A 72,089-nucleotide genomic window follows, 5' to 3' on the forward strand; every position below is an offset into this window, starting at 1 on the left:
GGCAAGGATGGATTTAAAATCACATTGGTCTCGTAGAATTCTAAACCGCGATGACCCGAAGCTAACAATGATCAAGTCAGCAAAGGAATGGATTAGAGTCTGGTTCAGAGCCGTTAGTTATATATGCTTTTAAGAATTTGCAGGGTTGCTTAACCTACATAGCAAGCACCACGGTAGGAAATGTCCATGCAAACGTTGTATGCATACATTTAGTACCCATCAACTGCTTGAAGACCATAAATTTTATTGTGGTGGTAACAGTAAAAAACGAAAAATGAAATCGAGCAACAGCAAAAATGAAAACCCTCATCCCAATCTTTTCTTGTATGAAAGCAATAAGACCGAATTGTAATCTTCAAAGTTTAATGAAATGTTTCTAAAGCCCGTTGACTTTGAGCATGATAAGCTGAAGACTGAAACTATGGGATGCCTATTTCATGCATTACTTCTTTTAAAATTCCAGACATGCATTCTGGCCCTTGATCAGACTGGACAGATTTGTGAAGACCAAACCATGCATAAAAAGTTTATCAAAAGCTTTACATATTGTTTGTCCTTTTAATAGTTCACAGAGGAATAGCCTCTGGAAAACTTGTAGGCACACACATTCTTGTCAGCAAGTTGTATTGGTTACTTGACTTGGTTTTATGTTAAGGACTGACACAGTTTACCATTATACAGCTAAATGGTTCGTCGTCAAATTTGGATCAGGTTGTAGATGAGCCGTGGGTATCCTCTAATTGAGTTTCACACTTTGACAAGCGTTCCAGTGTCTACAGTATTTACAAGCATCATTTTCAATTTTCGAGTCATAAAAACGATTTAGTGTCAAGTGAAAAGTCTTATTGACTCCAAAACGACCGCTAAGAGAGTTTCATGGGTTAGAATAAGAATATCCTGCAATTTGGTTTCAACGTTTTCTCTTATATCTAGATTAATCTTTCGTGGTTTTATCTCGTGTGCCCAATTTGGTACAGAGCTATGACCCATGATAAATAATCTTCTGATTTGAAGTTGCATGTGATTGATGATGTTCGTCCATCGGTGTCGATGAGGACCATTCAATGCCATCGATCCACTGGGGGTGGGTCCGGAGATAGCTGATCAATCCGATTCGGGCCCGGAAGAGTCTGTTGCAGTGGGGACGTGGATGTACTGGTTGTTGACTGAGTTGTGGAATTGCTGTTCCTGGATTTACGCAGATCACGTTTCTAAGCTGCGTCCGCCAGTTTTTTTTTCTGCTCAAAGGATTCCGCATCGGCATTAACTTGACTGCGTCAAGCAAATCCATCAGCATCGACACTCTCCCAGCTGTCAGGGTCAATGCCTAGGTTCTTCAGCGAGGTCTTGAGGGTGTCCTTGTACCTATCTTTTTTATCACCGTGAGGTCTCTTGCCTTGCTGTAGCTCTCCATAGAAGACCTTCTTAGGTAGGCGTTTTACTGGCATGCTGACAACATGGCCAGCCAATCGGAGTTGTGCCTTGCACAGCATGGTGTGGACGCTTGTCATACCAGCCTGAGTGAGCACCTCTGTGTTCGGTACATTGTTCTGCCATCTGATTTTCATCAGTTTTCTCAGGGAGATCATATGGAAGTGGTCTAGTTTTTTTTAACATGGTGGCTATACACAGTCCAGGTCTCGCAAACATAGAGGTGGGTGGGGAGAACAACCGCTGAGTAGACCTTGAGTTTGGTGGCAAGCTTGACGCCTCTCCTGTCCCAGACATTTGAGCGTAGTGTTCTAAATGCTACGCTGGCATGTTGCATGTAATAGTCATCTAAAAGCAAAATATAAAAACTCCATTTTTTCTTAGGTCTCATATTCTTTTGAGAGAGAGAGAGAGCTGTATGAAAAATTTGCCATTAACGTCCCCACCCCAGAAGGCCAATGAGAATTTCATAACTTGGTTTCCTCTCTGACGTTATACAGAGAGATGGAGAGATTTTAGTCTGAATTATGACAAAATTCCGACGGCGTAATTAATTTCTATAACAAGTCTAATTCAAGTTTAATTCACTATTTACGGACATTAATGTAATATAAATGCTATCGAAATATGTCGAATATGCAAGATTCCTTTGAAAGTTTTATTTATATTTTATATGTTAAACTATTTACGGACATTAATGTAATATAAATGCTATCGAAATATGTCGAATATGCAAGATTCCTTTGAAAGTTTTATTTATATTTTATATGTTAAACTGGTTAGTCAGTGATTAATTATTGGACTGCCCCTGAAAGCAATGCACATGTTCACGTTTGAAAATAATAAGCTTTTTATCACTGATCAGTAGGAACATGTACGTCTTTATCATAAGCATGTTTACTAGAAAGCCATATTGTGGCGGACATGCTAATAGTTAACCCGAACCTGATAAACTGGCCCATATCTAAAATGCTAATCGAGAGTCTGGACACAAGTTGCTAATGCAAACATTGCACATACCACTTCAGTGTAACGGAATTTCGTTGGAGGTCACCTTTGTAAGGATGTGGGTGTCTAATCTCGTAATTCAAGTGCATCCATTGTCAGACGTTTGTTGTTTCCGCATGAATAAAAATAAGTAATGAAGGGATATGTTTTGTTGGTTTCTGTTCAATGGTAAAATTTACAATGAACGTAAATATCCTATGTACGTGTAACCAGGCATGCGTTGCGTTTTCAACAGCTATTGTTTTATTTGTTTGCGCTTCCAGAGCAACGCGTTGAAAATCAAGATTAGATTGGCTATTTATGACTAAATAACGTGTGTTCGCAAACAAGACTTTGAAATGGCACCAAGCATATTCTGCAGTTGCAACATTTGAGAGTTTAGAAAATAAAGTCTAAATTTTGTTATCAGCAGATATAGCGAAAGATTTCTCGTACTTATAGAATGAAAACCACAGGAGCCGAACCTGAGCCTTTTACACCACGTCAAATATTTTATTACCGGGATCGCTGGAATCATCCATGCTGAAGGCCTTGTCATAACGTGTGGTAACCTATTCACTATGTATACAACAAAACTGCCCTTGTCAGAACCCATTGTTAACAGTACGAGGAAAGTACAATGAAAGACAGCACAATTAAAAACCCACATATTCACAGTACCAGCCTCCAAGACGAAATGATGTCAATTCGTCCTCACCGAATGACATGAAAACGAATCTGCTTCATGTGACGAAACCATAAATGGACGACGTTCGATCGTTTGTGCACATACCAATATCTGCAAATTCTCTTTGCTGATACTGTCTGAGCATGCCAATACTACAGTATGACAAATTAGTAAAACTTACATGAGTATTCATTTCAGACGAACAATTGGAATTTCTTTATTGTTTTACACCTCTCGTGAAGATGGTAAAGATGATGATGATGATGATTATGATGATAATAAAAATATTAAATTGTATGTGTATAATACACAAAAGAAATTCAAAACTGCCTGCCGAATTTGATAGCTGGAATGTAAAGGAATAAAGGAAAATGTAACTAGCATATGGTGAATGTAGTCTTTTTTATTTTGCTGCAAAATACTCTTATGCAGGAATGCCAGAGAAATCAGCGGAATAAATTCATTCACTACGCAGACAAATAAAATTATATGCGTGTTTCTTTTCAAGATTTAAATATCTAAGGATAAGAACTTTGAGAATTTGTTTAAATCTAGAACAAGACAAACATTTCAAAACAGTTATACAGGCAGTTGACATCAGCTCACTAAGCATATAAACTGTTCTCCCCAATATATAATTTAATGCATTACTTTCTTTTCGCATACTTTATAAGACATACTAATTTACAGTTTAATCAGCAAAGAAGAATGGTTGCAAATAGGGTAGTAATTTTGTCACACGAGCACAACATATTGTAATAAATTTGGAGTATGCGCATTTGGTTATATCGCTCCGTTTTAAGGAATTCTTGGAACTTTGTGATTACTTGTATGATTATTGGAATAAGATGAAATATAAGTATTCCTTTGCCAGAAATAATTGGCCAGTTACTGAGAGCAAATGTCACGAAGTAAAGTGTTAGTGAGTTTCGATGATGCCATGGTTCACTAGTAGTGAATTCAGGTCCAAACCAATTGAGTATCCCTGGAATAACAAAGTCCCTACTAAAATCTAGTGGTGTACATTGGTAGTGTGACTGCAGTGGCAGTATTTACGGTAGGAAACCGGTAAAGTACACAATGGAATCAATAAGAGGGGACTCGGCAGATACCGTTTATGTCGCCGTGGTGGCACAGGTGATGTAGTTGTACTGGCGAAAAGTGCCTGGAAACCATAGTTTGACTGTCCTAAGGTGGTGTTGTTGAAATAGTTCCCTGTGTTGAGGGATAGTTGCATAGTTTCTACGGCGATAGCTGATAGCGGTACGGAAACGAAACGAAGAGAATCCATGCAGATGTGCGATTGATATATATCTGGCAGGTTGTCAGATCTGTGGTCTTGCATTGATTAGAGCAAAATTTATGTATAGAACTGATACGTCGGGCTTTCTTATTTATAACCGAAGTTCTATGGAAGTCTTTGGAAATTTGGGGTAAACTTATGACTTCTAGCGGGAATCGCTCCAGGTTTTGACACCGCTCGGTCAAGTAGAGACCCCTGGCTTGTAACAATATAGGTCGATCATACTGTTACAGAATAAACATAGAAAATAACATGGTGCTGCACTAGAACGTTGATATATAATTCTTGACCGGAACAGTCGATGCCCTCTGTATAGATAACTCTGTTTAAGATCAGACGATGTCGAAGAGTCCCGTCTTCCATCCACGGCTAATGTTAGAACATCTTTAGCTTAAGCAATAGAAACGCCGTTTAGAGACAAATGCTTTTCAGAAATTAATAGTCCTAGAATCTGTGATTGGGAATTCGCGTGAAAAATTAATTCGAGAGCAAGAATGCAACGAATTCGTGAAATTGCATAGAAAAAAAGCTTCTGGTGCCATTAAGAACTGCATGATTGGGGGCAGTTCAAAGTTCATGGGGAGAAATGGATTAATCCAGGGTAAGCTTACCACGCAAGAGGGTAAGAAATATCGACAATTGGTTGTGCCCCAGAAATACGGATCCCATGTACTGCAGGACCAATACAGCATGTGACCGATAGGAAAACAAGTACCTTTTGTTTTGTTGTGGACTATGCATACAGGTACCAAGAGGCAGTAACGTTGCCACGCAATAAAATGGAACGGAAAGCCGAAGCATTGGTTGATATATTTAGCAGGGTAAGACGCCCTTAAGAAATCCGTACGGTATGTAGAGCCAAGTTCACTTCCGACCTCATGGGTGAGATTAGAAAACCGTTATCCATCAAACAGCTGAATACTACAATATACCATCTAAAGTGCAATGGACTGGTAGAATATTTTAATATTACGACGAGTGTGCGTGGAACAGCCGCAAGAACGGGGTCGTTATTTGAACGTGGTTCTGCTCGAGTATCGAGTAGTAATCAAGAAAGTTTGGCGTTTTCACCCTTTAAACTGTTGTACCGGAGGAGAATTCCAGGTCCTACGCGGATAAGTGATGAAGTAAAATCTGCTTATCAGTACCCGCTTGACTTGCGCGACAAAACTATTAAGTAGGTATCACAAGTGATACGACCACAGAGCGCGAAATGGAAAATTCACTGAGGGAGACCGGGAGCTAGTTCTTCTTACTTACACGAATAAGTTGTTAATTCAATGGAACTGACCCTATGAGGCTAAGGAGGTTAGATCATGAACTATAAGATTGACATGAATGGCAAGTTGAGCATATTTGATGCAAATACGCTTCAACAAATCGTCAAGAGACCTATAGACAATGTAGGAAATGGAGTACTGAACTTAGTTTGTTCGGCAATTGTTAACGCGGTTATGACATCCAGAATTAGAAACTCCCCTAGAGTGTCCCTTGAGTGCCGAAGTGGGCGAAAAAGTAAGTAAAATGCTAGCCTTAGTGGTAATTGAACCCTCTAACTCGCCATATTTGTCTCCCGTTGTCTTTGTCAGGCAAACGAACGGGACAAAACCTTTCTTTGTTTTGACTTCCGTCAATTAATTAAAGTCACGGTGTTCAATGCTGAACCAATGTCAGATATAGAGAATCCATTCGCAAAGTTGTCGGGTCATCGATACATTTCGAAATTGGATATTTCCAAGGGATTTTATCAGGTACCTGTCGTTAAAGAGTCTTGTACACTGACGTCATTTGTGATCCAGAAGAGGCAATACCAATTTAAGGGGACGCCATTCAGATTAGTCGGTGCCGGTGCCTCTTGTTCTTGCTTGATGCGCAAGTTACTAATTGGTTTGGTAAGCCTTGGTAGCTTTGTAGACATTTTTGTGTAAACACACACTTGGAGCTAACACGTGTCCGTTTTGATGGAACTTTTCGACAGATTCCGCCAAATGAACCTCACCCTGAGACACACTAAATGCAGTATTAGATTACAGATTGTTTGGATCATATGTTATATGGATACCAGTCAACAAGACACAGATTCGTTCTTGTCTCGTTTTGGTAGGATTTTATATGAAGTTGATATCAAATTTTGCACTCATAGCTAGTCTATTGTCTGATCTGAAAAAGAAGGAGCAACCAAATAAAGTGATGTGGGAACCATGACAGGAAAGAGCTTTTAAGAACTGATGTCTCTGACACTGGGTTTGGAGAAGTTTTGCTGCATCAGCAAGATATGATAAAATTGCCCGCTGCTTATGCTAGCATAAAATTGCTCTCTAGGGAGCAAAGCTACTCCGAAGTCGGGAAAAAAGTGTCTATCCGTAATTGGGGGATTGGAAAATTCCATGCTTATCTTTTTGGGAGAGATTTAGTTCCCAGAACTGACCACCAACCCCTGATGTAAGGTCGCTAAGCTCAATTGATTCTGTTGATGCTGACACTACAACCTTGTCATTGTTTTAATAATGGAAATCAAAGGGGTTGAAAATGTAGGTACAGACTACTTGAGTAGGGCATGATTCGCAAATCTGATACGTTTGACACAGTCTCGGTATTGTAAGTGAAGAACTGTAACAACTGTTTTCTTTTATTCATATTCCTTGATGATAAAATGCCAGTTTATTTTGGGGGTAGGTTTGTCACGGAATATGGCAAGAAAAAAATACTTGGCGTTACCTTAGAACGATTTTATGTAATTGAGTTGGTATACACGTACAGCGTTACCTAGAGTATTTGTTTTACTTCGACAAATGGTGACTAACAGGTGCATCTCGTTGTAGGTTGCTCGCAACGATGTACCATATTTCATGATGTGCACGGGTACTATACCCCTGGGTCTGGCACATGTTTTTTAAAAATATTTTTAAGATGTATATGATTTTTGCGGGAACAGCTATCCAACGATCATGTCAGGTCAGGTAATTAGTTTAAACAATTTACCGCAGCCATAGTAATGAGTAGAATTTTACGACTTTCTAATCCTGATTGTACCCTTGCTTTAAATGTCTCGTATGAATGTACCATTGTATCTCTTATTTTTGATACTTGGAATTTCGGTCAATTGTACCGCGTTTGGGTATATAAAATTGTCGTTTTGATGAAATGTACCACTAAGGTCTTAAATATTGAAGTAAAAAGTTAAAGATAATATATATTTTAATAGATTTTTGCAAATTTTATAAGTTTATTTTTAAAAGTGTTTATGAGTCATATGATGTTTATATTTTATTATTAATGATGTTTATTCAATATAATACGCTTGCCAGTTTGGGTTATCGATAGCTGAGAGGGCTAGTAGCGTGGCATTACAGGTTTGGCAGTATGGCAGTGAAACAGTATGGGACTGGCAGCGTAGAAGCATATAGCTATCAGTGCGGAAGCATAGCTGTTAGTGTATCAGCATAGCTGGTGATGGCAGGAGAGCTGCAAGCGTGGCAGTGTAGCTGGCAGTATTATCGCATGTCTGGCAGTATGGTGACGTAGTTGGTGGCAGAATAACCTTATAGCTGACATCAGAACAACATTGTGGCTTCACCGAAAAGGGAATGGACTATCAAACAATCATTCGAAGGATGTGAATTTTGAACTGTATAATAGGACCTTGAATTGTGAATTTGAATCCTCATTCCACATGGTTATATCAGCCACATTCGTTTTGATAATAACAGCAATTTGTTATATGAATCGTATTCATTGTTTTGTTTAATAACATTATGGTTATATCATTTGGTGGTTTAGTCTTTTAATCGTGTTCATAACCAGTCTATTCGTCTTTTTAACTGTATCATCGTTTGTAAGGTAGATCATTATTAGAGTAAACGTGTTTGCTTGTTGTTTTATATTTTTATCCACTCCATTGTTATATTAATATTCAAGGTGATAGTTTTTAGAATAACGCCTTTCACGTCATAAATTAGTTGTCATTGGCATATATTGTATTCGGTGTTTCCACTTAGTCCAAATCCATTCGGTTTCTATCCTGTCACACATACTAACATTACTAGCACATTACTTTATCTTTATCAAGTGTATGACATTCATAAATATAGACATAAGTCATCAGCCTCGTGTTTGTTACTCATTCAAAGGGGAATATGAGTTATCGTATTATCAACAGATGACGTCATGTTACTATCCATCTGGCTGACAATTATGGTACGATGCTTTGAGTAACTTTATGATAAAACAACTGCACCACTCAATTTTCAAAAGTAGAAATAACTCCATATATTAGAGCACGATATTTTCATGTGTTTATTTCAGTAAATTATAGTGTTTATCAGTGTTTTGACAACAATGTTTGAATATTTCTACTTTACACTTATGCATCCTAATGGCCGGTCACGTGACCGCGTGACGTAGTTGTCAATGACTTCTTGATAAATCCTCGGTATTTGTTGGCATTATAAGAGAAGGATGGCGCGATATCAGATCATTACGTTAACCATCTTTTCCTGCCTTGCATTGGCTTGGGGATTCGTAGGGGTCAACCCCACCGAGCCCTTTAATTATTCAACTGAAGTGGACACCAACGGTAACTATCTTCTCTTCTGGAAATTTAACAACACACATATTATGTTTGAAGTCCATGTGAAGACCAAAGGATATGTTGGATTCGGTTTATCCGATAATGGTAAGATGTACCCGGCAGATGTTGTGGTCGGATGGGTGAAAGATGGGGTCACACATTTTAAGGTAATTTTTTCATTGTTTAAAAGTCTTTGATCCCACAGCGAATGCTATATATTTTAGTTTGTATTACTTACTAATCAATGTAGCATGCTGTTCTATAGATAAATACAGATTCACTTAACTTCATTCAAGCTCATATGGCAGCTAGATTAGTTGGCGAAGCGTTGAAGAGTCGCGGTTCAACACCGGCCATGACTAGCCTCGATCGATGTGTTATTTCATAAGCATGGCTATATCCCCAAAATGTGCTGAAAACGTCGTTAAACACAGACAATATTAAGGAACCTCAGGGTAATTCAATTCGTAATGGCTCATATTCCAATTGCTTAAACCAATGCACATCCACTTCTTTTGAATAAGGGAAAACTGTAAATATTTAGGGTTTTAAAAGTGGGGTGAAAAAAAAACGTCAATGAGAATATAACAAATGTTATATAGGCTCAGTTCTAATTATATTTGTCTTTGCTTTGACTAATTTATAATACATTTATAACAAAAATTACTTTTTTTCAGTTTTGATATGTTAATATCATACCATTTAGTCTCGCCTGAATGGGGCATGTATCCTAATTTGATTGCACGTAATAATGAAATGCGAATCGTACCAGAGGATCAGCCCCAGTCACCTAATGCCATATGTTGTTAAGCAATGCACTTTGCTCCGATTAGCTCTGTAATGAATAACCTATGTTACTGTGCCGAAAAACGCCAAGCCAAATAAAACTAAACGTATAAATTGTTAATAAGTCAATATAAGGCAAGTATGCGTAGCTCGTGACTCCCCAAAATCAAGTTAACATATGCAAAATGTAATTCCCCCTATACACATGTATGATTTCTGAATAAAAGAACGTAATTATGATACATGCCATTTATTAAGCACAAGATATTTGAAAAAGGCTGTGCAAAAGTTGAAAGAGGAAAAACTAATGAATTCCATTCTTCGTAAAGCAGTGAAAAGACGTTAAGTAGTCTGGCAGTGATGTCAATTATAACTAACATTTTTTCTTGAACTAAACCCGAAACTGACAGCCTCCTTTTCGTCTATATGATACTTTCAAGTAAGAATCAGGTTGTATTATTTTCTAGTCATAATGCACATTCAATAAAAAGAGTTGTAGCCACTAACGGGGGAAGCAAACCATCGAGACTTCTGTAATAACAGCCATAAAACTGTGCCGGCAAAAATACGGTGGTTTGTTATGGTTATATATTTTGCTATGACACACTTGTTAGGGTTCTAAATATCCCTACACTTAAATATGAACGTTACTAGCGGTCCATTGGTCCTGAGATATCATGGCACGTAACGCCGAAATATTGATGTTGCCAATTTCAATAACACCACGGATGGGATATAAGATGTTCTAATACCTACCCGAGGACTCGTAGTCTAGACTATCTGCAACATTTTGTCAAGATAATTAATTAATGTTAATATTTTCAGAGGTGTAACAGAAATGTAGTACCATGACTGTAGCCACTTTCTAATCCCCAAATTCCCTATATCAAGCGTTCCGATTTGTTTAACCATGAAAACAAACAGCTTTATATTTACCATGAAGTAGTTCGTAATTAAGTTTTCCTTCCTTGAAAGAAAGAAGATAACGTTTTTACAAGCCGTAATTTAAATGTTGAGCTCCGTCTATATTACTGATGGTATTAAAGGGGTTATGAGCACGATTCTATATTTTCCATCCAACCAAGCTTGTTTTCACCGTTTCAACCCTTCTTGTCGAAATTTAGTGGCCTCTTAACGTAATCCAGTACTGTTTAAAAAAATATAATGAGATTACTATAATGACACCTTCAGCAACGATATCTTTTTTACTGCATATAAAATTAATTATATGGCTTGCTTCGTACAAAATATAGCTCAATGAACCCCCTAATTACCTAATACTGAATAAACTGAAAACGTTTGTACAAGTGTTTTATAATGTACAAGTGTGTTTTAAAATGCCCTAATGCGAATCTGTTTATACCATCAATACAGTATCGTTTGTCATCAAAATTAGTTAATCCTTGTTTGGCTACTTTATCTGTTTTTATTTCATGACAATATCATTTTATTGTGGTCGTTTCTGCGATGTGATTTCGTTCTTCATTAAATAATACCTGACGAAAATTATCATGAATGAACTTCTATTTTACCATAGCTTTTTTTAACACCTTTCGCCTTCATCATGTTTTTCTTAGGATTTGCACATTAATACTGTGAATACATATTGCTTTTAGAAGTCCATCAAATTCGATAATCGGCTCAAAACAAAATTCATTTTTGGCAAAACGTCAGATAGATCGAATATTTCTCCATTGTTATATATATCCTGATATACATCATCATTAACACAGTCAACATCATCAATTCCATATGTGTGTGAATCAGTGTCTGTGAACAACAATTTTGCACTTGACCATTTTTTTCTTAAAAAAGCCGTAATGAAAATCGTACATGAGACACTTTCTAACACCGATGCACCGACGTAGATAGGTTTATTAAGAACTAAGTTTGTTTTATTGTTTTTCTTTATTCATAACGAGATTTTATTGATGGATATTAATCCAGCAAACTTTTCTTCAAGAACGTCTTTCAAATCCAGTTTCTATGAACCAATGAACCCCAGAGCAGCAGAATGACTTTGAAACAGCTACATGTTGTTATAACTGTGAAAAACCGTTTTTAACTCCATTAGCAGTAAATGCTGATGATATATAAAAAGTTCATGATCACTGTCATCGTACTGGAGAACATAGAGGAGCTGCACGTAATCGTTGTCATATAAAATTTCACGCGTCAAAGTTCGTTCCTTGTGTTGCACATAATTGCAGAAGTTATGATGGCCATTTCGTCATATCAGTGATAGGTCATCCTGATAATATTAAATTAGGTAATGGTCGCCAAATAGGCGGTATTCCAAACAACGTTGAAAAATTTATGTCGCTGACAGTTGGACCACTTCGATTTATTGATAGTCTGCAATTCATGAATTCATCGTTGGACTCGCTACTAAAACAACTATGGAATTTCCATCGCTGGTAGGACATTTCGGTGAACAAGCAGAATTAATGAAGCAGGAAGGCATATTTCCATATGAGTATTTGGATAGCTTTGAACGACTTAATGAAACATTAATGCCAGACCATGACACATTTTATTCATCGTTGGCGGTTGAAAATATAACTGGCAAGAATTCAGTTGTGAGACTCTAGGTGATTATTTAGATTTATTCTTGGTGCAAGATATTTTGTTACTCGATGATATATTTCAGAGCTTTCGTCGAACAAGTATCGACAAATATAAACTAGATCCTTGTTGGTATTTCTAATCACCAAGGTTATCATAGGATGCATTATTCAAGCTTACCAAAGCGGAAGTAGAATTAATAACAGACCCTGATATGTACTATTTTTATTGAAAAAGGAATTCATGGTAGAATCCTCGTTGTAATAAAAAAATATGCTCGTGCTAATAATAAATATTTATCTGATCCTACTAAGCCAACAAAATATATTTTGTATTTCGCAAAAAAACGTGTATGGCTGGGCAATGTCAGAGCGAATACCTTATGGTTGTGTTGGTTAGGAAACGACAGAAAAGTTTGTCACAGAAACAAAACATATCACTGTAGATCTTTCCAATTCTGATTTTACTTATGTCGTTGAAGTTGATGGATTATCCTGATTCGCTGCATGATTATCATAATGATTATCCTTATATGGTAGAAAGAATGATGGTACCAGATTCTATATTGTCAAAAGAACAGTTATCAGTTAGTCCCAAATTTGCTGAATAAATATAATTATGTTCACCATTACAGTATGCTTAAATAATCGCTTGATAATTAACTTATTCTCAAACAAAATCATCGAGTACTAAAACTAAAACAATCACGATGGATGGCAGATTATATCAAATTCAACACTGATATGCGAACAATAGCAAAAGCAGATTTTGTAAAAGATTTTTTCAAGGTGATGAACAATTTTGTGTTCGAAAAAACGATGGAGAATATTCGTAATCGAGTTGATATCGAAGTTGTTAATAATCCTTAACGATGCAGCAAGTTGGTCGCTTCAGAAAAGTTTGCTAAATTATTACCCATCAATAAAAATCTCCTAATGAATAACAAACAATAAAACGAACTTAGTTCTTAATAAACCTTTCTACGTCGGTGCATCTCTTTTAGAAAGTGGCTCATGTACGATTTTCATTACGGCTCTTTTAAGAAAACAAATGGCCGAGTGCAAAATTGTTGTTCACAGACACTGATTCACTCACATACGAAATTGATGGTGTTGATTGTGCTAATGATGATGTGTATCAAGATATATATAACAATGGAGAAATATTCGATCTATCTGACGTTTTGCCAAAGAGAGGATTTCACGACCCAACCAATACAAATGTCATCGGTAAAATGAAAGACAAATTTTGTTTTGAGCCGATTATCGAATTTAATGGACCTCGAAGCAAAATGTATACATTGTTATGTGCAAATCCTAAGAAGAAAAAAAAAACATGAAGGCGAAACATGTTAAAAAAGCTATGGCAAAATAGAAGTTCATTCATAATAATTTTCGTCAGGTATTATTTAAAGAAAAACGAAATTCCATCGCAGAAATGACTACAATAAGATCATATTGTCATGAAATAAAAATAGATAAAGTAGCCAAACAAGGATTAACTAAGTTTGATGACAAACGATACTGTACTGATGTTATAAACAGATTCTCACTAGAGCAATATAAAACACACTTGTAAATAAGTTTTCATTTTATTCAGCATTAGGTGGTAAGGGGGTTTATTGAGCTATGTTTTGTATGAAGCAAGCAACAGAATTAATTTGATATGCAGTAAAAAAATATCGTCGCTGAAGGTGTCATTATAGTAATCTCATTCCAATTGTTTAAAACAGTACTGGATTACTTTAAGATGCCACTAAATTTCGACAAGAAGGGTTAAAACGGTGAAAACAAGCTTGGTTGGATGGAAAATATGGAATTGTGCTCATAACCCCCTTAAAACATACTACTTGGGTAAAGACATTTAAAATTATGCAAGAATATTAGCGCTGGATTAATATCTCAATTGTATCATTGCTATATTTCCACACCAGTTAAGAGACAGCTCAGACAATAATTTAAATGTTGCTGTGAATGTAACAGTTTGATCCTCAGATTCACTGCATGTTTTGTTTTTTTTAAAATAAATATCCGTGAAAATAAGAACCTCAGACTTTCCCATTCTCAAGAGTTAAAGTGAGGTACAGTTTCGCATAAAACTAGATATAGAATGCTTCTGGAATTAAAAAGTCTCGAAAAGCTTCTGATACGATTCTCAGAACTTAAATTGAAATTTTAGCCTTTAGGAAAATAAACCTCAAAATATATGAAAAGTGACAAAATGACAAGAGAAGAAAACTAGTAGCGCATAATAATCTTTGTACTATAATATAGTCACGTGACATATTGTTCTATCTTGTTTATTATGTTATCAAGCTTTTATTCTGCATTCTTGTCCTTTTGAAAGAATATGTAAAATAAAATTTTACTTCTTTTTTTGTTTATGCTTTCTTATTTCTAAACTTATGTACATGCCTTTGGAGAGGATTTGGTGATCAGTGTAGCGGTTAGTTTCTCTTAATTAAACTTTAAACCAACAGTAAATTATTGAAAGTGTACTGAAAATGTAAAAGCTTTGAAGAACATAATTAAAATATTTGTTTTCTTCCGAAATATCTATTAGTCAAATATTTTTAACTCAGAAATGTGTGATAAGATGTCCCAATATTTATTGTAAATAAAGAAATTTCTGAACAGGACTATCACACAACTGCGCATACGTCTCCAGTGGTTGACAGCCACCAAGACTGGTTCCTTCTTCATGGAGAGGAGAACGATTTTGGAACAGTGCTAAAGTTTGTCAGAAAACTGGATACCTGCGACAAAACCGAAGACAAGAAAATTGAGGTATTCTACACGTATATCTTGCTAGTTACAATGGAAAAAGTTTTATGAATTTTTTTTAGTAGGTATGTACACCTCATAATTGTAATTAATAATCAAGAAATTTAACTAAATGTATGACCATTTAATGCAAGAACAATTGGCTACTTTCAATCAGAATGAAGTACAGTGGATATCTTTCTATAAAACTTAAAAAGCAAAAGATTTTTCGTGTTTCATTACTTGCTGAAATTTTAGGATGGTACCGTGCGAATGATTTACTCGTATCACGCGAATGACCCTTCTACTGACGACAGTCTGGTGTATCATGGTCCGGATCACAGAGGAACAAAGAGTTTGTCATTGCTTAGCGTGTCGTCTGCTGCCTCGATGACATCGTCCTCAGAGCACCACGATGTTCGACTTTACGACTTTCTAAACGAAAATGTAAGTTTATTGTATACGGGTGAGTTAATGTTTAATCTCCATAGATGTGTTTAAAATAATCATATAATGAAAATACGGAAAACGCAAAGCGCTATTTTCATAGGAATATGTGCTCTTAAAGAGCACTGACAATTTGTTGACAGTTCACTCTCCTTTGTTACTCCCACGCTAGATATAATATAGCACATGAAAAAATAAATAATGACATTATACAATATCATCATCAATCATAAGTAACGAAACAGGTAAAGTAATTAAATAAAACCGCATGCTCCATTTATACATATTTAAAAAATGTATTTAAATATGACCTAGCCTGTTTAGTAGTATTGTTTTTAAATATAATTTCTTTCTTCAAAAATATCTGCTTTTCGGAGCATTTTGAAAGACAATGGATGCTCGTCCTCTACGTCGAATTGACACAATTTGTACAAAGGATCTTTACTTTGGACCTTTTATCAAGATCCCGTTCAATCAGTTAAGAATGACTTTATTGGTCTTGGTGATTCCTATCTTCCGAAAAAGAATTGAATGAAGACATTTAACGCAATGCATGCTGTTAGAAATATAAATAAGTACACAAAAAAGAAACAACCCCACGTCAAATAATCAGCTGAAATCACCAGATTATATGTGTTACCAGAAAATGCATGGGATAAGGATCGACTATTTACAAAAAAGTTAAATGTTTACAATAATTTTTAAATTTGACAAATCTTTGTAAAACTCTTGTATTAATTCTATATCAGTTATAGAATTGGTCTTTAATTTCAGTAAAACTTAAATCCTTCACAGTTTTGGTCATTAATTCTATGCTTGCTGTGTCCTTTAGTTCCTAATTCCATCAGCAACGACTACCTATAACTGTCGAATTTTCCGGATGCCGAATATTGGTGGGAAGCACCACATGATCAAGGTAAGCACGCTCAAAAGACACGTTTCTATTTACTATCTGAATCTTGTTTCTTGAAAAATGTGTCTGTTATGTGTATTGCTTAACTCTGGTGTGAATCAAACTTAAAGAAAGTGATAATTACAATTTAAGAATAAAACACACAAAAACAAAAAACCAACAACAAAACGAATACAAAGAAAAAGGATGATCTGATGATTTTGTACTTGCATTGTGTTACACAGCATCATAAACAGTATTTGCTTTCAGATAAATAAGTTTGTTGTTAATCGTTCACTTTCTCTGCAGCTCATATGGAACTAGGACTGAACGAGGAGCATACTGTATTCCTTCGAGTCCGCTGCGTTTCGTGTATCAGTCAAGAATTGCTGTTTTATACGTCATCTCAAAAGCCGCAGACCACTGTTAAACCAATTTTTCAGAGAGTATCCTGGCATTGAAGGACTTTCACGTTTGTTTTACAACTGATGCCAGTCAACCACAAAACTATAGCTTCCGTTACTAAAACAGAAAAAAAAACAATAAACGACTTCTACAATTTTGTTTACAAATTTCGTGGCAACCAGTACTGAAAACAGCAAAAGTAAAAACATTCAAACGACTTCTTCAAAATTTAAAACGTTCAACAGAATTGGACCAAGTGTAAAAGAGCTCATGTTGGCATAGAAGTCAATAAAGCTAGTACACTTAATACTGGTTCGGCATCGGAGACAGCCGTTATTACTAAAAATCGAAAAATCTTGAACATTAAACTGGTGTCAGCCAGGCGAGCGACCGTAGGCCCACTTGGATCTTTTGTTGAATAAAAAGATTTTGCAATGCACTTCGTTCTGCAATCACGGGGCACAAAACTTATGGGAAAATGAAATAACAAAATATAATGCTAATATCTGGAGGAAAATTAAAATGTAGGCTTACAAATAACTTCCATCGAAAAATACTGTCTTTTATCAAAGATAAATTCATTTAAGTGATATGATTCCATAACTAATGAAATCCTCTCTAAATACATGGAACGTTTCTTCAGCCGAATACTATTCTTTGAAATGATGGTCACTCTGTCAGATAATAATAATAATAATAATAATAATAACAATAATAATAATAATAATAATAATAATAATAATAATTATTATTATTATTATTATTATTATTGTTGTTGTTGTGGTTGTTGTTGCTTTAATTGTTGTTGTCGTCGTCGTATGTGGCTATACTTGCCACATGAACCATTGAACAGTTGTTAATCTCTGAAAATAGCATCCCTGGAAAGATTGAAGTTACAAATGGTACATCTGTCAAAGTCCATATGACAGTTTGTGTGCCGGGAGATCATAATTGGTACAAATGAGAGTAGATAGGCCACGCAATTCTTGTATTTGGTTATTCTGTGCTTTACAAGATCACGTGACAATACCTTTGTCAGTAAATAGACTTTTATATTCTTCTTGTGTGTATGTCAGAAAAAGTCATTCACATGTCTAACCATTATTGTCTGAAATCATGCAATTGTCTGATTTCAATTACATTTCTGAGTAAATTTTGTTTTAATTTAAAATTAGGTGGAACCCATTATCACCCCAGGGAACGAGGTGCACGTGCATCATATTGTGATGCATAGATGCAGAGGAATAGATCCCCAGTTCGACAAGGTCAATTACATGTGCTATGATGCAATCCCAAAGGGATTACGTCCGTGCTATGACGTCATTATCGCCTGGGCAATCGGAGGAAACGTAAATCTCTTCTACATTTCATCAAAGAATTAAAAGACACTGTCACATTTGTTACCACCACGACTACTAATATTACTAATATTCGATATCTGCTTGTAAAGATTTGTGTGTGCTCTACTCCACTCTTTCCTGTCCTTTCTTTTCTTTATCACTTGCAAATATAAAGATTATTTTTATCTGTCTGTTTGAAAAAGAGAGATCCTGTGGATTTCCTACTTTTCCTGCTTGATATACTACCACCCAACTCATGTGAGTGTCTCTATCAGTCTTTCTTTCTTTCTTTCTTTCTTATTTATTTATTTATCTATTTATTTATTTATTTGTGTGTATTTCTAGTCAGACCTATCTATATATATCGGCCTCTATGCTAGGTTTATAGATTATGCCTTTGACGCTGTTTTGTTTCTTCCGCAAATTAGAGATCTAGATTTCCTTCTTTTTATCTCTAGGTCTTCTACTACCCAGAACACGTAGGGTTCTCCGTTGGAGGTCCAGACGATCCCGAATTCTACATCATGGAGACACACTATGACAATCCAGCTCAAAAAACAGGTGACATGGTTTATCTGAGTTTAACAAAAATTATTAAAACTTGATTAGTTGTAGATAACTTTTGGTTTTAATATTTAACGTAATTTTATGAATCAATAAGAAATATGAATAAAAAACAAAATAAATAACAATATTGACCATGAAATTGCTTGAATTATACATACAAATTCTTAGTGTCTATTATCTTTTCTCAGTAATTCTCATATACTTTGTTTCGATCAGGCATGATTGACAACTCCGGAATAAGGATAACTCTGACGAAAAACATTCGTCCCTACGAAGCTGACATGATGGAATTCGGTCATCAAGTCTACTGGGGGCATATTATTCCGCCATTTGAAAAGGACTACCTTAGTCAATCATATTGCGCGTCTCAGTGCATAGACCATGTGAGTTCAAATTAAGCATTTTTAATTTAAATGAATAGCAAGAATACATTACTATCCATGTATGTATGTATGTATGCATGCATGCATGTATGTATGTATGTATGTATGTATGTATGTATGTATGTATGTATGTATGTAGGTAGGTAGGTAGGTAGGTAGGTAGGTAGGTAGGTATGTGATTTGGATTTATAGAAGATTTAATAATGTTTCTGGGGGCCCCGAGTGGCCGAGTGGTCTAAAGCTCTCTCCGTTATGGATCACTGCCATCTCACCTCTGTCTGCGTGGGTTCGAGTCTCTGATTCGGCTAATGTGGGTATGTGAGAAAGCTTGCCGGTAGCTTCTCGTGGGCTGGTTGTTCTTTCCGGGGTTTTCCCGAGTTCTTCCTCCACCGTTAATACTGGCCGCCATGTATAGCCTATCGTGTGCTGAAAAATGGCGTTAAACCCTACAACAACAACGTTTCAGTCATATCGCTAGGTTGTCTGTAGTGTGGCAGTTTATGTTGATGTCTAGCACTGGGGCATCGTGCCGCAGACACGTAGCATCATGTCTCATCCAGCCACATTATCTTGATACCAGGCCGACCAGTCTTAACACTAACTCGTAATGCTGAGTGTCAAGCGAGGCAGCTGCTAGTACCATTTATATAAGTCTTTGGTATGTCTCGGCAGGAGTTCGAACCCGCGACCTCCCGCATCCGAGGCGGACGCTCTAACCACTATTCTTCTTCTTATTATTATCATTATTTTATTATTATTATTATTATTATTATTATTATTATTATTATTATTATTATTATAGCAATTCCTGGACACTTTCTAGTAAATTAGGAGTGAAATATATAGAATAGACGTATTATTCCAAAATATCTTATCTCTTAGGGATAAATGTATGAAGTCTCCGTAAAGTAATATGTAGGAGCCAACAATTCCCCTCAAACATTCCATTGCTTAACATTGGAATATACACGCATATCAGCCCTATAAATGTTACTTTAGCTGAATAGAATTTTTTTAAAAAGTTTATTTATTTATTTATTTATTTATTTTATTTTTGCTGTTATTACTGAGGATTGTTTGTTAACTTATCGATTTTACTCCAACTATGCACAAAAAAAAAAAAAAAAAAAAAAAAAAAAAAAATTCAGGCTTGCTTATCAGCATTACATCAAATTCGGTGCTAATAACTCCCTGTCATTTGACCGACAAGTGTTATCCGTGGAGTTTTCCACATTATATGGAATTTCTGTTCCAGTTTTGAATAGAAGGGCGAATAATGCAAATGTGTAGATTTGTTCCATCACCAAAATTTACTGCGACACATTGACTACTTTTGTCTAACCCCTGCGTCTTCTGGTTGATTTTTGTTCGGTGTGTGTGTGCCTCTGTTACTTGAAGTTATTTTAAATTGGATGGATGCTTAAATGTATAAAACACCATGAAAATAATTAATGCCTTTTGTCTTTTTATTTTGCTACTTCATCCGATTTTGTTTAGATGCGAAAACTGAATCATTAGTGCGGAAAAATACGGATTTTCTTCTCCAAAATATCTGTGGTCATCTTGGTTCCTCAGCGTTTCAAGTTGACAAACATGTGTCTTTCAAAAAATATGTAAATCTAAATCAGGCTTTTTGATTAACAAAAAAAAAGTACCTTTACAAATTAATCCTACACAACAGACCTATGTAAGGATATGATTTATTACTTTTTCAGGCTCTTGGAAACATGACGGAGATCAAGGTATTCGGAATTTTTCAGCACTCGCATCTCCTCGGCAGAGCTATCAAAACGAGACACTTCCGGAATGGCAGTGAGTTATCTCCCTTGGCAACGGATCCTCACTACGATTTTGATTTCCAAGAGACACGTCTTCTCAGGGAGGAAATTGCAATTAGACGTGTACGTGCATTATTTTCTCTTTGATCGGTATTATTTTTTGGGTTAATAGTGGAATTGATGATTACTTTGTTGGTTAATAGATTTATCGTCATGGAAACTGTACCAATGGTTTCAACATTCCAGTTTATTCAGAGAATGATTACTATCGTTTCCTTTACAACCGAAGAATCATAAAGACAAGATTGACAGTTTCTGCTCATCTGTGGAAACAAAATATGCTGTCTCTGACGAGAGAGAGAGAGAGAGAGAGAGAGAGAGAGAGAGAGAGAGAGATTTTGATAACACCATAGATTCTGCAGCTAAAATATGTCTACAGTGCGTTGGGTCATATTTTGCAAAGCATGTTAAGCAGTTTGTCTTCCACGTTTAAAAAAAGATTAGGGCTACATAAATTTTTGGAAGCAAATTTCTAAGTAAGTCATTGAATTTTTTTAAAATAGATATATGGTTTTAATGAATAAGAACCAACCTCCCCACACGTGCACCAGTGTGTATTCGTGAGAGCATTGTTTATTATCAGACCATCTAAATACAAGACTGTTGCCTAGTCATCACATTAAGTCAGGATGGTTTCATTTTTATTTCTGATACGTTTATTTTGGCCACATAGTTTACCTGTCACAGAGCGTAGCTATCTCCCAAAATTTAAGTTCTGCTGGATGTGTGAGGTGGTGCATAATTTCTTGCTACGCCAATGCTCTCTCTCTTTTTTTACACACACACACACACACACACACACAAACACAAACACAAACACACACACACACACACGTATTTGTATTTGTGTAAAAACGATATTCATAATTCTGTCTTTGTTTCATCTGGCAGAAAGACATATTTACCTCTGTCTGAGGTAATTACTTTGAGGGTAATTGTAACTCTTGCAAACAGGAAACTGCGATAATAATAGCTGATAATAATAGCTAAAACGAAAATCCCATTCATGCAGCGAAAAATTTGAAAACGCATGCGTAGTTGAAATCAACATTAGCAAATTATGCAATATGCGAATTCCTTTTAACATTGGTGTCTAAAATAAGAGTTTCTTTACTTTTTCAGGGAGACAGTTTTATTGTTGAATGCACTTACGACTCTAGTAAGAAATCTGCGGCAACTCTGGTAAATAGTGTTATATATATATATATATATATATATATATATATATATATATATATATATATATATATATATATATATTTTTTTTTTTCTTTCATGCAACCTAACGATCACTCCATTCTCTATTTTATTATAATTTATCTGTAAATCTGAGGATAAAACTGACAAACATTTGCAACATACAAGTCGTCGTATCAGAGAGAGAGAGAGAGAGAGAGAGAGAGAGCAGCGGTTTTTGACTATCACACAAAGTTACAGAAAGTATATATAGCTACAATGCTGTTGAGACTTCTTCATCATTTGGGCAAAAGCAGGGAATCGTATGCTAAAGAGAAGAAAACAGAACAATACCGCTTAGAATTTTCTAGTTAAAAATGTCCAAATAATTATTAAAATATAATCCGCGTGTTAGTAAGACCGGATCTTCGTTGTTTTAAAAACACAAGCTTAAATATCACTTTATATTCAATTCATCAATCATTTATTGTAATGGAAATATAAAAATAGAGAGTTTGAAAGTACTATACATTAATGAAATTACCATAAAATTTAATGTATTTAATTATTTTTTTCTGTGAAAATTGGATTGAAATTCGCTTCGAACTAGAATGCTTGTATTCAGAAAGTAAGATGTAAGAAAAAGGACCACTTAATGTTTCCATTTAAGAAGCAAGGAAACTTCCACATGCCTGTGGCTGCAGTTGAATTTTATTCTTATATCCGATACGAAAGTTTTGAAACACTGGATGCTATAGAGTATATAACCAATACAGACAGACCGATGACGCAACTGTACCATACATAACTAGGCCCAGGCCCGGTTATGTACGTCATGTGGGGATTTTACAATGCGTTTAACAATATCTTTCATAAAGCTCCAAATGCCTAATTCAGTTTTTAAAAAAAATATAAATTAAACAAATTGAAAAGAATATGTGAATCAAACGGGGATATGTAAGAAATACCAAACCATATCTGAGCTTTGCTCCAAGTTAGGGGATAGAACTCATTTGATACAGCTTACGAACATACCTCTCGGCCAAATTGCCTCGACATATCCCTAAGCCGGTTCAAATTTTGTCTTTCCGCACACTCGAGAAAAGACAAATATAGTGGGTTTTTTGATAAATAACAAAGTATAGTCAGGTTTGCTCGCACAGCAACATACGCATATAAGGTGCAGAAAATATACAAGAGGTAAAATGGGTGAGCGTCTAGTCTGAACGATGGTCAGTAAAATTCTTCGGTGCGCAAAAGTGGTGAAGTGCTTATCGCTGTCAACCTCTGATCTCAACAGATCCAAAAAGGAAGGGAGAATCATAGTATTGCCACTGAATTCAAGTAAATTAAATGTAGACATATTTGTGTGACCAGAAACAGGATTGCATATCCGCGCACGTTATTCGGCGTCTCATCACCTATTAGTGCAATTCTTGCACACTGAAAATGAGTGCCAATAATTAATTAAAACAAATATCTGTTGTTTAAAGTTATATAACAAAAATATAATCGTCCTTTGATCTTGAGAAGTGTATCATGATCGAGAATGTGGGACATCACGGTTTTACCACTGACATCGCATAGACACTCGAGATAATAACATACACGGCAATAATGTGTGATTGTGCTCTACAGGGTGGACTGTCGACACGAGATGAAATGTGTATAAGTTTTCTCCTCTACTACCCCAAAACTGCGCTCAAGCAATGCCTTAGCAGCCCAACCTTCGACAGCCTATCGAACGACCCGAACACTGTCTGGCCTCTGTTATCAACCTACAACTGGACAACTCAACACAATAGAGACCTGTTTAAACAAAAGCTCCAGGAGTCGAGCATATTCCACGTTTGTGGAGGTGATACTATGGTTCCGCAGGTATATTTTGAAAATGAATATTGTGTATGTTACTATCTATGAACAGTGATATTTAAAGTATGTATGTATGTATGTATACGCATGCACGTACGTATGTATGTATGTAAATTACGATTGACTTGTAGCACAACATGTACACATACCCCATACTTATGTTTCTACCTGCATGCATTGAATGATTAGATAATGGCTGCTGTTTCATCACGTCCCATTCCAAGATGTATCAAGGATTGTGTGGAAAAAATGTTATTCCCATGTTATTAGTTATAAGTGTGTTTGGGTGACACTGCAACGAGAAATTAAGGTATGTGAATGTGTTGTAATCACCAAATTTACGTGCGTGATCAGAGTATATCAGAATAATCTAATTCAAGTATGAACCATTTCACACAGTACTTATAAGGACTCAAAGGAACATAACGCAAAATTTCCAGAACAAAAACTGATACTAAGTTCCATAACATTAAGAAATGTTAAAGAAACAAAAGAAGAAAAAAATAATATAAAATATCTCATAATAAATAATTTGAACATGATGTCTGTGAACAGACGAAATTATTTTCCAAAATTCACATCTCTTACACTGAAGACAAGATTATTATTAGCTACTGTGAGAAACAACGCTTTCCGATAGAAGCCAAAGGAATGGTAACTGATGATTCTAGACCGTTGAGTAAGAAATCGACCGGAAGATAAAAGACATACAGACTTCTCAAAAATAAGATGTAGATATAAATGAGAAGCAATGTGAATAAATATTCACATCATATTGACGACAATCTGTTTATCCATATATTACGAACGTGTTTGACCACGTAAGTGAAGAGAAAATATTGGCACCAGAATTTGAAATCTTGGCTGCAAGAAGTGTGTGTGTGTGTGTGTATTTCTTTTATACATAACTTTAACAATTTTGCAGATCTTATCGCTATGCTGTCTGAAGTGTTGCAGTTTATAGTAATATCTAGCAACGGGGCATCATGCGACAGACACGAAGCATCATGTCTCACCCAGTGTTATTATCCTGACACCGGCCGACCAGGGGGCCCCGAGTGGCCGAGTGGTCTAAAGCGCTCTCTGCTACGGATCACTGCCGTCTTACCTCTGTCTGCGCCGGTTCGAGTCTCAGATTCAGCCAATGTGGTTATGTGAGAAAGCTTGCCATTAGCTTCTCGTGGGTCGGTGGTTCTTTCCGGGGGGCTTTCCCCTGGTTCTTCCTCCACCATTAATACTGGCCGCCATGTATAGCTTATCGTGTGCTGAAAAAAGGCGTTAAACTCCACAACAACAACAACAACCGGCCGACCAGTCTTAACATAAACCTCTTAATACTGAGCGCCAAGCGTGCCAGCTACTAGTCCCATTTTTACAAGTTTTTGGTATGACTCGGAGGTGTAATCTACAATAAGTGTGTTACAGTCAATGCTAGATGTTGATTTATATATAAATTTGCCACGACTACTCACCTCTAGAAGTGGAACACCTGTCCACAAATCAATGGTTATTTTTTATGCTATCTTTTCTGAGAGGTTATGGTCACGGAATTATATCTGGTACATGTGTGTGAGCGTTTTGTGAATTTGCAGATAATAACTAATTAGACAATAAATTAAATTTTATAACGATAGTAAAATATTGACGAAAGCACTAATGATTGCAAACCCAGTGACGTGTTGCTACTCTTCAGCAAATTTCGAGGGTACCGGTAAATTGTTTCTTGAGATAGTTCCTTTATTAGCTTAAAACTTCATTTCCTTCCAAAACCACTTACAACTGATAAAACTAATAGGTTCTTTATAACAATGTACATTAAAGTTGTTTGCCTAGCCACCAAGATCCAGACAGATTGTCCGGTATAGCCGTTGTTCCTTTTTGCAGGGTGGGGATGGGGATTAGATGCTAGAGAGGACAAAATAACATGTATTGCATTAAATGACGTGGTGGTTTGAAAACGATCCCTGTGTTATTGTAAAGATCAGAAATGGTGACCATGGATCGAGTAATTAATTTGATATATCGCTAAATTTTTAGGTTCAACAGGCTTGAGGCCTTGCACAAAAACTCGCGCAACTTCCCCGATAGTAACACTTGGGCAGAACGACTTTCTACAGTTTCCACTCCGACCAATATGTTGTGTTTTGTTTGCATCTTGATAGTCGTGCTTGAAGAACGTATTCAAAATCACCCGAACATTATTTTACATACTAACCAACCCGCCTGACGGAAAAGTTTTATATTTAGTTTCTGAATTCGCCCATCCCATATGTTTGGTCACTCTTTGTGTGCATTCCAGCAAAATAGTGACATCAATGTTCGTTAGAACATCCACAAAATCTTATTCTGCCATCATTTGTGATGTAATACAGGTTTAAAGCTGAACTAGTAATAGGAAATGTTTTCTTGTTGCAAATAAACAATGTATATTAATTTTTATTTTTTCCGTTCCAGTCACTCATGTATACCTTTCATGAAAAACCAATGTCGCAGGACTACGTTCCACCAACATCAACGACGTGCCCTTAAGAAGAGTGGAAAAGCCACTTTGATCAATATTCTTGTATATTTGTTTTAATTAATGATAAAAGAATAAGTGAATTAAGAAAAACAAAATCAACATGTCATTTAGTTTTGAGACGCTTGGATTATAATACAGTTAAGTGTCTGTTTATATCTAAATATATTGCAATTACAAAGTGCACGTTGGGCTAAAATATCAAAATATCATTCTTGGACTATTGTGAATTTATTCAAGGAAGTTCTTGACAAAATGTTATTTGATACGTCAAGACAGTTGGCAGACCAGTACATTGGATAAACTAAAATTAATTCGGGACAATCAATTCATTTGGACTTGAATATAATTGTTTTTGAATTAATTTGGATTAAATTCATAACAATGTAAGTTCCTCTAATATGTCAATTTTATAACTCTGATATTGTTTGATATCAATAAAATATTGGTTTTGCTTGTTTCTGTAACTTAGTTTATGGACATAATAATGTCGTAACAACAACCTAACATGAATACTGTATGACTGTAACATCCTCCTCCATCATAACAATCTATTATTCTTGTTTTTCATTATATTAACGAAAGTAAGGGGTTGTGATCACGGAACACAGCAATCGGAGAAGGAGCCGCATTAACATACACTTCAGTATTACAAGACCAACAGTATAGCCAAACATTCCTTGTCAATTGTGGAATAATTTATTTAGTGCTTGTTAAATTTTCTTGAGACGTAGCACACTGGATGATCCACACCATTGTTGTCCTCCTTTTTTCAATACTCAAGCAACTCCTATAAAACTTGTATCAAAATACATTTGCAATGGTTGAATGAAATATGGAGCTGAAAGAACTGGCGCACTCTTAAGTAAGGCCTTCAATTTATCAGAAGCCTCCTGATATTTGTCAAATCAATGAAACTTGGTCTACTTACATAACAAATTGATCAGGGGTTCAGCAATATGGAATAATTAGAGAGAAATTTCTGATAATATCCAAAATCTCATTCGTTGCTTCTTACTGATAGACACAGAGAATTTAGAGATAGCCTTAACCTTAATTTCTACAGATGTTATTTGACCGTGTCCCACAGCATGAAAGTAACACAAGCAGATCTCTATTCCATCTATGAGTTTCACACTTTATATTAATATTTACTCGATCCGGGCAACAACACCGAGGGCGATCACCCTCTAGATAACGATAGCCAAATAAAGAGGACACCTCCGCTAATCAACCCCACCAACACTGTGTGTGTGATAAAATTGTATTCCAACATCAAGGGAATAAAAGGTGACTTAGACCCAAATAACGATTATCGGAAAACGCAAGTTATATAACCGAGAAGAAACAACTACCTTGCAAAGACAGACCTGTAGTAATAAAGACCTTGCAAGACAGACATGTAAAAATAAAGACCTTACAAGACAGACGTGCAGAAATAAAGACATTGCAAGACGGACATGCAGGAATAAAGACCTTGCAAGACAGACTTGTAAGAATAAAGGCCTCAGATGACCTCAGATAACGAGAAAAGCAGGAATGAGATACGGATGATGCTGTGAAAGAAGGGGAGACGAGTTGGGGGAGGGGGCGGTTAATTAATTGTCCTAGACCAGTCTTATTATTTCTCCCTGGTATTAAGCTGTCCAGCCTGGACGTCCCTAGGATGATAGGGTAATCATTCTTATTCAAGAGGAGTGTTAAGTTACGTGAAGTGGAGATACTTAATGCAAAGTACATATAATTGAAGTAACCGTAAAAAGTTATAAACTAATGTAAACATAAAATAAAATAAAAAATGGACAAAAACAACGTTGAAGTAAAAATAAAGGCCCAGTCGAGGACAGGAGCAACAGCATCATAACAAAATATATAAACTACTCTACGACCCATGCCTAAGCAATTTAGGAAAGAAAACAAATTTACCATTACCTATTCGATACCAGAGCGATTCCATCCGTCAAACAGAAGGTCACACGATACGCATTACAAAGTTCAGTGATTTGTGACCTAACCGTTATTTGAAGGACATATCCCTGGGGTGGGGTTATATTGAAAACAGTCTACAAAACATACTTGACGTGATGGAGTTTGATTTACTACTAGATAAGGAAAAGAAACAAGGATTTAGCTTGGATTTCACATTGTTTACTTTACGAACTATGTCCACGTAGTACACGACCTCGCTTTGGTTCACGTACGCACTAATGTTAAAACAGTGTACTTAAGTTTACAAGTCTTTAGACTACAATTTATGATTGATCAGATAGAGACACCCTAATCCATGACGTTGTTTTTGTTGTTTCATGTGATGTTTCTACCCCTTTGCATAACCCTGAAAAGTGCTTTAGTCCGGTTATCCAGCTGCGTGAGTGATAACACAAATAGACTATAAACATTCCAAATCTTCTCGTAAACAGTTTAACTCTAGACAAGTCTTGGGATTATAAGATTGTTTTCACAAGTCGGGAATCGTGTTGATGTAAGATAATGAGCAGTGTTACAGTGCTGAATGCCTTGGTTCAGGGATAATAAAAAGTTTCCTTCCATCCAGACAGGTATGTAATGAGAATTTAGCGAATTCAACGAGTACGCACGGTTCAAGTTACAATCGGAACCAGCTCGGGCCTTTCCGCCAAGGATTATAACAATACCTCGTAAATATGACATTATCCTCCGCTACATGTACCTTATTTACGAAATGACGCTTTGTGGATATTGAACACGATATTAGTGTCGATTATGTGGGACTAGATGACTTATTCTTTGCCGAAACATTTCCAAGTTTTTTTTTCAAGTATGAACTCACTAAAGATCTTAATAGAGTTAGAATTTAGGGGAAAGTTTTCTATGTGTATTTATTAGTACCGACAACTTGTACATATATATTGTAATTCACGTGACTATTTACGCTCAATATCTCCGGCTTTGCCAATTTGAAAATATTTTTAATGAGTGTCTAACAACTATTTAATTTGGAAGATGAAATTATCATTATGTCATAAACAGAGTAATGAACAAACTGAATAACAAAGTGGGGAAAAAGCTTTCAAAAATAAAATACCATTAACTTCTTTTATCGATATTATTTTGTACATTTAGTAGACATTACTGAAAGCAAACAATCATAACTTGCAATTCGACCTTGCCAATAGTAATCAGAAAAGCATTTCTGCGTATATGAAGTTATCATTCCGTCCATCCATCATTCAGTTCTCCCGGTAATCTGACCTTACTTTACATAAGTTGAGGAAGAGGGTATCATGTTTAGTGCGATGTTTACAGAGAATATTTGGATGATAACGAAGTTTTGGAATCCTAGATGTCGCCCCCAGTTGCGGATGGTGTTAGGTCAAAGGTCACATTTTCATCAGTTAATATGTACTCTGCCTTGTAACCTGAACTTGATCTACGCCGTCTATGCAATGGTTATCAGAGTTGTTATAATGTTTCACGGGCTGAGTATATGGTAACGAAGGTTTCGAATCTTAAACGTAGTCCCTGACGTGTGAAAGGTCGGATCCCGGGAGGGGGGCGGGGGCGATGGGTATAAGTGTGCGGCGAGTTCAGAAGTTGTGGGTGGGCGGCGGGATTGGGTTTAAGTGTGAGAGGTCGGTAGCTATGGGGTATTGGGTTGGAGTTGTGTGACAAAGCTTACATATTTTCAGTGGCTTTTGTATCTCGTTTGGTTGTACAAATTAAACCATTTATGTGATTTCGGGTTTATCATTGAACCGGGAATGCTAACAGATTACAGCTATTGGACACTGAAATATTTAAATGTAGACATTCCAAAACGGAACTAAAAAATCATGGTCACAAGCTGATGATGGAGCCATGCTGTTCCTCAGGCAGGATTCCAAAATGGTACTAACAAGAATGGTCGCCATCTGACGGTGGAGCCCATGCTGTTGCTCAGATAGGAATCCTATAATGGTACTAAGAAGCATGGTTGCAATGTGGTGGTGGAATCCTGCTGTTCCTCAGGCTGCAATTCCATAATGGAACTAAAAAGCAATGTCACGATGTGATGGTGGAACCGATGCTGTTCCTGAGATAGGAATCATATAACAGTACTAAAATGCGTGCTCGCATTGTGATGGTAAAGCCATGTTGTTCCTTAGATAATAATCCCACAATGGTACTACTACAAAGCATGGTGGCAATATGATAGTAGAGCCATGCTGTTCCTTTGCTTCAGAGCACACCAATGGTAATATGATTCACGATGCTGAAGTTTTGAACACTTCATACTTAAAGCCAATGTCCAGCCAATGATCAATGATTTTATTTCTTGTCTTGATATTTAACATATTTTGTGTGCATTTTTAGACGCTGCAAGACATTGATGAACAGGAAAAATTGAGCCTACTTTAAAGGTCACACCAGCTAAGCAAAATGTTTTAAAAGTAGCCTTTTCAATAAATAAAATGTATGAATGTATGTATGTATGTATGTATGTATGTATATATGCATGCACGCACGCACGTACGTACGTACGTACTTATGTATGTATGTATGTATGTATGTATGTATGTATGTATGTATGTATGTATGCATGCATGCATGCATGTATGTATGTATGTATGTATGTATGTATGTATGTATGTATGTATATATGTATGTATGTATGTATGTATGTATGTATGTATGTGCAAAGTGTCGTATTTTGAATAGTATTGAACCTTAAAGTTGACTGCATTGAGCATTAAAATTTTATACCAGAAAAGTCTTTGTGAAGAGTCATTTCGACTTTTCTTTGTTTCTCCCCGCATCCAATGTCAGTGTTAAACTTGAAAGGCTAACATCTACGACTCATTGAGATTTGACCAGGGTATCGCAACGCTGTCCTGAGAAAGTAAACATCTGAGCTACCAACTATGACCGTTTGATAGGAACCCATGTCAAATAGTCATTTTCAAAAGGAAGTTGATTGCAACGTAGTTCAGAGGTTATAGGTTGTCAAAAATCTGACGAATAAAATGATTATCCTGGGAAAAATTTAGCAACCGCTGCGTACATTGGTAAATTAAGGCGTATACTTTGGAATTAATGTGAATTTAAATTGACGACCTTGGTCGAAATTCTTTAGTCCCCAATTCCTGAGAGAGGAGAAGTTTGGCTCCGAGAAATCCTAAAAAGAATAGTGCCTTCCTAGTTAAACAAGAAAAGGGGACCAGGTGGCTGTCTTGTAAGAAAAGACCGGTTTTAGTGCTAGGACGCACAATTTTTGAAACAGCATTAAGGTTTCTTTTATGCAAATGTGTTTGATTTGTCTAGGCTCCATATTATGTATCATTTATTCTGTTTCATGGAAATCTCTTGGTACTAGAGTTATTATGCAATTTATCTCTGTAATTTTACAGTTACTAGTTTATTGATAGAATTGACGGATTGCGTGCGATCCATATTTTCATATGTGTAGGATTTCATAGGGTTTATATGAAATAATTTCCTTTGTATGTTAAGACGATACTGCTTATCGTGAGTTAACGATAATCGCATAGTTATATCTGATTTTGTAATGTTTAAATAATCAGGTAAGTTAGGGATTGCTGTGAGCTAGAAGTTTGTGAATTTTATGCAATATTAATCGAGCATGTGGTAGCGTAGGTAAAGAGATACGGTAATAATACACTGCTCGCGTGTTAATTTATGGTCGGTCGATGTGAACCGAGATTGATGATCTATCGAATTTGGTCAGAATTTATGCAATGTTTCGACAGATAGTTATGCTTCTGTGTAACGTAAATGGGGGAATTTTATATATGTATAGAAAGTGATACGTATAGAGATTTAGGGCGAATTTTGTTCTTTAAGGAACAACTTTCTGGAGAGACAGGATAGTCCAAAAAAGGAATTCCGGAGAGAGATGACGTGTTCAGAATAAAAGACTATGAAGTTCAGGAAGAGATGACGCGTTCAGAATAGGAAGACTAGAGAATAGGAGGACGTGATACACGGCTCAAGAGAGGAAGGTGATGCAATCAGCCGTGGATATTGCGCTCTTTTCACCACTCGTTATTATGATGAAATGAATCCAACTTGGACACTGCTATTAAATTATGTTGAGATAACTTAGGTTGAATTTGAGTTGCCGCTAATAATTGTTATTAATTAAGTTTGTTATTTTTCTTATCTAAGGGGTCTCGTATTGCATCATTTCTTCGAAACAGTCTTGCTCAGTTCTTTGTTGATGTTCAGTATATCCACTCACATCGGGCTATAAAATCGAGGGAGGTCATCCCCTAGATAACACCAGCCAAACCCAATTAACCACCTCTCTTACTAAGAGGGCGACGTTACAGTATGTATGTATGTATGTATGTATGTATGTATGGTATGTATGTATGTATGAATGCATGTATGTACGTACGTACGTACTTATGTATGTCTGCATGTGCGTATGTACGTACCTACGTACTTATGTATGTCTGTATGTGTGTATGTATCAAAACAAAGGTCAGAAAATATCGTGTAAATAAACTAGCTTTAGCCTTCTGAATGAGAGGTGAATGTTGTATATATTTCACAGCTCAGTCAAAAAGTCGTTTATCAAGTCTATCCTTTTTATGCAAGAATTTCTTTAGTATCCAAACTGTTAAATATGACGTCAATTAAATGTTGTTCAAATGTAGCTATAACGTCAATTAAATATTGTTCAAATGTTAAATGTGACGTCAATTAACAGTTGTTCAAAGTTAGAACTATGTATCCAAATAATGGCGTCACTTTATATTTCTGACTTTATTACTGTATAGATGGGTATTTTACATGATTTCTAAATTCTTGTATCCCCCAAATGTGCTGCCATCATCATGTTCACAAAATGTGGGAGATGCCTCGAAAATAAATTGTGTATCTACTTTAACTGGTGCAGTTCTTTACAAAACATCTCAATGTCCTAGTTTCTATTTTGCTTTACGAACAATTTTATATGATGAATTATTTCAATATACAATCACACAAGAAAGATGGATCAGTGCAAACTTAAGAATAAAGTCGAGTTTGCTTGACTTTGATAAATAAAAGAAATATGCACGCAACAAGTGATATCAATACAACAGTGGGATTTGATAGAAGAGAATGTGCTGTAATGAATAAAGTTGTATTATTTGTCGAATACCGTTTATAATTGACTCGAGTTTGATAAGTGCTTTGTTTGGGGGAGATTTGTTTAAATTCAGTGACAGTGCGTTGAACGCTTGTGGAAGTGCAATTTGAACAATTGGAAAGAACCTAGAAGGATATATTATTTCATCGTCTTTTTACTTATTCTTTCTTTAACCATTATCTGAGGAAAATATCTGGAATACAGTTTCAGCTGACGCACATAAATTGTTGCCAGATTAATGCTGCTAATATTAAGATCTATCTATTAATCTATCTAGAGAATACACTGAATAATGTAATAAACCAACTGAACATTCAAAAACGTCAACAAAGTATCTATTTACTTTATGGTGAAACCAAAATGAAAGAATCTAATGCTAATATATCCAAAAAAGCAGAAAACTATAACCTGAATTATCTAGTTGCGTTCAAAGTGTACTGGTTTAGTATTATATTCTTTGATTTTGGTTTCACCATAATAAAACAGAACGTAAATATATAATTTTTTTAATTTGTTTGCAAATTTTATATTTTCGTTTCGTCCACCTTGAATAATGTATACCTAGTTCTCGAAAGCGCTTAGCTAGTTTCTCTGTCTTGTTGCACTCAACACAGTCATGTTTGTTTCCTTCATAATTTTCCTTGTCAAAAATGATCCCTCAAGATCCGATGTAATTGGAATGATCGTTATTAAATATTTTAAGCTTTGTCTATTCGTTTTGAATTCAGACTTATCACTCAGCAGAATATGTATTTACAGTTAGTTGCACATAAATGAGGCGAGATGACAAATTTATTACATATCACACATTTCGCCTAGCTCTCGTCTACAACTAGAATTCTAGTTCCAGCTCGAATGCAGCAAGATGCATCTGGAATAATGTCGATGGAATCAACTTGATGTTCAAGGGTACCCACTCGAGAGGCAATCATAAGGTAACACTGTTCCGTACGTACAACAAGCCAACTGAATTTAAAATGCAACGAATGTAGTCGTGCACATATCATGATAAAAGTAAACCTATATACTTCATAGAAGAGGAAGCGCTTATCGCTAGATCCCACATTCTATTTATGGATGTAAGTTTAATACAATGACATCAATGTAATTAAACAGCTTTAAGTAGTTTCAAGCAGGAATCAAAACCATGCCGCGAGTAAAGGGGGTGGGGTGGGGGCAATCCAGCGTTTGCAATAGATTTATGTTCTTATGTTTGACCAACCTGGTATATATACTTGATGACGTGCTGGACCAGTGTAGCCCAGGTTGGAATGTTATTATCTAGCTGGTGTTTACCATGAACAAAATAGTGTTTAAGCTATAGTTCACTTTAATATGAGATGATGTTCAGCTATACAAGTGAACAACACATTTCTCTATCTAATTCCTAACTGTTTGTAACTGTTATTTGACTGGTTGGGTGGGGTATGCAGTTAAAGACCTCCTTTTCTCCCAGGCAGTGTAGTTGTTATTTTTTTTTACTATCCCACAGAAGGCTGATACACTATCGAAGCCAAATAGAGCATGCTAAAACAGAATCGAGCAGCAGTTGTAAAGTGAAACAGTATATCTGAAGTTCCTTAGATACCCATACGCAAATCCAACTTGAATTCATGTAGACCATTTGCTACCTAAACAGTTAGTGTGAACACAGGTGTCCAGTGCTAACATTACGTCCGATCTAATGGAGGTATTAACGAAACTCCTTCCTCATATTGGCTGTAAGTGACTTGCTATCCAAAAGGGCGACCAATACCATTGAAGTAGCAAAAACATTAGTAGTCCTGTTTTGTTTTTTGAATACACATGTAGAAACGTTTTTTCGATTCGAATTCTGGCTGCATTCCCAGTAATTTGCATTCTCCATATTACTGTCATACGAATGACTTTAAACTGTTATAGTTCATACGAAGCCTTGTGCATTATGAAGTTCAGAAGTAGTACTTTATCAACACATTGACTGACAGTCTTGACGCTGACAAGTTTTCTATTAGTTTCAAACATTTGTATCAAGGCAATACCTTCCATAATGTTCCTATACACTAGAGTGTTACATTTACTTAGAACACTGTCTTTGAAGTTGTATACGATCTCTGACATGTGAATTCAAAGCCGTTTGAGTAAGGTCCATAGCGACTATTCAGGGATTGGTTTTGTTCATGTTTCCAGATACATTAAAGAATGATCATCATCTTGTTACGTACATTTATTGTTTTCTTTTAAATTTGTTATTTCATTATAAGCTATTGTAATGTAACATTGTATGTTGGACTTAACCTTGTCCAAAATCAAATTAATTTTCTACTTGACATGAATTATTGACTTTTATTTTAAAATTCTGTATACAACTAATACACGGCTAAAATATTCTCTATGTGTATGGATTTAATATCAGTATCATTGTAATTAGAAGTAAGCATGTTTATTTTGGTCTGGGTCTAGGTTATTGTAATTATCCTACAATTTACCTGGCTTATTTAACATAGTACAGGTTATATATTATCATTTTAGTAACATACTTTCTCATTATAACTAACATATTTTTAAAAACATAAAGATATTTCTAGAAGGTTATTTTCCATTAGGTAAAAATGATTTTTTGAAAATGGTACGGTCAAGTATAGGACTATATAATCTTAGCAGTACATAAATTATTCCTTCGTGCTATAAGATCTTGAAGCATAACCAGATGTAATATTATTGTACTCAATAGTTCATTTAGGCTGGAATTTATTTCTTCAACTTATTCAAGTGATTCTTCTCTGGCAAGACAGAGTGCTCTTAAAATATGATATTGTTGTACAGAGACAGTCACTGCGATTTATTGTGAATCCAAACCTTAAATTACATTAGCGTGTTTTAACAAAAGACTTGGTACTACCTCAAGTATTTTTTATATATTTTCTCTTTGAACTCTAGGGAAATACATTATTTGTTGAATTGTACAAAGCTTATTGTTTTTCACTCTTTTCTGTTACTTATTTTAAGAGCACAGGCTAGTAACAACGCTGTAACTTCAAACTACTGGAAATAAACCAAATCTAGCTGCAGCGTTAAAATTTTGTCCCACTTGCTGAAATATACTTACCAGTAAAGTAAGCTGACCATAAGATATTTCGTTCTTGTAAAAATTGTATTTCAGCAAAAGCTCATGCATTTCAGCAACCCAGGATCATTGCGTCTCATATGAATCAGCCAAAGTAGTTTATGAGTTAACACAACGTACCGTTGATAAAAGGGAAGATTTTCTAGCATTCACATATTTTACAAAGGTATGTTCCTCTGGTCAAGTGTCAGTAGGGAACATAAACAAACACATACATACTATAACATTATAAAGTTATACCGTGCATTTCTAAATAGAAATCAAGAGGGTATATCCATCTAGCTTCGTGTTAAATTCCGAGTGCAAATCGAGTTCCCATGAATTATTGTCATCGACTCTGTATGTATGGATACGAATTATTGACCAGACAGAATAATACTCGTCAAATAGAAATAAATGCCAGCTCTATATAAGCTATAAAGCAATAAGTTTTCTCCAATCAAAAATTGAGTGAAATTGTCCCAAATCATTAATTTGCCTATTGATTATTTAAGGCAAAATAACGTTATATTCTCAAGCGCGGCGTAGCGTTGAGTAAACGTATGAGGTTAAGCGTACCGCAAGATGGAATAAATCTTATGCTAATATGGAAAAAGATAATTCTCATATTTTTATATTGTAATCACTATCCTGACTTTAAGTAAAGAAAACAAAGTATTCTATCATCTCCGCAAACTCTTCCGTCATCGTAAGTTCAATACAACTTAAAGTTTATGTTGAGAATAGTCATACAAAATCAGGCCAACTTACAAGATCGACTGGACAGATATGACCTTGTCATTGCAAGAACTTCGATATTTTTAAAACATACTAATATTATACATATTTTGTCGCATACTACTACAATAGAAAGTCAGATGTAGCAAGAACACATTAATGTTTGACATTGTTCGCTTTGTAGACGCAACAGACAAAATATTTTTGGCTTTTTTGTGGGGTGAGATATTTAAGCATGATAGAAGAATGAAACATATTCGATTAAACAAATTGCAGGTAATGAAGTTTCGTTTCCTGATTCTAGTCTAAAGTATTCGTTGTTTTTGACGTTAGTATACATCTTACTGGAGCTTATGTTTTGGCGTCCGTTTCAGAGTTGAAAACTTTTTTCTGTTCACATGTGAAAAATACCCTGCTATATTCTTAACATGTGACTAATTCAAGAATGGAAGGAGATGGTAAATATTCCACAATAAATGCCAACATCAATTCTAATGTTAATTTCTTTCTCTCTCTCCATACAGACAAAACAAGATTCTTCTAACCTGATTCGGCTGTGAAATGTATCATTAAATTGGAGATTTTAAAATAAACTGGAACTGCTGACAATATCGCTGCAATTAAATTATCATGTTACTTCCTACTAATGGTCTTCTTTTACACAGAGAAAATAAACTGAACACATTTCGGGTACTCCTCTGAATAGCTATGGGAATAAAGAATGACTGAATGAGTCGCTAACAATTGGTTGTCCATCTTGTATGAAATTAAGTAGATCAACACCTGAAGCGATAGAAGAGGTCCATTGAACTAGTAGTCTCTGGTTAGAGATATTGTTTCCAGAAAGCATCTGGTCATCATAAGCTTTAACATGGAACAATTTGCAGAATTATACGTTTCCATGTCACGAAACAAACTGCTGCCCTGACAAATATACGAGTAGTAGGCATGTTTTGAGATTTATAGCGTTATAAAGTTTGCAATCTTGAGAACGGGGTTGTGTTGGGTTTCAGTTTTTTTTACGACACATCAACACTTTAAGCGTCATATTATGCCGTTGCAATGCAATTGGAGTAAAGCACTTTGCCTAAAGACAAAGCATTGTAGCCTTATTGACTTTATTGGCTGACTGGATGCAAGGTCCCTTCCTGTACTTTGGTGTTTTATTTATGTTTACCTCTGGTATAATAATATTATGATATAACGACAGGATTCATTTATAATAAAGAGTGTTGATTGTTAAGGAAATTAAAAACAAATGAAACAAGAAATTAGGAAGATGTAGCAGAAAGTATTGATACACGTCAGTATACAAGGATAAAGGTTTATAATTTATCAAAGCGATATAGGAGATCAAGATAAAATGGCTTCAAGTTTACTTAGGTCTAAACGATACAAGTTTTATTTATTAATAGATCTCAATCTTCGACCAGACCATGCATATAATTATATATTTCTTCAAAATATTGGGGTCAGCAAATCTCGCAAGTATCCATTATTATTACTTGGCGTATATCCTACTAGTATTTTTCTTTCTTTTGAATTTGTTTGGTCAAAAATGTTAAAATCCATTATTTTATCATTTAGAAAAGTTACAATCCAGTATTGTATCATTTAAAAAGAAAGTAAACAATTTAAATAGAGTATGATAATTGAATTATTCCATGCATATGATACGTTGTTTTAGCTATGTATAGTATGGATGGGTGGACACCGTTCCTATGCATGATATCAATTTGGGTATCACGGGCAGCAAGTGATACCCAATTGACGACTAAGGCCTTTGCCTCCTCTTTCCTGTATGTTTCCCGCTGGCATGCCTCAACTTTCTGCGAGTGTAGCATGGAACAGATGCCTGATTCTGGTTTTTTACGTTTTGCAAATGGTTCCTGTGTCCGGTGGGAACTCCCGTAGCAAAGCAAAACTTACTTTAAGGAGTGACTAACATATCATAAAGTTTGCGATATAGACACGACAAAACCTATTAAGAATTCGATAATTATTAAGTTTACCATATCAGTACTATTACGATGCGGGACATCTCCCTACTAACGCTAACTCCGGTTTCCCCGAACGTCTGTTAAAACAAGATGTTGCATTACATCATCGCATTTTTGCCATCAAGAACCAACAAGAAATGATCATGGACGACGAATAGGACGACAAGGAGGCGGCAAGACTGATAGAAGCAGACATATTGCTCAAGTGGGCCATAACGTTGCAAAACTGCTTGGCGATACAACCATGAAATGGAGGAAATTGTATCAGAGCCTTAAAGTGCACTTGTGCTAGATGACACCGTAGTGAAGGTCCTGCCATTTCTTAGTAGCTGGACGTTATTTCGGGACTGGAATAAGCATTCTTGAGCTTAGATATTGAAAAACACCTCAGACGTAAAACAAGTGCAAAGTGGTTCACGTCTGCCCCACCAATCATTGCTGCGATAGAGCAACCAAGTAATCATGGCTGGAGGTCATCACTTTATATAATATAAACTGCAGTGGACGGGAGGTTGCAGAGGACGAAACAAACTTTAACCCTCACAAACCTGTCTTTGCCGCAATAGTCACTATCAGGTTTAATAACCTCAGCATCAGCACACAATCGTCGGATTTTCAGCTACGTGAGCTTTCGAAATTAGAACTCACACTATACTTATCTCAAGGGCAAAACACAAGCCACGGGGGATAGACAGATATAGACAAAGAATACGAATCATTTGTAGAACCTACTAATGCTGAAATTGGCTGGAAGGACGGGGTATTTGTGCAGCTTGAAAAATGTGACCTCGCATCTACATCGACATCGACAAGGAATACAAACGAATGGTGCGTGAGTATTTGTGCCTCCATGGGGTTGACACGCACCTGCTCAGATTGGGTCGAAAAAGGATGCAAAGCAGATGAATATCAAGCAATGAGGTTAACAAGAGTTTAGAAATAACCAAACAATCGGTGAACCTACGAACAAAGGGCATGATATTTATGACGCTTGGTGAACATGTTGAAAACCGTGTTTTTGTTTAGATTTGGCAATACGAAGCAAACTGACCTTAGCATCGCAGCAGTCTTTCCAGTATGTCAACCCAAGGTAAGAAATGCGTGGCCGCAAGGGAACAACCCTGCCCACATTATCTCATCTCTCTAGATGAAATTGAACTTTCATGACAATCTGCATACGGAGGATTTATAATGTCACTATACTTAAACAAAATGACCCACAAGATGTTCTCCTATGAAAGATATGCGAGACTGAAACCGACATACGGGCAGAATGGTGTTGTTCTTTATGATGCACTCTTTTTTTGCACCATTTCCGAACGAAAGATTGAGCGTGCCTTGAATGAATCAATACAAAGATTATAAAATGGCTATATGAACAAAAGTTACTGACGGCAACAGCTAATATAAAGAAACCCGGCTTCTTGGGGTCTATGTCGGCCGTTTCTCTTTATTATCACCTGGGTCCATCTGGGTCCCGAAACTGCTATTTTAGAAAACATGAGACAACGACGATCAGAAGGCTCCCGCCAGCCTCGTGGACTAAGGCGAGCCAGCGGGAAACAATTAGGGAAGAGGAGGCAAACACCTTGTCTTCCTCCACGTATCATTTGCCCAACTAAGTCTTAGGTATGAGGACAGAAATCGTAAAAGGGTTTTGAGCATTATTGTTGTAATACATTTCGACCTCAACGTTCCAGGCATCGATTGTCTTCTTTTACTCTAGAAACAGATTTGTTTACAATATACCTTGAAGAAGGCGCCAGTTCACACTGTTATCACCAAATGTTTTAACGGGATAAGTGCTATGTAAAACATGAACAGGTAATTTATCGGCGAGTGAGGAGCGAGTTGATGATATCGTTATTATTCTCGTGTAATATTCCCACCTCTTTGCACAACTACGACACGAAGTAATTTCAATTAGCTGGCCAAGTTAGCAACAATACAACCAGAGTATAAACCTTCATAATCATGTCATAAACAATTGAATTCTACTGACTAAACAGGATTAACCTAAACCTTTTCGGAAATTTCAACGTGATGATCTTAATGATACTCTACCGGTTCATATGGGTCACTGTCAAATTACATTGAATTAATATTTACAGGATGATGATGAAATACTGCAATCATTACAAAACCATTATTATTATTATTATTATTATTATTATTATTATTATTATCATTATTGTTGTTGTTTTTGTTGTTGTTCTTGTTATTATTGTTACTTTTGTAACTGAGTTCTCATTAGTGATATATGCATTCATATTAGGTAAATACAAAATTTACAACTTTGTCTTCTGTGTTACAGCCTTGAAGAAATGTAAAGAAAGCATAAAGCTGTTATCCTAATGGTTTAAAATTATACTGCTTTAAATTAGACAAAAGTAGCGAGTTGCGATTGGTAGCCATCGAAATTCATCGAGTTATTACAATTATTTCTCTCTTCAACACGCACTGATGGTATTTGTTTTGGTTGGTCTGTTTCATCTAAGATCAGGACATTTCCGCCTTACATATCCCCAATACCCTCCCTGGCTTACATTTCCCCAATACCCTCCCTGGTTTACATATCCCCAATACCCTCCCTGGCTTACATATCCCCAATACCCTCCCTGGCTTACATATCCCCAATACCCTCCCTGGCTTACATGTCCCCAATACCCTCCCTGGCTTACATATCCCCAATACCCTCCCTGGCTTACATATCCCCAATACCCTCCCTGGCTTACATATCCCCAGTACCCTCCCTGGCTTATATATCCCCAATACCCTCCCTGGCTTACATGTCCCCAATACCCTCCCTGGTTTGAGTGGTATTGCTTATGATCTATGTCTGCATTTCGATCACGTGTCTTGTCACGGTACGTTGACATATTCGTGTTCCTCGTCAGCGATTTCGGGGTCCTCCAATGCATGTACTGCTTCGAATATCATACAGATCAGGATAATCGTCTTGTCTACAAGTACTATATCTGGCTTCTTGTGTTATATCGTGTGGTTGGTCGACATGTTGAAATGCTCTTGTCATCGTCGATAAAATCTTCCGGACTTATCAACATGGCTGGTCGTCTGATCTATTTAGTAAGACATAACTTTGTCCGGTGTGCGTGGGAAGAAAAGGCTTCTTGACAACAGCGGCTGGATTCATTAAATTCCGGTATTCATTAACTTTCCAGTCTTCCAATCCGTATCTTTCTACTTTGGCCCAGTCCATGATACCAGCTGCGTAGCTGTTGATACAGACGGTCTTGCCTTCATTTAGGTGGCAGGGTCCAGTTTCGTAAATTGGCCCCTGGCAAATTTCATAACTTAAGGCTATGGTGTGACTTTTTCAGCTATTATTGTTTAGTATTTATAGATATGGATACATTTGTGAACTAGGTGTTTTGGGCTTGTGTTGTTCTTGAAATTGATGTCAGGCATGTACACCTTCCATAGTTGCTCTGCAGTATGTTGATGGTGAAATACCAATAATTGGCTAGGAAGAAGAGCTAGCCTCCCATAGCAGTAGACACGTGAGTTCAAGGCAACTAGAGTATCTCAAAAACGGCTTGGATGACAACTATTCTGAATTGCACCAAACTATTTAGTAGACAATGTTTTTCAAAATTTTCATCCAGGGAAAGGGCTTGCGTTTGCACTGTGTGCACCACATGCTGTCAAAAATGGCATTTGGATGTGAAAAATGCATGTATAAAATAGGGGTTGGGGTGCATAAACCTCTTCTGCTGTGAACTGCCATTGACTTCTCTGGTCAAGTGAATACTATTCTTATGCTTTGTTTTAACATAGGTATCTAAAAATATGGACCTTTTTGACCTCACTTGTGTATTTGATTTTTTATGATTTTTTTATACTAGGTCGCTGATTGCGGCATTAAATTTGTACATAAAAACTGGACCCTGCCCCCTTAGTTTTTAACCTAGTGCATTCATAGCCATTCGAAATACCTCTATTCTCATCCTAAGCTTTATCAATGTTTATTCGGTCTGTCTCAAGAACAACTTGTTAATTGTTATCTTCTTCATCCTTTGATAATTGTGATCTGTGGTTGTCTGGTAGTGTTACGCATTCTAATTTCATTAGCTTGGTGCTTATAGTCGCACATTTGTCATTCATAATTCTATTTGCGAGACTATGATTTAGTCTCTATCGTCTGACCACGGAGTTAATTCCAGGCTCATTTAAGCAATACGTTTAAGATTATCCAGGAATAAGAATTAACGAGTATTAGTATCATTGCAGCTGCTGTAAGTGCTTTATGTTTTTGTGTTTCATACTTATTGTCTGTTAAAACTGAGAATAATACCATCGTTTGCACAATTCTGAACCACGTCTGCTTCTTTCACGGTGTCGGTAATTAGGTATTCCTTTTCGTAATAGATGACTAGACCACTCGCAAAGTATTTAGAAAAAATGTGTATATTGTGAGTACTAAATAAAATCAGCGTCTGTGAAGGAAAACGTGTCTCTCAAATTAGTTTTTGAGAAACGCATCTCTTATACAGGCAAATTATGTTTGGATTTTTTATCATGAAACAGCCGACACTAAATATGTGCGTATACAAACGCTTAACATGAGAACACTATATGGCATTATTATCCAGGTTGATCCTGTTAGCGGGTCCAAATGTTTCCATATATAGTTAACTGTGGTATTGTTACTTATCAATTACCCTAACTTTGTTTGAGAAGAGTTAAGGAATACATCAGTGAAATTATGGTTGGATAATTGGGCAAATATTGTCTGTTTGCGTACAAACCTCGGCGCTTTCAGTGGCGCAACCGAGTCGAATTTGGAAGTTTCAGTTCAATATAAACCCCTGGATACGTTTTAGTCAACATATATAAAGAAACGTATATAATATGATGATGAAAAACAATGAATCTGACTTTCACGATTGTCCACAAACAATTCATTCTTACCTCAAGAGACAATAATGGGTAAAAACAAAATTGAAGATTTACTCTTTGCTATGCATTAGATCATAATTCCATACATAGTTTAGACGTTCACATTGATTAACCCTGTGCATAATTCATCCTATTCGTACACTGTTTAACCCTGTGCATAATTAACCCTATTCGTGCATTGATTAACCCTGTGCATAATTCACCCTATTCGTACATTGATTAACCATGTGCATAATTCACCCTATTCGTACATTGATTAACCCTGTGCATAATTCACCCTATTCGTACATTGATTAACCCTGTGCATAATTCACCCTATTCGTACATTGATTAACCTTGTGCATAATTCACCCTATTCGTACATTGATTAACCCTGTGCATAATTCACCCTATTCGTACATTGATTAACCCTGTACATAAATCACTATATTCGTGCAGAATAATACTCTGCATACCGTAATAATGTTGTAAGTTAACATGTTTCTAATTTGATTAACATTGTCTCCTAATTAAACACAATAATTTAGTTTGAAGAATGGAAATGAGTTTTAAAAAATATTATTTTCATAAAAACTCTTGGGTTACAATTTTTATTTCGATTAAACCTGATGGACATGTGGAATAATCCATTTCAGAACTAACCAGACATAAATTTCGTCTAGACAACAGGCCACTGTGGTTTTGCTTGTTGATTCAGCTACAATGCTGGGCTTTTTGAGCTTTTTCTACTGTCCCTGAAGTGGATTATTCGTCTTTTTCGGTCTAACTCCGGCTAACTGTGGAAAGAAGAAACCGATAAGGAACGTTCACATAGTCCGCAACAAACACTTAAAAATTTGGTAGAAATCAGTCGAATGGAATGAATGAAATACTATATGTCACATCTCGTTAAATCCTTTCATTCTCAGATTATTTAGAGTAGGCAACGAGCAAGTGATTGAATCTAGTTGTCATCAATTATAACAATTCGATTGATAGTTTGTAATCTATCGGTCATTGCCCCGTGCTGGTATGTAACCTAGTTACCTTACCACTATAGTTTGGTACTCGCCATGATATCAAATTAATAACATGATTCAGAAAAGTGTATATTTCAAATCAAAATTGAACAAAACGTTAGCAACAACCCTTGTACATATTTAGCTATCATAAGCTCTTTACAGTTCTTAGAACAAAAATAAATCTGCCATCAATCCTAATATCTTTAATTTTCACTGGTTATTGGCTTGAAACTGAACCAAAAAAGATAGTGAAGTAGTTCTTTGACGGATCACGTTACCTTAATAAGAATTTGGTTGCAATAAGATTTAATTTCGCACCAATACGTTTCAATTATATATTCGATAAACATAATAAATTAAAACTGTGCGATTATTATTATTATTATTATTATTATTATTATTATTATTTAATCATTAGGTGTGCGCACATTAAATACGTGTACCTCGAATTTATGACCGCAATGCGGCCTGTTAATTGTTCCTGGGGAAAGGAATCAGTACCTCATCCCCCAGGCATTTACGTGCCCAAGGGGCACTGTTAATTTAGCCTCAGGTTGTGGGTCCATAGGCCCTAACGACCTAAATCGAGGGCTGACATGAGTGGGAGTGGACCCAACACACTCTCATGTTTCGAAAGTAAAATCTGTTTCACTTGATGGGATGAGTGGGAATTGCGCTCACTCACCCATGTGGTTGTTAATTATTTGGAAACATTTATGCAAGCATTGCGCGCTGATAATTGGTATCCGGCCGAGGCAAGGAAGGAAAAGTGCTGAAAGGCAGATGGCTGTCCACAGTATAGGTGTCTGTTGTTTCCAGGTTGTTGGCCTAAGGTGCCGTTATGCAAGAATTTTGAAATTTTGATTAAATAGATTGGTTTCCGAAAGTGTCTGAATTTTGGATTTAAAAAAAAAAATGTTCTGTGCTGTTTTATATGGTTAGTATGGAGCATATATATATATATATATATATATATATATATATATATATATATATATATATATATATATATATATATATATATATATATATATATATATATATATATATATATATATATATATATTAAAACTAATTGAGGGGTAATTAAGGTTTTTAATGAAAGTAATCGTTTTGTGTAAGTAAATTTAGTAAGTTTAGTGGAGGAGGGGGTTATTTAGCATTGTTAAGGGAAGACGGGTTTCTTTGCTGAATACGCAGGCCACGTTAAACATGTCAAAGTCGCCCGTCTTTTGTTTTGGTGGTGCATTTTTGTTTTATTTGGTGTTTAACTAATTGAGGGGGAATTTAGGTTTTTAATTAAAGTAATCGTTTTTGGTATGGGATGTAAGTTCAGTGGAGGAGGGGATCATTTAGTATTGTTAAGGGAAGACGAATGCTACCCAGATATATATAGTTACGTGTTTAGAAAACGTAACAAGAAAAAGTGAAGACAAAAAGCTTTGCAAAATTTCACAAATAATTTATTTCCCTAGAACAACAAAGTACAAACGAGAAAAAGAACTTACGATTCTACGAATCAAATCAAACATTAATCCAAGAATAATCCAAGAATTAAAAAATAGAAGTCTTGTAACAAAAAGTCCTAATGAAACCGAGTTCGAATCCCGATGAAATCCTAAATGGAAGGCTATGACGTATGCAGGAGATCTCAGGATATTTTTCGTGCTCGCCGACAAGTGACTGTCGTTTGTCACCCTGACTAGAATAAAGAGAATGAGTAGTTAAAAGAGGATCACTGTGATCAATACCTTCTAATTGATCCAAACAAGGAGTGAAAGTTTCCGATAAGCCCCAGGGACTAACTCATAACCCTTTAAGATGCATTCCTTTACCAAATAATAGTCAGCACTCTGCTGTAATGACAGGGATGCATAGATATCTCGGGTTTGCCAAAAAGTGCACATTGTAATAATTGAGTCCGATGCTCCTTTGGCCGTTTCAGATTTTCAGTAACTTTTTCAAAATAAAGGAAAATATTTGTCTACATCTTTTTCTCTAAAAGGGGGTACTTACCTAATATTCCTAGTGACATGAAAACTTGAATTTTGTATGTGAAGTGGAAACGTGTATTTCATTTGTCAGTTCTATTTCTATTATTCTTAATTGATATTCCCGCTCTTCTTTTTCTCTTTGCATTTACATTTGCATCTGTTTCTCTCTCCTCTTTCTCCGATTGTAACTGCTGTTGCATCTGTTTGTCTTCTTTATGTAACTGCATTTGTTTTTTTCTCTCTCTCCTGTAACTTCATTTGTTCTTTTTGTAACTGCATTTGTCTCTCTTTCTCCGGTTGTAGCTGCATTTGTTTCTCTTCTTTCTGAAACTGCATCTGTTTTTCTTCTTTCTGTACTTGCAATTGCAACTGCATTTGTTTTTCTTCGTTATCTTTCTGAAGTTTCAGCTTCCTTAAGTCTAATTCCATCTTGTATTTTAATTTTAATTCTTTTACTTTTATGCCACAGTCTGATACAAACTTACTGATCGAAACCAAAGCACTTTTATCCAAAACACTCTTTTCTACCAAATACTGGACCAAAATATTTTTGTTGTTGCTTCGTTTAGGAAGCTTTTGCCTCAGAAAGTTAATATTTTCTGGCAAGTTGAATCAATTCATCTTTTTTCAAAAAGTCTAAATGTTTTTGTGTAGGATTTGAATGAAAGATTTTCGCTTTTGATGACATTGTAAAAAAGCGTGCTGATTTCACTTAAGATTTCTAAAATGTCAAATAATACTTAGGATTTAAAAACTTTCAAAACTAGGGGAATTTAAATTTCAAAAAACAATGTTTTCTGAAATTTTTTAGCCAAAATTCATATATCCCAAGGACGAGCGCCCAATTTTCTTTGTTACGTTTTTAGGCTGTTACAAAACGTAACAAGAAAAAAGTTAAGACAACAAGCTTTGTAAAATTTAACAATTGTTTTTTCTAGAAAAACTAAGTAAAAATTAAGATAAAGAAGTTACGGTTCTACCTATCAAATCCAAAAATAATCCAAGAATAATCCAAGAATTAAAAAGTAGAAGTCTTCGTATTAAAAAGTCCAAATGAAACTGAGTTTGAATCCCGACGAAATCCGAAATGGAAGGCGATGGCGTATGGTGTGGTCAGCGTCGTACGGGTGCGTCAACAATTCTTTATTGAATCACAGCAAATAATATTCCAATATCTGAATTCCATGAAGATTTCGATAACTGTCCTTGTCTAAGAATTAATTTAGAGCACAAGTATTTCCAGGGAAACATAATCTTATGGAATCCAAATAATTTGAAGAAAAATAAAATAATTAGCCCAAAAACTAGTCACAACATAAAGCACTTTGACTTCTCAAGTGTTATGGCAGGAATAAATAATATTTCTCAAAACATCAATAATAAATATAGCTACAACGCAAAACAGATGCCCGGATGTGGGTCAATCCTCTGGTAAAACCAAATTGATGCATGTTATTTGTCACGTACTCCATGTATGGCCAAGATTTCACTTTATGAATCTTACTCTGAGAATGAATATAAATAAATTAAAAATTTGTTTACTTCAACTCTTACTGCTTCTGAATCAAGGTCATGAACTAGGTCAGCATTAGATACAATGTCTCTATAAGGTTGTTTACTCAAAAAATAAAAAAATGAAAACTCTATTCCGATAAATAAAGTTACATTACAATAGCAAGTAATTGAATATGAAAAACAATTAAAACTTAAAAATAAACAATTAAATTAAATCAAATATTAATTGAATCAAAAATACATAACAATATATATATATAACTTTTAACATTTGAAAATCTACATCGTACAAGTGTTGCAGCTAGCGCGTTTACATCATAATTGAGACAACATGACTGAGACAACCGACCGAGATGAGTTAAGTAAGGTAAGGAAATGGTCTAGAAATCTCTGTCGCATGGGTGAGAAAAACGGATTTTAAATCATCAGCTAGCAAGAAACAGGAATAAAGTATTAACCCAAGTCGTCTTCTTCTGATGACGGATCTTTGTTCTCACGATTCACGTCAAAAAGGCGCCAATGATGACACAAAAAAGGCAAATATTTAAACATGATAAGTGAATGGTCCAAACTTTCAAGTCACTTTTGACATGAATTAGTAATTTATTAGTAAACGACAGGAAGGGTAGTAATACTGTTTGCTTGTCCCGTGTAATAGTTCACTCTTTGCTTTGCAGAAACAAACGTTTATCGCTGCTGGTTAGCAATCGATAACACAACATGTCAATCTCGCATAAGCAACTGAATTTTACTGACAAAAAGGATTAGCTGACAAGCTCAAGATAGTGTTGTTATCATGCTAAATGTAAATTCATTGCTTCCTAAGGGTCTAAATATTATTCGATATTATGATATTTAAATGTCAACATAACTACGTGATAAATCAATCAAACATTGGCTGAGAAAAGAAAATAAGGAATATGAAATTAGCTATAAACTTAAGATAAAGATAGGTGGTACAGGAAAAGTGGCAGTTTCGTATTTGGATGATTAATCTTGAATTTGTAACATCAATAAAGTGTGGTATGGAAACTTAAAACTACTGTTCGTGAGACCAAAGATGCAGTCTCGAGACGGATTAGAGAGATATAGAAAATGAACAGTCTGTTGAGATGTTTTTCGTTGAGATTTTCTTTAATAATTCTCAGTATATCGTGTTCAAGAATCTCCAGATATCATCATAATTATCAAATGTTTGTCATTTTCCGTTTCTGCTTCTAGCATTATTTGAGCACACAGTTTTAGGAAGCTGGTTGTGGAGTGATTGTGATACATCAGATAAACAGACTATGAAATCGCAACAATGACTTCCAGTTTGCTAACATCCAGTCGTAGTCGAATTCATGAGATTATTGGTTCCTCTTCATCAAATTAAAACAGATTTCTATACAAGCCACTCAATAATCACTGATTGTGTAATTCACTATTTTTTAAGATTGCCGCAATCTTCATCCCTTGACAAAACGATGTTACAGATTGTCCGAAAGCAAAGTCTGTAATTCATTCGACCGATAATAATGTGTTAGAGGATGATGTAACGACATGAAAACACTACAGTTTCGTTTATGGCCGAACTCTCCTGGTATTCACATTGGAAAGAAGTATATCGTTTCATGCCTATCGGACTAACAACCCACTGTGGCTCTGTCTTTTTAAAGCACCAGCGAAAACAGAAGACAAACCTGCAATCTAACAAGCTTTTATTGTGTGTCTTACTTATATGAAGGATTACTTATCCGACTGTTAATTTTAGGATGCCTTCTCAAAATATAGTATTGACTGATTTAAGCTTGAGACTACCTGATCATTATGAAACCCATATCATCAATAGTTTAAGGGAATCAAATGACATTATATATGGCAATATATCTTACAATATAGATTAAATTTAGACATTCGTGTCGATAGTATAGACTATGGTAAACACTATGTTCAATATATTGGTGAAGTCATTAGTCAGATTCGGTTAATCGCATGTACGTTGGTCCACCAATTTGATGTTGCAATAAAGTTTAGATATAGAGGTCAAATCATACATAGTAAGCCAACGGGCCATTTCACAGAGGTGAAGGTGATGCCTCACATGGACGAAAGTGATGTCACTCTGTTATAAAGAGTCAGATTCACACTTAAATTAAATAAGAATAATCAGGAAATTTTATTTTTATATTGATTCTTAATTTTATTTTCATGACTAATACAGAAAAAAAACATTACGTGCCTCTCGTGTCATCATGGGCGTTGTAGTGTAAGTGACTCAATGAATTTCCGCATGATCAATTTGAAATCTGTAATCAAATTGAAGCATCTTAATCAAGAAGGTGTGAAGAAAATAGTTACATTTCTAGATCCACCCTATGACGGATGGGTAATTATAACAGATTGGATTTATGCCACTTGACTAGCTGTTGATGCTTAAGCTGACAATATTTCGATAAGTGGACAATATTTCGATAAGTGGACAATATTTCAATAAGTGGACAATATTTCCAATGATATGTAATTACTTTTTCTCACGCTCATAAACCAGGTCCTCGGCGTATTTGATGTTTGTTATTCGCTATATGGAACTAAAGAATATTCTCAATGGGTGGCGTCTATGAGCCGGCCAGACATGAGTTTCTAAAAGACCAAAACCTTAACCAAATACCGTCGATGCACGATTAAACTTTAAAAATTAATGGAATATTCTTGCTTGGGTTTCAGACCAATGAAGTAAGAGACAATGATTTGTCCTTGATTACGAACGTCTGTTGATTTATTTAGCAGTTTTTGAAGTCACAGTTTGATATGAAAGAGAAAGCAGTATTATGCGTGTGTAGAATAAATTAGGCGTTAGTGAGAGGTAATAATTAATAAATTGTTTACAACGCATTGATTAGCTTAACATTGTAACTAAAACTTACAAGCGCGAAAAGATCACTATCGAGATAAGAAAAATGTGTCAAGGAAAATTGAAAAATGGGTGAATGCATTAGTTTCAAGATTTATTTAAAATTCTTATCAACTCACCCACACCCAGGATAAAAGTAAGATGTCGCAATTCCTCTTTATGTCGAAGATACAAAAAATGGCGATACTACTGAAATCTTGGTTTTGATGCTTTCAGAGGTTGGATAGAAAATTACTCAATTAGGCCAGGCCTAAATTAGAGCATGCGTTAAATACAAAATTATAACAGCTATGAAAAAGAAAATAATTAACAAATGCAGACTTTCAATTACATACGACACATTGAACCTTACTCCTAAGTCTCAGTGCCTATTTGAAATTTTTAGTAACTTTAGAAGGAAAAGTTCTATTTTTGTCCATGTGATGAATATTTTGGTAAAATTAATTTCGGTTGCAAATACAAACGACGGCTGAAAAAGCAATACGGATTGTTATTAAGGGAGACTCAATTTAACACATAAAATACACAATATTGCTAAAGTCATTCAAACTGAAGTGGAAATATTTCCTAAATTGTCCTTTTATAACGTGTATAACAATTTCTTTGTGCTGGCCATTCCAAAGCGCATTAAGCCCATCGATATAATATATGCCAGTTTCTAAGTGGACCCTATTCGCCACGGTAGCTGTAGGATCCGTTTGATGAATGTTGCTGCTTATAAAATCTATACCAAAAGGTTAGCAAGAAAATAAAAAATATTTAGGAATGTTCTTACTGTATGATGTCATGCGTGGCGGGGAGAAGCTGCATTTGATATACATTAAAAAGAAAATAAATAAAGTATTTATAACAACTGCAATTTTATGAGTGTGTAATTGCTATATCGCTGCATCTTGAAAGCACTAATTAATTATGAAATTAATAATAACAGGTAGGGATTAATATTTTTTAAAAATCAACATCGTTAGTCTCACTGTATTACGTCATTCCTTTGGGACGCAAGACTATTAGAGAGACAGACGAACATAAATAAACTGAATGTATTCAAAGCAGACACTAACTGATTATGAAATAAATAATAAGCGTCTTTTGTCATCTATCTTCATATTTCTTCGAGTTCTTCATTTGTGTTCTCTGGCTTGCTTTATATAGAGTATATAGAATATATTCTTTTTAATTTTTTTGTGTGCAATTCCTTCTTGTTTTCAATAGCTACAGGACGGCATCAAGAAGTTGGAGTTTTCTATCGGAGACAACTGACTATTATTTATTGAGGTTACATCTGTATCTATCTTAGAAACACTTTGAACTGTTTCCGAATACAAGCAAGGAGATAAAATAAATTGCCATATATATATATATATATATATATATATATATATATATATATATATATATATATATATATATATATATATATATATATAATTCTTATTTCTTAAATTCAAATAAATATTTAACGTAAAGCATGTTTTAGTAATACAGCCTATATTTTGCATATAATTTAATTATTTTACATTGCTGCTTAAACAGAGCGTCTTCTTCACGTCGTTGTATCAGATTTAAAACTAAGTATCATTATTAATATTGTGAAAACGTTTCTCAAAATGATACTGAAATCAATGATCGCAAATGAAGGAAATCTTAGTGTTAAAGCATTTTTAAACACACAAAAAGACGCATGAGGAGGTAATGAAGATAACAAACGAAATGAGTGCATATATTTGAGAAAGAAAGCAAAAATTATATTTTTTGTTAAATTTATATGCGGAAATATGTTTACCATTTGACCTTTTTTTTTTTAAATTTGCGTTTCCATCCATACTAGACAGAACATTATTAGGCAGTCAAAGATGGATACCCAGAGAAAAGTATGGTACACGGTATGCTAGTTTAATTATAGAGCAATAAGCACGATTGTCGAAGAAGCTGATTGATATCTTTTAGTCCTTTCACAGTCATAGCAATTACTAAATATATAATATTTAGCAATTTATATACTTGTCATAGTTTTGGCCAATCTATGTTGATGACTATCGATTATTATATATGTAAGTTACATCGCAATAAACACAGCAAGAAACATAATAAAGAACAACAGTGTTAAGGATATTATATTTCTTTATTTTACGGAACCAGAGTGAAAACATTTGTATATATCTTTGAGAAAAATATTTCAAATTTTAATTTTTGAGTCTAGGAATGAGGCGAGGGCTCCTGTCCGCGCTTGGCGGTGGCGCACCCATAAGGGTTGGTAAACCGAAGCCCCCCACCCCATCCCTCTCCCCATTTTATCTAATTATATTTTGAGGTTATTTTATTATCTTTATTACCTGACCATATGAAAACATTGTGGTCGTCATATAATCAATTACTTTTAAAACTAATTTATTTTCATAGTTTACACCTAAAAATAAAATATTATTTCTATGGTACTTATATTTTTTGCACATTTCCATAATTAACATTAATCTGTTGTTCTTAGTTTTATCACAATGGGTCATCATGCGTAGCTTTGTAAAATTCGCTGCCTTACATAGAGGACATTTAGGAATGATTCTGATCATGCGACGTCCTACAGCTTCTTCGCCTGTAAGCCAGGCGTTGTGTAGATATTTCAAGATCAGGCTTTGTATCTTTAAGGATCTAATTTTTTCCCAGCTGGACCAAGGTTTTGCCCAGTTACCCCCCTCCCCGTTATCTTTCTCTACTCTACATCTTATATTTATAGTTGTGTCCTCTCGAATCCAATCAAAAGTGTTTTTAGTTTCTATTTTGCAGAGTGGCGTTAGCAGATTTGGGCATTTCTTGGATTTAATTTATTAAATGCTTATAGTTTTCTAAATCACTTTTTTTTTACCAAAGAAAATTCCTAAAGCTTTCACTTTATCTCTTAGGAATTGCGGAGGTACACCAGGGTGATTTCCTATTTTTAATATATCGGTTTAATCATGGTTTATTTTAGATCATGTTGCATTGCCGAAATTTTCAAATTCTTCCTGTAGATATTGGTAAGATTTAGCATCCCTTATGAAGTTTGTACAGTTGTCGGCATGTTGGAGCATTTTGAATTCCTCTCTGAGATTTGGAATTTGAATACCTTGTATTTGTGGGTTGTTTCTGATCTTGTGACTTAGTATTTCAATCGCTATCACGTACAGTAGCATTGACAGTGGGCAGCCTTGCCTCATTGATCACTGAATATCGAATTCCGTTTACCTGTACAGATGAAGAAACTCCAGTGTACATGATTTCGGTCCACTTTCGGATATTTGTTCCGAAGCAAAATTTCTCTAGTATTTTTTTAATATAGTTGTGTTTTAATCGATCAAAAGCTTTATCTTGATCGAGAAGTACCATGGCACCTTTCGATCCAGTTTCGTTTATATAGTCAATAATTTTTTAAATGTTTATAATATTGCTTTGTATATCTTTTCCTTTGCCCCCGCAAGTTTGATTAGCATTGATTATTTTTCCCAAACCAGTTTTTACTCTATCTGTTAATATTCTGCTTAGTATTTTATAATCAGTATTAAGGAGTGAGATGGGTCGCCAGTTCTTTATATCCTCTCCCTTTATAGATAATTGTTATGAGGGGGTCCCGCATAGATTGTGACATCTGTTTCTTGCTGCTTAAAATAATGATATTATATAACGCGTTAAGGATCGGCGTTAACTTATCGTGGAATCTTTGGTAGAATTCCACAGTGAGCCCGTGTTTCCCTGGTGATTTCTTTTTTGTTAGTGTAGCGATGGTCTTTGATATTTCTTCGTCTGAGATGAAATCATCACACAGGTTTCTGTGTTCTGTTGATATCATCTCACATTCAACTTCCCTTAGGTAATAATCAATTGTCTCGTGATCTACAGTTTGTGACGTATATAAATCTTTCTAATAAGAAAAGATATTGCTCAAAATGTCGGTTTTTCAGAAATACGTCACATTATTAACTTTAATTTTATCTAGAATTGTAACCCCACCCTTTCTTAGTTCTTCTCTTTTATATAGGTTATAAGCTTTCCAATATATCCATAAATATCCCTGCCCGGATTATTTTCCCCTGAAATTCCTCTTCTTCAATTTCTTTTATCTTTTTTTACAATTTGTTTTTCTCTTCCTCTTCTGATGTTCTTCCTAAAGTTGATTTTAATTGTTCCTTATCCTTTATTTTAATTTTTCCGTTCTTGCGTTAGAATATTGAATTGCTTTTCTTTTTACTATGCTTTTTAGATTATCCCATTCTTTTATTATGTTAACATACCCCTCTTTTTTAAAAGCTACAAATTCATTTTGTATTATACTTACTAATTCTATATCGTTTAGAATTTTGCTGTTAATTTTCCATTGGACTGGACACCATTTACATCTATTTTTTATATTTAATTTAATAAAAACTAGTTTATGGTGAGATAATTTCAAATCGGTTATTGTTGCATTTTTATATACTGCTGAATTAAAATTTATTCCATAAAATCTGTCTATTCTACTTGTCTGGCCTTCTTTATATTCAAATGTATATTCTTGTCTAATTAGATTTAATTGTCTGTATTTATCCTTAAGGTTGTGTTTATTAAATAGATTAATCATTAATTTTTTAAAACGCTTACCATTATTAGTTAAGTCCGTCATCCTATCTTTTTCATCCCAGGCCCATTTAAAATCACCTCCTAATATTAAATTTTCCATGGAGAAGTTTTGTAAATAAGTAAATAGGTTTTCAATGAAATTCTGTTTTCTACTTCTATTTACAGGAAAATACACATTTAAAATGTGCCATTGATATAACTTTACATGCAGTAGTCGTCCTTTAAAGTACTCCCCCACATCTAATTGCTCTCAACTTAGCTCCCTTTTTTAATTTTGGTCGCCACCCTTCCTCTGGTGTCTTTTTCAATGTAGTCGTTACAAAGAACTATTGAATCTAGTTTATCTTCTATTATGTATTTAAGTTCTGGTGTGAAACCATTGTGAGTTTAGAATATCAGAGTTACATCAAAGTTCGATTCTTTGGTTAATTTTTCTATTTTTTCCTGATTTATCCCATTGCTATTGATGGTCGCTATTTGGAAGTTTATTCCCTCCATTTATGCAACACTTTTCCGAGATTCCGCATCCCTTGAAATTTGATACTATTCATAATGTATATTTAATTTTATTATTGTGAATTAGAGGGGCTCTGGACTATTTCCAGAGCCTCTTTTGATCTCTGAATTTCTTCTTCCGTAATTTCTTCAATTTCTGATTTCTCTGATTCTGGTTCGTAGTAAGAAACGGCGTTACAGCAAGGGGAAGTATCGAAATTAGAAAATTATTCAATAAACACTTCCTGAAACAACCATATACCCTCAAAATGCATTTAAGTACATTTTGAACAACATTTTTTTTACAGCTTTGCCTTTTAAGCTAAAACTGTATACGTGGTGTATGTTTATGTGTTTGCACTGTATATACATATAGCAAATGTATTTTGATGTCTCTAAATATACTTACACAGTTGCACATAAGGAATCTTATAGAATTAGGAAAATGGTAAAACATGGATAATGCAGGAAAAAAAAACGAAATGATAAAATAAAATAAAATATATGTGGTTACAAACACAAGTGTTCCACACAACCCGATTTCACCTGCATCCTTGTGTTGGCGTATTCGCAGTGACATGATATTTACCCGAAACTTCAGCGCAAAAATTTAAAATTGTTCGCGTTGCCACCGTTGTCGTAACCACAAAAGTGACACCTACGTCTCACCATGATAACAAAGGCAGGGAAAAAAAAACCGCGTTCAACACAACAAAAAAGTCATTCTTTCTATCATTCCAATCGTAAATGTCATATGGGTTCTAAACTGATGAGTATGAAAGGTTTATTAATACTCCTGACGCTTACATGTATATATATATATATATATATATTTTTTTTTTCCCTGCCTTTGTTATCATGGTGAGACGTAGGTGTCACTTTTGTGGTTAGCACGATTGGCATGTTATCCCCCATGACCAAACTGTAAAAAGTGTAATTGTATAGTTACATCTCTAATGTGTTTTAGACAGCATGATTTGCATGTTATCCCTCATGACCGCAGTAAAACAGTTTAAATGTATTGTTATATCCGTGATATGCTTTAGACAGCATGATTTGCATGTTATCCCTCATGACCACAGTAAAACAGTTTAAATGTATTGTTATATCCGTGATGTGCTTTAGATAGCATGCTTTGCATGTTATCCCTCATGACCACAGTAAAACAGTTTAAATGTATCGTAATGTCCATGATGTGTTTTAGACAGTATGATTTGCATGTTATCCCTCATGACCATAATAAAAAAGTTAGATGTATCGTTATGTCCATGATGTGTTTTCGACAGCATGTTTTTCATGTTATCCATCATGACCACAATATAAAAGTTTAACTGTATTTTTACATCCCTGATGTACTTTAAAAAGCATGATTTGCGTGCAATCCCTCATAACCGCAATGGAAAAAAGTTTAATTGTATAGTTACATCTCTAATGTGTTTTTAGACAGCATGATTTGCATTTTATCCCTCATGACCACAGTGTAAAAGGTATAACGTTCTATGTACACCCAAACTGCGTTTTAGATAACATGATTTGCCTATTATCCCTCATGACCATGATGTACGTTTTAAAATGTATAACTTTGTATGTATACCCCTAATGTCTTTCAAACAGCATGATTTTAATCTTATATCTGATGACCATAAAATTCAGACATAGCAATGCATAATTACTGACATAATAAAGTGATAGTTTAATTAAATTCTTTTGCCTTTGTATTTCAATTCAATGAAATTTTAAATACAAACCATGCACTGTCTTACAATAGGTTTTGCAATATAGATTTATCTTATCTTGAAAACAGGATAACGATATTTTGAAATATGGACAACTAAATTATAAACAACAATTAAGAAGACAGGAAAATAAAATAAATGAAGTTTCATATTTTTACACTGAATTTCCATCTACGTAGAATTTTTTCCTCGTTGTCTTATACACATTTGCGTACAACTGTTTTCCTCGTGGTGTAACACAAACCTATGTACAACTGTTTTCCTCGTGGTGTAACACACACCTATGTACAACTGTTTTCCTCGTGGTGTAACACCCACCTATGTACAACTGTTTTCCTCGTGGTGTAACACCCACCTATGTACAACTGTTTTCCTCGTGGTGTAACACACACCTATGTACAACTGTTTTCCTCGTTGTGTAATACACATTCACAAACAATTGCATGCCTAATTGCGTAATACACATCCACAAAAAAGTATTTGCCTCGTTGTCTATTACACATCTACGTACAGTTATTTGTCTCGTTGTCTAATACACATCTACGTACAATTGCTTGCCACATTGTCTAATCCACATCTACATTCAATTGTTTGCCTCGTTGTGTATAACACAACTTTCGATGAAGATCTGACGCAATAGTTGATGCTGTAGACTTTCTCAAGGACATACACATGCACACTTTACTACTGCGAATGGGACTCCCAGTTTTTTTTAAATACAAAAATCTGTAGGAGAAAAGAAGAAAGAAACAAACGAACCATATTGCTTGACTGTACATGCATGTACTACAAGCATAAATGCGTTCACGCATGTACCTCAAACATAAATGTGTGTGTATATATACCTCAATCATGAATGTGTGTAAGCATATCCATCAAACATAAATGATTACATAGAAAACGTAATATCATGCACATTTTACAAGTTCAAATTCTATAGCTCCATCCTATCCGCTCTCTCTCTTTCTCTGGGCAAAAATCTATGAAAAGACGAGTGTAGAGGATTTTCGCTTGTGACATCTCACCATGTCTCTGGACATAAGACTGATGGTAAAAGTTAAGTCGAACCAACCAAAAAAAAGGGGGTGGGGTGGGGGGTGGAGAAATAGAGAGACGGAGAGAGAGAGAGTTTTAAAGTGAAACCTACCAAAAGAAGAGAGACAGAGAGACAGAGAGAGAGTTTATGGTCGTTAGTGCTATTATTAAAGCAGAATACTGACTTAAATCAACCGTAAATATATTAAATTCTTTTAATTGCCTCTTGTTGATTCGTCATTTCGCTTAGTTTATATTCCACACCAATTTCCATTCGCCGGTACGTGAATTTCTGAGCGGTCATGTGAATGGCTGAGCTCACCATGTGTTTGTTGTGCTCTGCTTTCTTCATTAAAACCATCTTTCATGTTTAAATTATAAGTGTGTATTATATTAATTTAATCAATGTGAATACAAATAGAAACTGAAAAAAAAAAAATAATCAACTTATCAATATGCAAAGGTGATTGTAAATAGCAACAAAAGGCACAGAACTACATTTTGTAGCGGATATACTCTTAAGCGATGAGAGGAGTTCATTCACTCGGTCAATACACAGTTGACTGTAGTCATTCTTTAACCCCGTTCGAAGAGCAAATATATGATTTGTATGTGATATAAATATAATATATGTACAGTATGTACGCTGTATCAATGATATACCACTCGTTGTATAAATTTTTCATTTAAAGGAAACTCGGCAATCATCGTTTCTTTTTAATGAAAAATGTATGCATCTCGTGGTGTATTACTGATGCAGCGTACGTATTATACATATATTCTATATACGTGTGTGTGTGACGATGTAAACAGAATTGGCATTATAAAATATACAGTTTATACATATTTCTACGTCATCCTTTTTCAGGATATTGTATTTAAAAAAAGAGCTGATAACTGTAAACAAGTCTGGATAGATTATTATGTCCCTCTATCCTGTAATTAAGTTGAAGTAACTAACGCTTTTGACGTTAATTAAAGTATGGTATTACATAACTATTAACGGGTGTCGGTAACAGGACGAAAATAATGTACCACTTTCAGAGCATTGTTCGAACACTAATATTGATCAAAAAGAGAGATCATAGCAATGCATACATACATACATACATACATACATAACTCATGCGGACCTTTTCTGTTTTGTCTATTTCTGATTCTTTCATCTCGGGTCATTTGTGTCGTGTGGAGTTAATGGACGATGTTTTCATGAATCCAAAATATGGTATTACGCACTTTAATTACATCGTTATGATAGAGCAAGACTTTTTCCTAGCAAGCAGAGTAAACCAATCATGTTTTGAAGTAAACTCGAATGCTCATGTATTCTATCATCTTCGAACAGCGTTTACAAGAGATACATAATCCATGTAGTGGTTGGCATCAAGAAATAAAGAATTGCTGGTCTCGAAGTTAGGTCATTTGCTTTCTGATCGAAATGAGCCGCATATAACTCAAATAAAACAATTCATTAACTGGGATTCCCCTACTTTGGTGCTAACTATATTTATCTACCACTGTTTTTAATAACATGAGTGGATAATAATAATAATAATAATAACAACAACAACAATAATAATATCAGAAATAGCCAAAATGGTATTGTGTCTCTCACTCCATTAAAGCTGGTACACGTTCATCTGCTTGTAAAGCCTGCTTTAATCCCTCCTGGTCAACACGATTCATTTTGTCTATCAGAAGTTTATGTTGTGATCGTGTTATCGCTTGTTCGGGCACTTACTGCAGTAAATACTTGTCTGTGTTTGCCACTGTTACGACAAGAGGTGGGACTATTACGTTTGATACGTAAACAACATTATAATTCTATTGCTCTGCATTGATAAATTACTAATACATGTCAAATATGACTTAAACGTTTTCACTACATACTTATCTTGTTCAAATATTTGGATATATTTGTGTGAATTGGTGCCTATTTGACGATGTGGCGTATAAAAATGCTTCTAAACTAAGTGACACCAAACAAGGGTTAATTCCTTGTTATTGCTGAATCTCATCTCTCCATCAAAGGATCTGTTAATCGAATCGAAGTGAGGGTACTGGGACTGATAGCCTGAGTGGAGACCTTCCCTTGGTAATCCCCTTGTAGCAGACGATACAAATCCGGTTTTCGATACTAAGACATTCACAACGCTTGTTGTTAGTTTTCATTGTTCAAAATAAAACAATAGGACTTTAATGTTTTAATACAAAAGCAATGCAAAAGACTCGAGAGACTGCCATCACACCATGACAAGCTAGCATTCAGTGTTACAAACTCCATTGCAAATAAGCTCTTATCATCATAGGTAGGCCTACTACAATGTCTCGTTTTGGAATAGAGTTCGGAAGCTTCCGTACAGGCCATTTCGTCTCCATTGACTGGTAGTCAAATATGATTAAAAGGTTTATTTTTAGTTTCGCTCCATATCGGATTACCGCAACAAATTTAAATGACTTAAAAATGTGGAAAAACTTGTCCGTTTCCACGCAAGAATTAGAAGCGTTTATCTTTTAAAGAAAATATCTTAGACTCAGCCTGCAATACAGTGTAACACATGTTTGGGACCCAGATTAAGCAATTAAGTGAAAAAAACTCAACACATGCTCTATGTGATTAAGTTTCATTTGATAAAAATTAAACTTAAAAAGGTATTATTTTGTTTTGCTTTTACAGTCTCAATCATGTTCTAATATTATTCTCGGACTGCCTATGTCATTCGATGCAACAGCATGCATGTATGTAATTATATATATATATATATATATATATATATATATATATATATATATATATATATATATATATATATATATATATATATATATATATATATATATATATATATATATATATATGGGGGATTTTATATGGGTATGCTATCTGAAGTGCAATTTTGTAATGTCAAAGAATTAATTTTTCTGTTTGTGTCGGAATATTACAGAATGGACATACAAATGCACTATATAAGTTTAAGTGTCGTATGTCAGTTACAAAATGTTTGATAAACATTTTACGGCTAATGTCTATTGCTATGTGAGAGAAAATTAATTCGATAAAATAATTATGTAACACAGATATGTCTACTATTTTAATGAAAACCACGCGTTCAGATAACTTTCGGTAACAAGCTAAAAGGAGAAAGTATAACCGAGAATCAAGTAGGCTAATATTACAAAGATATATGTGGCATTCGCTTACCTTATGTAAGACAATCGCTTAATTGAACTCTCTGAAGTTTAAATACACTGCTATGTAAGCGTCCCATTTTCAAGACATACACCTGAATTATAAAAATGAAAGTGTCTTCTCTTAAATGAAACATTGCATAGGCGAAGTACATTATTTTGTTCACTAAATTGGTTGGTAGTCTCAAGGTAATATTGTATGAACAGACTGTTTAAAATGAGATTGAATCAGTTAAGATTTGAAGTGGTAGACTTAATCGTTGATGTCCTGTTACCGAGAAAAGCAATAAGCAAACTGATAGTGTTATTAAAAAGATGACGGGCGTTTAACAGTTACGGTGACGACGTCTGTAACTGAAGCTTGGAAGATTGTGCCTCTAGCTAAAGCAACGTGTCAGAATGTCATTAAGGTGTATCAATGTCTACTGTTTTGAAAAGAAAAGGGCAATATACTGTCTGACACATCATTTATGTCACTTATTGTTCAAAGTTTGGACTTTTTTTAAAGCAGACATTGTATTTCTGATTTATCGACGGAAGATATTTGAAATTGTTAAGGAACTAGATTTTGACAAACCGTCAGCTTCATAATCGGCATGATTTAATTCTGTTTTACACTGCTACATATGTAGCCACGTTCTGTAAAGTCTGATTTTTACAGAACTGTAAATAATGTTAAATAAATCAAAGGAACGAAGACCGGATACCAATTAAACAGACAGATAGAAAAAAAGATTTTTGAATAAAAGGATGGCTTTCTATACAGATCAAATGATTTATACATGCAAAATGTACATAGATATATCAAAAATTATTATATGCTCATTTTTTCTCCATGAACTTTGGTGTTTTGTTTTATTGCACGGATTCTTATTGCACGACACATGTGTCTAACATTAGTATGGTGAATTAGGAACTAATATGTAAACAAACAATGTACGTTCATGTAGCAGACTCTTTAGCTTTCGATTTATTTGTTTGTAAATAAACTGAAAAAGCTGTTTCGTCCATTTGAAAGTAGAGATTATAAAGTTAACGATGTGGACTAGTTCACTGAGTCACAAATGAAGCTTTCAAAGAAGCAAAAGAATGAACACGATATTCACCATGTCAACAACAGACGTGAGAGACTCAGTAAATGAAAATACCATTCGGATCATTTGAATAGTTATTTAGGAGAAAAAAATCGTAACTTTTCGCAAATTTCTTCAAATTTGTCAATTTAAAAAGATCAAAAGATTGCGTAAGAATTCATCGTGCAGATTTTGCATTGATAATTGAAATCTCGTTATGTTTTCAAAGTGTGTCTTTCATGGTGAGGATTTTTTCGTCTCATATCTAGCTATATGTTCTTTAGCAAAACTTCCTAATTTGGCAAATATCAGAACGACTACCCCTGAGTCTTTTTCAGATAGTCAAAGCCTTTTGGCTAGTATCAGACAGGAGTTAAGATGTTCCGAATGAATTTTCGTGTTACTGTCCAATAATCAAAAATGGTTCAGAGATATTTCATGAACTTTTAAATGTTTATATTTATTTGTATTATCTCTAAATCAGTAGACTGTCTGCATTTCTAACCTCTCATTAGTATACAAATGTATAAATACATTAAATGAAGCAGCATCAACTTCACAGTCCCGATGGTTCTTCAGTCACTCATTTGTAGCTACAATGACTGCAGAACTTTTGTATTCTGAAAGGATACTTCGGCAAAAGTACGTCTACCTGAAATCAGGTTGAAGTAGTTCACAGATTATACAAATTCTAAGAGGTCTTAATACCTTCTCCAGTTGCTGTCTCTCGCTCGCTGGTGATTCAAAAACCATCACGAAATGTACGTTGTAGGGACAAAATGAATTGCCATTCTAACTCAGCAAACGTATCTGTTTGTCTCGATTTTTTAAAATACTATTTATTATAGTGTAGTCTACAAGAGAAATAATTGGTTACATTTACTTTACTTTGAGATATATATATATATATATATATATATATATATATATATATATATATATATATATATATATATATATATATATATATATATATATATATATATATATATATAAAATTTACTAGGTCGCCATGCGAGTGTGTCTGCTGCACACGAGTGCATATTGAGTAACATCATTTATTGGTGATGTGTGCTTAGTCGTTAGGGAATATGGGCTCGTGTGTGCAGGCAAGGCGATGGATGCCGTTAATCCGCGGACCTGAGTTCAAATCTCCGTAGAGTACGGATTAAAAATTCTCTAACCTGTATGATAGTATTATTATATATATCACCTAGCTGACTGCCACTGTATATAATTTGCGAATTCTTTTTGTCATAAGGTAAAACAAAATCCGTTTTTTAATGAAATTTTAAGTATAGACGTAAACTGTAACACTAGTTCCCATGAGGTGCCTCTTAGGGCCATATTGAAACATGACGTCATATACTTGTGGTTAGGCATGGTTATCTCTATTATGGTATTATATCAATAGTCTCAAGCAATGGCATTTGTTTTGTTTCATGTCAGAGGTTTAAACTGAAAACCATTCTGGAGCGTATATAAAAGCAAAAAGCGAGTCTTTCATCCGGATATTGTTTTCATATTTCAAACTGAAACTTGGATCTAAAATCTATTTGTGATATAAAACATACTGAATATGCAGCTTGCCACACTTTCACAAAACATCTAAAACTTTCTTTCTCAAATTGAGATGATTTGAATATCTTTCTTGAAAACATCATTGTTTAGTTGGTAACGATGATTTTTTTTCTCCCAACGAATATTCAGTAGGCACCACGGATTAAAATAAAGTCATAACATATTTCATTTTCCTTCGAGCGGTATATGCTTTATCTTAGACTGTATTTTAAAACATTCCTTAAATTTGAAGAACATAAAAGTGAAATAATTTTTAAAGAACATAAAGGATTTTATGTGTTAAATTTAAAAAACAAGTTTGATCCTTTTTACGTCCATATCTCTCTGAACAAGATATTGGCTATCATGTGAACTATCAATCAGCACGATAATGTAAACTCTCAATCTGTGGAGAAATTTTGAAATTTTTTTGTGAAATTGCGGATCGTTTTCCAAGATTATAATAATCAATTAAATAATTAATAAATCATAATTTTAACAATCCAATTTTATAAACTTAACCAAAATTTGAGTAATAATATTTTAAAGTAACAATTGTGACAAAATTACAATTGTTGCTCGATGATAATCAGTAGACGCAATTATCAAAAAAAAGTTTGTCATTTATAGTTATATGAAGTACATCATTCTAATTCGTGGTTACAATTGCTTTTTACAGAATATACTTTCTTTATTTTTTATCGCAATAAGAATGTCCTTTTTCCCTGCAAGGTATAAAATATGACTTGCTTGCAAACTATTTTTCCCCATTAAGTTTTCTTAATCGTGAAACGTGTAATTTTAGCACGCATCTAATGATTATTTGCTTCTCTCTTCACTGTCTACTATTTCAGCTTTTTGTGATAATTTGCATAAATCATGTAAACAGTTCAAAAACAAATACAAGAGAGACGGAAACATATTTGAAACCATTTATATAAAAGATCAAAGATATATGAAGCACTCATTTGTAAGCGAGTGAAATTATCTTCTCCGCTTTCTTTTTAGAAATGTCATATTGTCAGATATAAAGGATGAGTTTCCAACTTCTATCGTGTAGTAATGACGATGATCTGGTGAAGGAATAGGTAACCATTTTTCTAAAATCTGTCTCAATACCTGAAAACACGACATGTGCCATCATTTATTGTCAGAAGATAAAGTTATTACCTGAGTTCCGAGCACGTATCACTCTTAATCTCACACCTGGCTAATCACCTCTTGCTCTTGAGGTGAAAGGTTTTCCTGACACTCTACTGCTAGAACTAAACATGGCCATTACTTTTGAAATAAATCTTCGAATCACGACATTTGTACAGTCATATAATGGTAGTCTATGATCCTGAACAAATCTGATTTTAGGACTAGTGTATGCGGTGGAGACAAAAGTTTCTAAACAAATCAAGGCTGACGATAATGTGTATTTATCTTTCTAGACGATGTCTTATGATCTCAAAGCAACTTTTCGCGCTATCAATTTTAGTTACAAAACATATTATCCTCTGAAACTTTGTATTTAAATCATCACTTACAAGCAGACATTCACCTCTGATTTTTGAGGTCCTCGGCGGTATGTTTTGAGTCTAACTAATATTTGTTCATCTGCACAACATGAGATATAGTCATTACAAATGTTGCCGTTGTTGTAGGGTTTAACGCCATTTTTCAACAAAAGATAGGCTATACATGGCGGCCAGTATAAATGGTGGAAAAAGACTTCAGGAAAACCGAGAAGCTACTGGCAAACGTTCTCACATAACCACATAGGCTGAATCCGAGACTCGAACCCACGCAGCCAGAGGTAAGATTTTAGTGATCTCTAAAGGTGAACGCTTTAGACCACTCGGCCACTCGGGGACCCCATAAATAATGAAATAAATTTCGGAATGGAGCTTTTAAAAGTTTGAAATTTTACGTTTGGTTTGACTTTTGTTTCTGATGTTTTTTTGTTGTACACATATCTATTAAATCCGTATATATTAATGATAAAACGTTTCTAAACCTGTTGTGTACTTTAATAAATGATTCAATATCTGGCATAAAGACATTGTATCAAAAAAATGCGGGATTATTGAGCATGCAGAATGTCTGTTTAGAAGAATTTCTGTGTGGCATACGATTGATCCAATCAAGACTTTGGACCAATGGTGGCATCTAAAGAAAAAGCACTACATATGACGTCATGCTTTATTCAAATAAATTGTTTGGCCATGTCGAGATCAATTAATTGCTATATACGCACCTGCATATTTAAAAACAATGCCACATTGTTATGACTTTATGGTCTTAAAATAAGGAAAAGAGCGAAAACCATCAAGTTTTGTAAGATTCAATAAATGATCTGTTTCTGAATACAATGTGGAACTTTATAATGAACTTTTGTTATGTTGATCCAATCAAGACTTTGGACCAGTGGTGGCATCTAAAGAAAAAGCACTACATATGACGTCATGCTTTATTCAAATAAATTGTTTGGCCATGTCGAGATCAATTAATTGCTATATACGCACCTGCATATTTAAAAACAATGCCACATTGTTATGACTTTATGGTCTTAAAATAAGGAAAAGAGCGAAAACCATCAAGTTTTGTAAGATTCAACAAATGATCTGTTTCTGAATACAATGTGGAACTTTATAATGAACTTTTGTTATGCGAATTGAATCCTAAATAATCTAAAACATTCTATCACGAGTCCAAATGTATGAAGTTCCAACTGAATTGCAATGGTATTCCAATCAAATTCCAATATTGAATGTGCCTGTAGTCTCGAAAGTGCTAAATTGTCAGCCTGTGGCGTGTATTGGGGCGATGTGCAAGATTCCTTTGATGTATCACAATAATATAATCCAAAAATGTTCTTTTCTGAATTCACTATACTTCCAAATCAATGTTCCGGTTGAAGAATATTATTGATCAGCACTCTTACATTGAATAATAATTTGAATAAATAATTCCACCCAAATTTAAAACTGAACACAACAATAAGACGTATTCAGCTGCAAGATGTTCAAGCTAGAATAAGTAATTCACAAGATTAAATAATCCTCTACTTGACCTAGGTCACAATTACCATTTTCATCTAATAGTCTGTCAGATAATGTAATCATCAATTCTGGACGTTTCCAGGGTCAGAATCAAGACTGTTTATTTTAACTCAAATTCATGTAAACATGTTTACATTAATAATGATCTGAATATTTAATCCACACTCATAGAGAAAAATTGTAGTAATGTATTCTTTTTTTCCAAAAAAATGTCTCTGGTCAGCTACACTATGAACTTGATTTTGGACAAGGTCATGTATGAAATACAAATGTATATATAACATATAATCATTAAGAAAAGCCAAAATATAATACAAAGTAAATATACATAAATCTATATTTTTGACATAAAACAGTTTTATATATTTGTATGAATAAAATGTCACCTTCCCAGTAGTGCTGTAAATCAATGGTTTTTCTTGGTGCTACTGTTTGGTGGTAAACCAAGAGTTTTTCTTAGTGATGCTGTTTGTAGTTAATCAAGAGTTGTTCTTAGTGATGCTGTTTGAAGTAAATCAAGACTTGTTCTTAGTGATGCTGTTTGGGGGAAACCAAAAGTTTTTCTTAGTGTTGTCGTTCGTTGTAAATCAAAATGTTTCTTTTCGATGACAAATAATTCTTAGTGAACATACAAAATTATATCTCAACAAGAACCATGCCTTATCGACCCTTGATATGTAAAGGAAATAGAGACATCGTTTATCAAACATCATAGTCTAAGAAAGGGTACTTTTCTGAGGACATGTAAAGAATAGCTACATAACATATTTGAGACTGGTATATAATATGACTGTGAAATAAAATACCACACAGCTACATAACATGTTTGAGACTGTTATATAATATGACTGTGAAATAAAATACCACACAGCTACATAACATGCTTGAGACTGTTTATACAGTACATCTATGAAATAAAATACCACACAGCTACATGACATGCTTGAAACTGTTTATACAGCATATCTATGAAATAAAATACCACACAGCTAGATAACATGCTTGAGACTGTTTATATAGTATATCTATGAAATAAAATACCACACAGCTACATAACATGCTTGAGACTGTTCATACAGTATATAACATTTTTGAGACTGTTATAGAATATGCATGTGCAATAACATACCACACAGCTACATGACATATTTGAGACTGCTATAGAATATGTCTGTGAAATAAAATACCACACAGCTACATAACATATTTGAGACTGTTATTGAATATGTCTGTGAAATAAAATACCACACAGCTACATAACATATTTGAGTCTGTTATGGAATATGTCTGTGAAATAAAATACCACACAGCTACATAACATGTTTGAGACTGTTATATAAATATGATTGTGAAATAAAATACCACACAGCTACATAACATATTTGAGACTGTTATAGAATATGATTGTGAAATAAAATACCACACAGCTACATAATATATTTGAGACTGTTATAGAATATGACTGTGAAATAAAATGCCACACAGCTACATAACATATTTGAGACTGTTTATACATTATATCTTTGAAATAAAATACCACACAGTGTATAGTTTCATCCAATTTAATACTCGCGACTTCATCCAAACCAAAGAATATAAAATGCTTAGTAATATTACTCAATTGTATCGATAGAGTTCTGGTATGTTATCAAAAATGATATCGATGTTGAGACATATTTAATCTTGATAGTTTGATAGTGATGATATAAAAGAATAAATTTGATGGATACAATAAGAGATCGACAACCTAAGGGTATCCGTCATATGCTTTTCGCAATTATTCATATCTTTCTCAATTCATTCGAAATACTAGTGTTTTATTTAATTGAAATTCTCTCCATAAAGATTACTGATGAGCATGTTTTTTATTTTATAAATTACTTTTTAAAAAATACAACCTCAGCTACTATAATGATGCTTATGAATGATACACGCGAAGACAGACTGGAACACACCTATTATAATTGCAAAGCAACTACTATAATGATGCTTTTGAATAATACACGCGAAGACAGATTACAAAGCAGCTGCTATAATGATGCTAATGAATGATTCACGCGAAGATAGATTGCAAATCAGCTACTATAATAATGCAAATGAATGATACACGTGATGACAGATTGCTAAGCAGCTATTATAATGATGCTAATGAATGATAGACGCGAAGACAGATTGCAAAGCAGATACTATAATGATGCTAATGAATGGTACATGCGATGACAAATTGCAAAGCAATTACTATAATGACGCTTATGAATGACACACGCGATGACAGATTGCAAAGCAGCAACTGTAATGATGCTTATGAATGATACACGCATGACAGATTGCAAAGCAGCTACTGTAAGGATGCTTATGAATGATACGCATGACATATTGCAATGTAGCTACTGCAATGATGCTAATGAATGATACACGCGATGACAGATTGCAAAGCAGCTCCTGGAATAATGCTCATGAATGAAACACACGATGACAGATTTCAAAGCAGCTCATCTAATGATGCTTATGAATGATACACGCGATGACAGATTGCAAAGCAGCTACTTTAATGATGCTTATGAATGACACACGCGATGATAGATTGCAAAGCAGCTACTATAATGATGCTAAAAAATGATACACACGAAGACTGATTGCAAAGCAGCTACTGTAGTGATGCTTATGAATGATAAACGCATGACAGATTGCAATGTAGCTACTGTAATGATGCTAATGAATGATACACGCATGACAGATTGCAAAGCAGCTACTGTAATGATGCTCATGAATAATGCACGCGATGACAGATTGCAAAGCAGCTACTGTAATGATGCCCATGAATCATACACGCAATGACAGATTGCAAAGCAGCTTCTGTAATGATGCTCATGAATGATACACGCGATAACAGATTGCAAAGCAGCTACTGTAATGATGCTCATGAATCATACACGCGATGACAGATTGCAAAGCAGCTAGGGCAATGATGCTAATGAATAAAACATGCGATGACAGCTTGCAAAGTTGCTACTGTAATGATGATTATGAATGATACACTAGATGACAGATTGCAAAGCGGCAACTGTAATGATGCTTATGAATAATACACGCGATGACAGATTGCAAAGCATTAACTGTAATGATGATAATGAATGATACACACGAAGACAGATTGCAAAGTAGCTACTATAATGATGCTATTGAATGATACACTAGATGACAGATTGCAAAGCAGCTACTGTAATGATGCTAATGACTAATGCACGCGATGACCGATTGCAAAGCAGCTACTATAATGTTGCTCATGAATGATACACGCGATGACAGATTGCAAAGCAGCTACTGTAAGGATGCTTATGAATGATACACACATGACAGATTGCAATGTAGCTACTGTAATGATGCTAATGAATGATACACATGATGAGAGATTGCAAAACAGCTACTGTAAGGATGCTAATGAATAATGCACGCGATGACAGATTGCAAAGCAGCTTCTGTAATGATGCTCATGAATGATACACGCGAAGATAGATTGAAAAGCAGCTACTCTAATGATGCTAAAGAACGATACACACGAAAACAGACTGCAAAG

The 72,089-nt window shown here is 34.8% G+C and overlaps 1 protein-coding gene across 1 annotated transcript; it reads left to right on the forward strand.

The window, feature by feature from the left end:
* The first annotated feature begins 8,820 nt into the window (after positions 1-8,820).
* Positions 8,821-26,990, forward strand: LOC149782977 (DBH-like monooxygenase protein 1). Its single transcript, XM_089934950.1, has 11 exons — positions 8,821-9,146; positions 14,967-15,116; positions 15,351-15,539; positions 16,372-16,455; positions 18,012-18,185; positions 18,635-18,737; positions 18,960-19,126; positions 20,842-21,027; positions 22,087-22,146; positions 23,779-24,018; positions 26,467-26,990. The coding sequence occupies exons 1-11, from the start codon at positions 8,868-8,870 to the stop codon at positions 26,539-26,541; spliced, it is 1,707 nt and encodes a 568-aa protein (XP_089791076.1). The 5' UTR covers positions 8,821-8,867; the 3' UTR covers positions 26,542-26,990.
* Positions 26,991-72,089: the final 45,099 nt, after the last annotated feature.

This window comes from Sinohyriopsis cumingii, chromosome 15 (genome assembly GCF_028554795.1).
Source record: "Sinohyriopsis cumingii isolate HCF-2022 chromosome 15, ASM2855479v2, whole genome shotgun sequence".
Lineage (NCBI taxonomy): Eukaryota > Metazoa > Mollusca > Bivalvia > Unionida > Unionidae > Sinohyriopsis > Sinohyriopsis cumingii.

Bases quoted from the DNA above. Each gene is read 5' to 3' on its own strand.
- LOC149782977 (XM_089934950.1), top strand. From the start codon at position 8,868: ATGGCGCGATATCAGATCATTACGTTAACCATCTTTTCCTGCCTTGCA. The intron at 15,540-16,371 runs GTAAGTTTATTG...TGTGTCCTTTAG, and splicing joins ACGACTTTCTAAACGAAAAT to TTCCTAATTCCATCAGCAAC. The intron at 18,186-18,634 runs GTAAATCTCTTC...TTTTATCTCTAG, and splicing joins CCTGGGCAATCGGAGGAAAC to GTCTTCTACTACCCAGAACA.